Consider the following 72,089-nt stretch of genomic DNA (forward strand, 5'->3'; position numbering starts at 1 on the left):
TATCTATGATTCTGCGCTTTTAGTTTTCTCGAATCTGCAATATTGTGGATGCAACAGATTTTCGTCCTTTGTGTGGGCGGAAGGGGGTGGGGCGAAGTTTTGAGATACTCGTTTTATAGTAAGATCTAACAGGAGTGCGGATACCAAATTTGGTTACTCTAGCCTTAATAGTCTCTGAGATTTTTGAATATCCCCAGATTTTCGTCCTTTGCGGGGGCCGAAAGGGGGTGTGGCGAAATTTTGAAACAAACTCGTCTCGGTCCGATATATTAGGAGTGTGGATACCAAATTTGGTTGCTCTAGCTTTTGTAGTCTCTGAGATCTAGGCGCTAATGTTTTACTCTAAGCAAAGCCGCCTATGCTACGTGTGTGTTAGAGAGAGACAGGGCGAGAAAAAATGAAATTGTTTTCTTGATGCTGGCTATAATAATTATACGATCCAATTCAGATTCCGCAGTCTTAAAGATATGGTCATTCTCTACAATTCAAACGTTTTTGGTTTTCTCATATCTTTAAAATTGTGGATGCCACAGATTTTCGTTCTTTGTGGGGGCGGAAGTGGGCGGGGCGAAGTTTTGAAATATTTTTGTAGCAGTGACATATCACAGAAGTCTGGGTCCAAAACATCGTTGCTCTAGCTCTTATAGTCTTTGAGCACTAGGCGCTGAAGGGGACGGACAGACGGACGGACGGACAGACGGACAGACGGACGGACGGACGGACGGACAGACAGACAGGGCTCAATCGACTCGGCTATTGATGCTGATCAAGAATATATATACTTTATGGGGTCGGAAACGATTCCTTCTGGACGTTACACACATCCACTTTTACCACAAATCTAATATACCCCAATACTCATTTTGAGTATCGGGTATAACGAGGGGGAACGTTGTGAGTTGCTGCGGACACCGCAACTCTACGGTTATACCCGATACTAAGTCAGTATGGCTCTCCTCCGGCAGACGCCGCTAATATTAAACGACACGACAAAGAGTGCGTGCGAGAGAGACAGAAAATCAGTCTGAGCGTGACGTCGGGTGCTGCGTAGCCACTGCAAATTGATTTGTTCCTATTGGCTATAAAAATTATCTGATCTGATCCAGATTCAGCAATCTGATAGATATGGTCATTATCTATGATTCTGCGTTTTTAGTTTTTTCGAATTTGCAATATTGTGGATGCAACAGATTTTCGTCCTTTGTGTGGACGGAAGGGGGTGGGGCGAAATTTTGAGATACACGTTTTATAGTAAGATCTAACAGGAGTGCGGATATAAAATTTGGTTACTCTAGCCTCAGCCTCTCTCAGATTTTTGAATATCCCCAGATTTTCGTCCTTTGCGGGGGCGGAAGGGGGTGTGGCGAAATTTTGAAACAAACTCGTCTCGGTCCGAAATATTAGGAGTGTGGATACCAAAATTTGTAGTCTCTGTACTCTAAGCAAAGCCGCCTATGCTACGTGTGTGTTAGAGAGAGACAGGGCGAGAAAAAATTAAATTGTTTTCTTGATGCTGGCTATAATAATAATACGATCCAATTCAAATTCCGCAGTCTTAAAGATATGGTCATTATACCCCAATACTCATTTTGAGTATCGGGTATAACGAGGGGGAACGTTGAGTTGCTGCGGACACAGCAACTCTACAGTTATACCCGATACTTAGTCAGTATGGCTCTCCTCCGGCAGACGCCGCTAATATTAAACGACACGACAAAGAGTGCGTGCGAGAGAGACAGAAAATCAGTCTGAGCGTGACGTCGGGCGCTGCGTAGCCAGTGCAAATTGATTTGTTCCTTTTGGGTATAAAAATGATCCGATCTGATCCAGATTCAGCAGTCTGATAGATATGGTCATTATCTATGATTCTGCGTTTTCAGTTTTCTCGAATCTGCAATATTGTGGATGCAACAGATTTTCGTCCTTTGTGTGGGCGGAAGGGGGTGAGGCGAAATTTTGAGATACACGTTTCATAGTAAGATCTAACAGGAGTGCGGATACCAAATTTGGTTACTCTAGCCTTAATAGTCTCTGAGATTTTTGAATATCCCCAGATTTTCGTCCTTTGCGGGGGCGGAAGGGGGTGTGGCGAAATTTTGAAACAAACTCGTCTCGGTCCGATTTATTGGGAATGTGGATACCAAATTTGGTTGCTCTAGCTTTTGTAGTCTCTGAGATCTAGCCGCAAATGTTTTACTCTAAGCAAAGCCGCCTATGCTACGTGTGTGTTAGAGAGAGACAGGGCGAGAAAAAATGAAATTGTTTTCTTGATGCTGGCTATAATAATAATACGATCCAATTCAGATTCCGCAGTTTTAAAGATATGGTCATTCTCTACAATTCTACGTTTTTGGTTTTCTCATATCTTTAAAATTGTGGATGCCACAGATTTTCGTCCTTTGTGGGGGCGGAAGTGGGCGGGGCGAAGTCTTGAAATATTTTTGTAGCAGTGACATATCACAGAAGACTGGATCCAAAACATCGTTGCTGTAGCTCTTATAGTCTTTGAGCACTAGGCGCTGAAGGGGACGGACAGACGGACGGACGGACAGACAGACAGGGCTCAATCGACTCGGCTATTGATGCTGATCAAGAATATATATACTTTATGGGGTCGGAAACGATTCCTTCTGGACGTTACACACATCCACTTTTACCACAAATCTAAAATACCCCAATACTCATTTTGAGTATCGGGTATAAAGAGGCTATAAACCGGCAGGCGATAGTGTATCGTAATCAATTTGGCTTTGCTTGTTTTATTGGCCAACTTCTCTGAGCATACTGCTGCAGAATGAGGCACAGATTGTACGTGCTCGTCTGGAACTCGCTGATGTGTATCCAACGGACAGAACCCTGTTCAATTAGTAGCTGCTTGTAGCTGGGCACGTCCGAGCAATGGGGATCCTAAATTAGAGGGAATTGCGCATCAGTCAGTGGCAGAAATGCGGTCGCCGCAAGTGGGTTAATTGACTCACCACAATCAGCAGATAGACCTCCCCCGTCTGGGTCCGGTGCCACCCGGCTATGCCCTTGGAGGCCGTATCACTTATGCCGCCCATCGGAATGAAGCCCTGGTATTCCACAAAGTAGCTGCGGATCTGGCCGAGCACTTCCTGGGAGCACAGTTTCTTCGTGTGTAGGATCTTGCAGGGCAACTTAAAGAGCACACCGATCACGTAGAACTCCTCCAGGGTGCCAATCCAGCCGCGTGAGCCCTCGAAGCTGGCGGGCTTCTCTGCCAGACTAACCAATATATTCTGAATCTCCCGTATCGAGGGCACATGCTGATCCGCATCGCTGCGTTATTTATAATCCACGAGATGGCCGTCTGCAAGGTGCGATAGCCGCAGCCCCAGCCCGCATCCTGGTGCCCGTCGCAGCCGTAATGAAAATAGCTGAAACGACCGCGCGTAAGCAATGTTTCGCCATTCTCCGATGGTGGGGCCAGGGCCAGGTGACGGTTTTCGTGCAGCGCGTATTCGTAAGTCTTCGGAGAGATGCTCAATCCGACAGGTGCCTGGTCATTATTAATGTCCATTGCTCTGCCTTCGACTGATATTCTGGCTGTAAGTGTTTATATCGTGCGAACTTGATCGTTCTGGGGCAGACGTATTGATATATCCACGCCTGCTGGGATTGTTTTTGCCACAATTACCTGTTGTTTACCTTATTACCTTATGGAATCGCTGCAGTCTTTTTTTATTTAAATGCAAACATACACATATATATACAAACCTATACAAATGTAAAAGTGAAAAGTAAAAAGTAAAAGTATAAAAACTTGTGTTAAGCCGTGGAAAACAATACTAGAAATAATAATTCTTCCATGATCCCATTACATATTTTCTTCTACTCTGTTGCATTACTATATGTAGTATTAATACTAAAACTACCAAAAAATGTCCTAAATATTCCTTCAATTTCAACGTCAAAAGGTCCTCCTGGTTGGAGTGCAACGCGTCTTTCATTGCTAGGGATAGGTGTACCAATTATGAGCGTATGACACTACACTGTCGGAGATCCGTTGGTTCCGATATTCAGATTGGTGGCAGATTGCTATATGCTATATGCTAATATAGCAGACTGGAAGACATTTTTTTAGGATAACTCTTTGACTGCAGACTTTTTCTCTCATGTTGTGTCTGTCTTGCAGGTAAGACAGTTAATTATTCACTGTGATGCCATCTCTAATGCTCTTTCGATGCATAGATAGATTTTCCTATTTGGCGCGCTCAACAGTTGCGTCCCGTGAATTTGAATGAATGAAAGAAAATCATCAGCTTTCGCGTTTGTTTCTCCTATTACTCATGAACTTCAAATTTTATTTGAATTATTAAATGTACATTATTGTGTTTAGAATTTATAAATATGCTTTTGGGAGTGTGGTGTGGCTTCAACGCTCTTAATAAACACCATACTTGTATGGTTTTTCCCTCATAAATGGTGCTCTTTAAACTTTGCCTTAATTTCGATTATATTTTTGGTGACCAAACAATTGTTCAAAGTACATTACATTATATATAATAATTGGTAAAAATTTGAAATATATCTTCTACGACTACACTCTGTAAAATTTGCATATTTCAATTTCTATTTTGGGGTTTCAACTATTTTTTCTGAATTGCTGATTGTTACTGAGTTGCCGTTACTTTGTTTTGCTTTGTTTTGTTAATGTTTAAAAGTTGCCTTTAAAATGTTATTTGAGAACTTCGCTGAGTTGTACAGTTGAAATACTTTGAGATTTTCAATTAAAATATCGATCCTGATACCTATTCTTGGTCCCTACAAGAAGACAATTAGCTTTAAAATATCGTTGAAATATTGAAAATAATATTAAATAATATTGAATAATATTAAAATATATTGAAAATATATTTTTTTGCCTGGGATGACAAACATATTCACAATTCTACAATATGCTTTTTCCTGCGGGACATGCTGCTCGATTTCTCGGCACATGAGTCTGACCCATAAAAATTAAATTTTCCAACGGTAATGTGTCTGGAAAGAATCTCATTGTTGCAGGAAAATTGTTACGTCGAAAAATCACTCCGCGAAGTGAGGATATCCCACCATGAGAGAGAAAAATCCCAAGAAACGGATACGAGAAGTGCGTGCTTTTTTTCCTGTTGCCCTTTTTATAGCTCATTCAAAATGACGCTCTCCCGGCTCAGTTTTTCATTGCATGTATCAACAGGAAAGAGCACCACTGTGACCATCTGACCCTCAGAAATATACCGTAATATACCGATGCAAAAAATAACTTAACCAACCTCCGTTTATTTAAAAAATAACTATTTTGGTGCGATAATTAAAAATTACAATACTATTTATTTATACCATATATACTTTTTATCGAAATGACAATTCAATCCCAGCTATGGTTCAAAATAACATTTTTCCGATCTGAAAATGGACCTTTAATTAAGCTGCTTCTCAATAAAGGCATTGAAACTCAAGGGGTTTTTATCAGAACGACTTGTCTTTGACCAAAAAGTACAAACTTTCGTTGAGATAGATTAAAGCCTTAAATTGGTTTATATATTCTATTCATGATCGAGACAGTATTGTCTCGTAGTTGTCGTAATACCCATCTTTTGTCACATCCAGCTGCTGGCATGGAAAAATTATCAACAATGTACGGCTATTCTGATCATCGGTGGCCTAACTTCGCTATTTTTAAAATTTATATGTATATTTATTTGTTCAGGTTGTTGATCTTGGTGCAGTAAGTATAAATAAAATCACCGTCTGCATTATCACACAAGACCGGAGCTTAAAGAAATTAACAAAATAAGTGCAAATAAGGATATAAAAATTTTGTACAATAAAAAATACAGAGGAAAACAATACAAAATAGTAAGTCCAGGGGCTGGCTAGCACTGCCCTTAGTTGTCCACCCGCTCCACATTCAGATGAATGTCCGTTTTTGGCATTAACAGCAGCCTGGCATTGTCATACTCCAGGGGAATTGCCGTCTTGGAACAGGGCGTGTATCTGTGGTATTGCAGTAGGGTCACCAGTCCCACCAGCGGATATGCAACCGCGCAAGCCGTCGCCAAAGGGCAGAAAGGACATGGCCGGCCGGGTTCGTTTGGCTTCGGTCTCAAAGCGATCCGGATCAAATCGCAAGGGTTCCTCATAGAAGACAGGATCCCGGTGAATCGCTGCCGTGGGTATGAGAACATTGTAACCCCTTGCTATGACAAATACCGATCCGGGCAGCTCAAACTCTTTGGTGGCTCGGCGCAACAAGAAGGGATAAGGTGTGTGCAGGCGCAGCGTTTCTGGAGGAGCAAGAGTCAAGATCAGGATGTGTGTGTGGTATGGAATTTCACCCACTTACCATTCAGAACTTGCTTCGTGTACAGCAGCTCCTTCAGCCCTTCCGTTGTCAGTTGTCCGCTGTGTTGTTCCAGAGTCTTTCGAATCTCTGCTCTGACCCGATCCTGCAGCTCCGGCTGCCGCGCCAATTCGTAGAGACAAAAGCTGAGGGTGGCATTTAGGGGAACCAGTCCGGCCAGGATGAAGCCAAAGGCCTGTGCTGCAATCTGGACATCGTCCAGTGGCTGGTCTATGTTTGAATATAGTTGCAGGAAGGTCTGCAGTGGCTGGCGATCCCTCCTACGCTGTTCCTGCAGCTGCCCGAGCACCACCTTTTGAAAGTAGGCCATGGCCGATACGGCGTAGCTCTTGTGATTGAGCAGCTGCGCGAGTAGGGGGAACTCCAATGCCAGATAGGCACGCCACAGACTGAACTTGCCCCAGTAGCTTTGGGTCCACCGGCGAAACTCCGTTTGATCGGAGTTGCATTACTATATGTAGTATTAATACTAAAACTACCAAAAAATGTCCTAAATATTCCTTCAATTTCAACGTCAAAAGGTCCTCCTGGTTGGAGTGCAACGCGTCTTTCATTGCTAGGGATAGGTGTACCAATTATGAGCGTATGACACTACACTGTCGGAGATCCGTTGGTTCCGATATTCAGATTGGTGGCAGATTGCTATATGCTATATGCTAATATAACAGACTGGAAGACATTTTTTTAGGATAACTCTTTGACTGCAGACTTTTTCTCTCATGTTGTGTCTGTCTTGCAGGTAAGACAGTTAATTATTCACTGTGATGCCATCTCTAATGCTCTTTCGATGCATAGATAGATTTTCCTATTTGGCGCGCTCAACAGTTGCGTCCCGTGAATTTGAATGAATGAATGAAAATCATCAGCTTTTGCGTTTGTTTCTCCTATTTCTCATGAACTTCAAATTTTATTTGAATTATTATATGTACATTATTGTGTTTAGAATTTATAAATATGCTTTTGGGAGTGTGGTGTGGCTTCAACGCTCTTAATAAACACCATACTTGTATGGTTTTTCCCTCATAAATGGTGCTCTTTAAACTTTGCCTTAATTTCGATTATATTTTGTTGAAGAATGACCATCTCTAGCAATGCACGCATGTATTGACAGACATATGAGTATGTAGACGTATGTATGAGTGAGAGACGTAACGAAGCGACGTTCTCTTATCTCCCTTTTTGTTCTCCCTTTCGTTTCGGTCTCTATCTGCCTGCGAGCAGAGTATTTATTAGTCACAAATAAACCTTACATATGAATGGTTGCGTTTTTACTTTTCGGTACAAGAACTTCCCTTGCAACGGCAGCGAAATTCTGTCCAACAGGTTATGGGCCCAGGTTCGGATTTTGTAAATTAAAAGTAAAGTGATTGTTTTAGTTACGAACTATTAACATCGGTGTGACTCAGAGACTAAACGATAATCAGCAATGAGCGGGATGTATCAAATAGACAAATTAGAGGAGGGAAATTATGACTCCTGGTGTATTCAAATGCGGTCTGTGTTGGTGCACGCTGAATTGTGGAGTGTGGCATCTGGTGACCTGCTACCAACGAATGTTCCCGAAGGTGTGAATTGGCAGGCCAAGGATGAAAAGGCGCTGGCCATGATCACATTGAGTGTGAAAACTTCACAGTTGGGATACATTAAAAATTGCAGTAAGTCGTCCGAAGCATGGAACAAATTAAAGAGTGTTCATCAACCAAGTGGACCTGTACGAAAGGTTCAACTGTACAAGAAATTGCTAAGCAAGCGCATGGACCAAAGGCAAAGCGTTTCAAGCTACATTAATGAGTTCGTGGATATTCTTGATGGCCTTGGGTCAGTAGGAATCGAGCTAAATGATGAACTGCGCTCAATTGTTTTGTTGTCAAGACTTCCAGAACAATTCGAAAATTTCGTTGTCGCCATAGAGACGCGCGACAGTCTGCCGACTTTCGATGTTCTATGCGTAAAACTGAAGGAAGAAGGCGAACGAAAGGGAAACACAGAAGATCAAAAGGAATACGCAAAGGCATATACCGCAGTACATAAGCCGGCCGCGCACAGAGCGCTAAAGAAGAGAAACAATACAATGATATGTTTCAAGTGTGGTGAGCGCGGGCATATGAAGGCTCAGTGTAAGAAGGAGAGCGCAAATGTGGAAAGGGCAGCAAGAGTGGAGAACAAGCAGTGCAGTCTATTAAATGCGTTGGACGCAGATAATTTGAAAAAGAGTATGTGGTGTTTGGATAGTGGTGCCACAAGCCACATGTGTTGTGAGAAACAGTTATTCACAAAGTTCGAGAAACACACAGAAATGATTGGTCTGTCTGACTCCGGTTTCCTAAAAGCTGAAGGAAAAGGGGAAGTAGAGCTGAAGACAGAGATATGCACGCTGCTGTTAAAGAATGTTCTCTATGTGCCCGAAATGAATGGAAATTATTTCTCGGTGAGCAGCGCTGTACAGAATAAATGTTTCGTCACTTTTGAACAAGAATATGCACGAGTTATCCAAAATGGCGAATGCATTGTAAAGGCGAACAGAGTTGGAAACTTGTATATGTTTCGAGGAAAACAAAACAACTGTTTTGCGGCGGTTAAGGCTGATGGTGCCCTGTGGCATAAACGGTACGGCCACTTGAACATCAGTAGTATGAAAGATTTGATCAGCAAAGGAATGGTGCGCGGCATTGAAAATATGGTTTTCCCGGCGAACATGAATTGCAAAACATGTATGGTCAGCCAGATTCATGCGCAACCATTTCCTGTTGCAACCACCAGTAGAGCTCAAGATATATTGGAACTAGTTCATGCAGATGTGTGCGGGCCCTTTGGCACACAGTCGCTTGCTGGATCAAAGTATTTTCTAACCTTCATCGATGACAAATCAAGGCGTATATTTGTGTATTTCCTGCGGACAAAGGATGAAGTCTTCCAGAAGTTCGTCGAGCTCAAAACCCTGGTTGAACGGCAAACGGGAAAAAGTCTCAAATGTATCCGGAGCGACAATGGCGGTGAATTTGTCAACAAATCGTTTGATGAATTTCTGAAAACTAATGGGATGGAGAAGCAGCTGACAGTGGCGTACACTCCACAGCAAAACGGCGTTGCTGAGAGGGCAAACCGCACTCTGGTGGAAATGTCAAGATGTATGCTGGTCCAGTCAGGATTAGGCGAATCCTTGTGGGCTGAGGCAGTCAACGCAGCTGTGTATGTACGGAATCGATCACCGACCAAGGCGCTGACCAGTATGACGCCTATGGAAGCGTGGACTGGTAAGAAACCTTTTGTTGGTCATCTAAAGGTTTTTGGCTCCGTTGCAGTAGCTTTGGACAAGGGTCCAAGGAAGAGTAAACTTCAACCAAAAGGCAAAGAATATCGCATGGTTGGATATTCAGTAGCGGCTAAGTGCTATCGACTGTATGACCCTGTGTCTCATCAGGTGATTGAGAGGCGAGATGTTCTCTTTGACGAGATCCAAGACGACAAGGATACAGTCACATTCGAACTTCCGAAGGCAGAAGTTAGCATGCAGTCAGGCGGCGATACTGATGACATTGACAGCAGCGGTGGAGACAGCAGCCATGGTGCAAGCGTTGACGGGGAGAATCAAAGTAGCAGCGGTACTGATGGGTACGAGAGCGCAACAGAAAAGGTTGAGTCAGATGAGCCAGCTCCTCGCGTTGGACCTGGCAGACCAAGGCTGATTCGGACCGGCAAACCTGGCCGTCCGAGAAAGGAGTACAACATTCTTGGTGCTCTGGTTGCCAGCAACGTAAGGATTCCAGTATCCTACGAGGAGGCGTTGATCAGTATTCATGCATCACATTGGTCCGAAGCGATGCAACGCGAATATGAGGCATTAATGGCAAACGAGACATGGCAGTTGGCAGACTTACCGGCAGGACAACGAGCAGTTGGATGCAAATGGGTATATAGCCTGAAACGCGACAAAGATGGTCAAATCGAACGTTTCAAGGCGCGGCTGGTGGCAAAAGGTTGCTCCCAGCAGTACGGCATAAACTATGCGGAAACATTTTCTCCAGTCTGCAGACTGGAGAGCGTGCGATTTATTCTTGCGCTAGCAGCAGAATTGAAATTATATGTCAACCAAATGGATGTATGTACGGCATACCTCAATAGTGACCTGAGCGATACGGTGTACATGAAGCAACCACAAGGGTACATTGATCGAGCTTATCCAGCGAAGGCTATGCTGCATAAAAAGGCAATATATGGATTGAAGCAGTCAGGAAGGGAATGGAATTCGAAGCTGAATAGCGTCCTGACTAATCTGGGTTTTGTTTCCTGTGACAACGAGCCGTGCCTCTACCAGCAGAGAGGGAAAGGTGGCCCAATTTCTTGGCGATCTGAGAAACAACGCAGCGTGGCACTTAGCAGCACGGAGGCAGAATACATGGCACTGTCGGCTGCGTGTAAGGAGTCCATATTCTTACGTCGCTTAATCATTGAAATTGGCTGTGGAGATGAAGCTACCTCAACTACCTTATATGGCGATAATCTGAGCGCACAAGAGCTGGCTAGGAACCCAGTGCATCACTCAAGGACCAAGCATATTGATATTAGATATCACTTTGTACGACAGATTGTAGAAGAAGGTCAAGTTAAGTTAAAGTATGCTAGTACAACAAATATGATTGCAGATATCTTGACCAAGAATCTCCCTAAGAGAAAGCATGTCGAATTTACAAAATTGTTAAGTTTAAATTGAGTTAAATGGAAGCATGCACGCATTGAGGAAGGGTGTTGAAGAATGACCATCTCTAGCAATGCACGCATGTATTGACAGACATATGAGTATGTAGACGTATGTATGAGTGAGAGACGTAACGAAGCGACGTTCTCTTATCTCCCTTTTTGTTCTCCCTTTCGTTTCGGTCTCTATCTGCCTACGAGCAGAGTATTTATTAGTCACAAATAAACCTTACATATGAATGGTTGCGTTTTTACTTTTCGGTACAAGAACTTCCCTTGCAACAGCAGCGAAATTCTGTCCAACATATTTTTGGTGACCAAACAATTGTTCAAAGTACATTACATTATATATAATAATTGGTAAAAATTTGAAATATATCTTCTACGACTACACTCTGTAAAATTTGCATATTTCTATTTCTATTTTGGGGTTTCAACTATTTTTTCTGAATTGCTGATTGTTACTGAGTTGCCGTTACTTTGTTTTACTTTGTTTTGTTAATGTTTAAAAGTTGCCTTTAAAATGTTGTTTGAGAACTTCGCTGAGTTGTACAGTTGAAATACTTTGTGATTTTCAATTAAAATATCTAAAACTACATTGTGCTCGCAAATCGTTTGTTTGTTGTTTTTTTTGTTGTTGTGTGTGCCAGCAAAACGACGGTTTAAAATGTTCAATTAAAATTATAAGTACAATACATAAAATACTTTTATTAAATATATTTAGCGATATCACCACGATTTGTTGTTATTGTGCTCTTAAAAATCATGTAACAGAAAAGATTTATATGCTAAATTATGAATTAATTGTTATCTTTTACTGTTTCTTTCTTTTCTTTATATGTTAATGTTATATAGACGTATATTATAAATATTCAGACGATTTGTATCGTCCCCACCGGCGGCTCCACTCCTCCTCGTTGGTTGCTGTCGTAAATGCAGTCAAAATACGCTTGCGTCTAAAAAATACATTCCCCTTTCAATCTGTGCGGTGTGTGCTGTTGTGGGCCCTTCCATCCTTCCATCCTTCCATGCTCCTTACCAATCTACAATCAAGTCTAAATCTGAATCGTTGCTCTACTGCTACACACCACTGCTTCCTCCGGGCTCCCCCTTCCTTTCCATTCCTCTCTGCTACGCTCGTGGGTGTGTGTGCTTATGAAATTAGGCATACTGCGGTGCTTGGGTAAATGCAATGCCACGGCCCCTCCTTCTCCGTCTGCAGTCTCGTATTACAAGGTGCAGTATTCGGTGAGAATGGGTATGGATTTCAGCAGCTCGTTGATGTTATGCTGATCCAGATGGGCCACCAGCTTCTCGGAAGACTTGAGCAGATTGACACAGTTCTGGAGATTCTCGACAATCTCCTTGGTCATGCTGTCCGACGACTTGGTGATGAGCTCGGCCAGCTTCTTACCCACTTCGTACTTCACCAGCTCATCCTGCAGGCGTTGCGCCTGGTCCTGCCCCGCCTGATGGTCCTGCGACAGATAGACCACGGAAAGTATGCACAGCGCAATCAGCGCCTCGTTCTGCATCACCAGGTGCTGAGCGGTCAGCATGCTGACCATGGCCTCCACAGTGCCCTCGTTGGCCAGGAACTCGCACAGGCTGGTGCGATCATAGTCCTGGGTGAGCAGAATCCTGTCCGCTATCTGCTCGGCCGGGGCGTCGCCCTTGCGAGGCAGCGCATAGGCAATCTTGCTGAGATACGCATGCTTAATGAGCCAGGCCATCAGGCGCAGCGACTCCCCGGTGACGCCCGCGTAGTCCGACGATTTGCTCCAGTGCACCAGCTGCTCGATCAGCGTGTTGTTCTTCAGCAGCTCCAGGGCGAGTTTCTCTACAAAAAAGAGAAATGCGGGACTACAGGAAGGCGAACATGACAAGGGGAACGTCTAAGGGACTCACCCTGCCCGGCGACAGTCATTCGGAGAGTGCCTAGCATCTTGAACACAACAGGTGGCTGATGGATCTCCAGCATGGGCAGAATGGTCTGCACCAGACCCGCCTGGATCACCTCATTTTTGTTCGGCTTTGGTATGACCAAATTGCGCAACGCACTCAGCAGTGCGTGCTGCAGACGGACATCGTCCTTGACGCCATTGTTCTTGGCCAGCACCTCGAGCAGCTTGTTCATGGTCTGCTGCTCCACAAAGTAGATGCAGTGGCTGTCGGTGCGGGCAAAGTTGCCCAGGGCCAGCACCCCAGTGGTCAGCAGATCAATGTCCGACGAGTCCAACCAGTCGACCATGTTCTTGAGCAGCGTTGTCGTGTACAGATAGTGCATTGATTCATCTGGACAATGTAAGCAGTGAGGTTAACTGCGGCAAGATTGGGAGGGCTCTACTTACCGCCGGTGAGAATGAGAACGATCAGCTCGCAAGCGAGCTTCATCAGAGCCCGGGCCTCGCTTGTGCTGGCCAGAGTCTTGTACTTCTCAAGCAGATTGTAGATGGTCTCGCAGAGCCCGTCCTTGGCCAGCAGCAGCTTCACCTCGTCGCTCTCTGCCTGGTAGTGGAGCAGTTCCAGGCACATCTCGGCCAGGTCCGGGTTGGTCGAGGCGGCCAGAATGCGCGACAATTGAATGTTCAGCGACGCCTCGAAGTTCAGGTCCGCCACATTCTCCGTGAGAATGCTGAGCAGGGGCAGCATGTTCAGCAGCAGATCCTCGTGCACCTCCACATTCGAGGCGCCCGTGGAGATGATCGCCTGCAGCTTCTTCATCACGCCCAGTTCCATGGCCCGCTTGGCCAGCCCCTCGCCACCCAGCAGATAGTTCGAGAGCAATCCTCCGCGCACCTTGATGAACTGCGCCGCATTGGCCACATCTTCGATGCTGGCAATGTCGAGCAGCTGCAGCAGCACTGCATCCCCCTCCAGCTCCAGTATGAGGTCCCGGGCCTCGTCATTCAGGTAGCATATGTTCCCCAAGGCCCTGCAGATCTGTATGGGGAGCTCCATGCTGCCGTCCGGCGTCGGCACCTGCCGCAGGCACTCCAAAAAGGCTGCGATAATGTCGGGGTTGGTGAACTTCTTGCGCTGCACTTCCGACTTGGTGATCTCCGCTATGCACTTGGCCGCCTCCTTGCGCACGTTCGTGTCCTCGCATTGGGTCAACTCCAGGAAGCAGTCGGCCAGCTCATGCTTATCGAACAGCTTGGGGTCTTTGGTGGCCGAGATCTCGCACAGCAGGTTCGTCGTCTTGCTGTTGCCCGCACTCACGCTGGTCGTCTTCAGCTGCTCGATGAGCTCGTCGATTTCAGCTTCAGGAGAAAGCGGGGAACAAAGAGACGAGAATATATCATTAATTAATCAATGTCCGAAATACATACAGTACAGATAGAAGAAAGTTCTTTCGACCACAAAAACTATATATTTTCTGTCTTTTGAGAAATACCTATTTAAGGCAGAACAGGGGCATATGCTACAACAGGCTCTACAGTAGCAAGTCAAGTATCACTGTGCCGAATTATGCACACGACATGTATGATGCTCATTCCCTTTCACAGCATTCGCAGTCGAATGTCAATATGCGGCGTGACGAGGGACGTTCTACAGGTTAACGAGTATCCTATAATCTATATGAAGACTGGTTAAACTCTCTTATTCTGTCCCTTTTTTGCACAGCAAAATTGATTGCCAATTTCGATTATCATCTGTGCCCGAAGCCAGGACAGGCAAAGGACAGTGTTTTCAAATGGAAATGACGTGCATGAATATGTATATGTAGAATACGTGGGACATCTCCAGCCTGAACCAAAGCATATTCCTGTGTGGGTTTGGAGTATAAATAAAATGCTGGGACATTAGAATCTAGTTAGGACAGAGCTGTGCGCTCAGGAAAACTTCTCGAGCGTGGGCCGCATTAAAGGACTATTTCCCTGCCCATAGCCACCAGATGCTGTGGGGTTATGAAGCGGGGGAGACCACACGGGTTCAAGGAATGGATGTGGAATGGATCTATAAACAGAGGAAATGAACACCCTTTAAAGACTTTAAAGACTTTGGGTTTGTGGAAGAGTAAAGGGAATTTGCTGAGAATGCTTTATAGTTATGATATTTCGATTACCATTAAAGAGTTTATTATTCCCTTAGGAAGATTCCAAAGGTTTTCCACTTGTATTAAACTTGAATTGGTTTTTAAAGCTACCGTTTAACACCGTTTTACTTCAAATAATGATCTTATTCTTTTCTAGTACATTAGAGAGAGAACGATTGAGAGCACAGAGAGAGGAAGAGAGAGAGAGAGAGAGAGAGAGAGAGACAGCAGAATGCCTTGCCGGCAGATCATGCACACATACATGCACACCTCGATGTACAGTGGTTCTCGTTCTAGCATCTGGAACATAATGATCCCTGATCAGAGCTATTGCGTCCCATCAGCAAATTCCTGGGAGAAATTCCCTTCCTGGGAACCCACAAATTCGGAGAAAAATACTCTGCAAATATTGCGTAAAATGTGGCTTAAGTTTAAATTTGATTTTCCCTTTTTGAACAGGTGACTGAGCCCCAAACAGGCGCCTCTGGGGGTGGGGGTGGGGTCTTTTATGGCCAGCATTATCACAATATTATTTCAGTCATTCCCTTTTTTTGAAGCACATTCGGACCGGGGAATGAATGGTAGGAGAAACGATGCGAAGCGAAGGACAAGGGCCCCGACCGACCCCCGCCGTCAGTCGACAACTGGCGCCACCAACTGGTGGCAGCAACATTGAGTGGAGTGGGGGCAGGCAGGGTAGGGGCAATTCAACAAACTTTGTGGAGCATAAATAATGAATAGGTTAAACAAAGGGCAAAGGAGAACCCTACCGATGGGTGCCGCCGCTGCCACCCCTCCTCTTCGCAGCATCATTCGAACAAGGGAACGGCGGAGAGAACTAACTGCCAGACATGTTGCACTTAGAAAGGTAACTCTATCCACAACCTCTGAACACGAGTATACAGTATGCAGTATACATATGTACAAATACAAATACAAATGCATATGCAGATTCACATTCAATGCAATCCCCTCAATAGGCAAATTGTGGCACTTGTTTGTGCCCTCTCCTCTCCTCTTGTTCTGTCCTCTCTGCAACGCACTGAATGCAATTGGAAGGACAGGTGGCAACCCCCGATTGACGCGGCAGACAGGTGCAGGTGGCGCAGGTCGTGCAGCGCTACTTCCGACAGACAGAGACGGTGACAGAGGCAAAGAGTCTGCCTGCCACAGCCTTTTTTCGCTGTTGTTGTTTTTGTTTTGCGTGCCTCAAAATTTTTGCTTTGGTAACTGGTACTCATTGGTATTCAGAGTGTGCCACATGCCGCTCCATCCCTCCATCCCTCCGTCCCTCCATTACAGCCATCCATCCATTCTGTCTGTCCGTCCGTCCGTCTGTCCGTCTGTCCGTCCCCTTCAGCGCCTAGTGCTCAAAGACTATAAGAGCTAGAGCAACGATGTTTTGGATCCAGACTTCTGTGATATGTCACTGCTACAAAAATATTTCAAAACTTCGCCCCGCCCACTTCCGCCCCCACAAAGGACGAAAATCTGTGGCATCCACAATTTTAAAGATATGAGAAAACCAAAAACGTAGAATTGTAGAGAATGACCATATCTTTAAGACTGCGGAATCTGAATTGGATCGTATTATTATTATATCCAGCATCAAGAAAACAGCTAGAGCAACCAAATTTGGTATCCACACTCCTAATATATCGAACCGAGACGAGTTTGTTTCAAAATTTCGCCACACCCCCTTCCGCCCCCGCAAAGGACGAAAATCTGGGGATATTCAAAAATCTCAGAGACTATTAAGGCTAGAGTAACCAAATTTGGTATCCGCACTCCTGTTAGATCTTACTATAAAACGTGTATCTCAAAATTTCGCCCCACCCCCTTCCGCCCCCACAAAAGACGAAAATCTGTTGCATCCACAATATTGCACATTCGAGAAAACTAAAAACGCAGAATCATAGATAATGACCATATCTATCAGATTGCTGAATCTGGATCAGATCAGATCATTTTTATAGCCAATAGGAACAAATGAATTTGCAGTGGCTACGCAGCGCCCGACGTCACGCTCAGACTGATTTTCTGTCTCTCTCGCACTGCTGCTGTTGTTGCATGTTTGATTCGTGTGCAATTTCTGCTCCTTTTGTTTTGGGAAGGAAGTGCGCGGGGCCATGAAATTGAAACCATGGAAGTTTTTGGTGCAGAAATGTTTGCTATTGAATGGATTTCGGGTGAAGCTGGCAATCAATATTTGTCACTGGGTGTTCAGTTCTACTCAGGAACTTCAGAAGAATATCCCAGGCGTATATTTGGTAGCCTTTTGATGGAAAAGTATCCCAGAAAATTATATTTATTTATGTGAGAATTGGATATCCTCAATCTTCATTAACGAACGTTTATAAAGATTCATTACAGATCGGGAAATGTAGAAACGTCGTCTTAAGGGGAGTCCCGTTCTAAGGTCTAAAAATTGGGGCACCACACGTGCTACCTTCTACATCCTTCGCGGTGAAACATTATAATCGGTTGATTTCTCGATGTTTTAGAGCCATATTTAAATATTTTTAAATTAACTAATTTAATAAACACCTTTTTTTTTAGCTACAAGCAAACCATACCAAAAAGTGCTTCCGTAATATTGTATTTTTTGTATTTAAAACAAATTCCTGTTTGTGCCTTAGAACGGGAACCTCCCCCTAATAGAGCTATATTATATACATATACACCTAATTCTGTTTTTACACGGTCTTTTTTTACACAGTTTTGAAATAACACGGTTTGAAATTCAACGAGGTGGAACGTTGTGAGTTGCTGCGAACACCGCAACTCTACAGTTATACCCGATACTAAGTCAGAATGGCTCTCTCCGGCAGACGCCGCTAATATTGAACGACACGACAAAGAGTGCGTGCGAGAGAGACAGATAATCAGTCTGAGCGTGACGTCGGGGGCTGCGTAGCCACTGCAAATTGATTTGTTCCTTTTGACTACAAAAATGATCCGATCTGATCCAGATTCAGCAATCTGATAGATATGGTCATTATCTATGATTCTGCGTTTTTATACCCGATACTCAAAATGAGTATTGGGGTATATTAGATTTGTGGTAAAAGTGGATGTGTGTAACGTCCAGAAGGAATCGTTTCCGACCCCATAAAGTATATATATTCTTGATCAGCATCAATAGCCGAGTCGATTGGGCCCTGTCTGTCTGTCTCTCTGTCTGTCTATCCGTCTGTCCGTCTGTCCGTCTGTCCGTCCGTCCGTCTGTCCGTCCCCTTCAGCGCCTAGTGCTCAAAGACTATAAGAGCTAGAGCAACGATGTTTTGGATCCAGACTTCTGTGATATGTCACTGCTAGATATTAGAAAACCAAAAACGTAGAATTGTAGAGAATGACTATATCTTTAAGACTGCGGAATCTGAATTGGATCGTATTATTATTATAGCCAGCATCAAGAAAACAATTTCATTCTTTCTCGCTCTGTCTCTCTCTAACACACAGGTTTCATGGTCGGTTTTGCCAATTGCAAAATATGAGTTCAAGGATCTCAGAACCCATAAGAGCTAGAGCAACCAAATTTGGTATCCAAACTCCTGTGATATCGGACCTTGACCGTTTTGTGTCAAAATTTCGCCACACCCCCTTCCGCCCCGGAAAGGACGAAAATCTGGGGCATCCACAAATTTTAGACACTATTAACGCTAGAGTAACCAAATTTAGTATCCGCACTCCTGTTAGATCTCACTATAAAACGTATATCTCAAAATTTCGTCCCACCCCTTCCGCCCACACAAAGGATGAAAATCTGTTGCATCCACAATATTGCAGATTCGAGAAAACTAAAAACGCAGAATCATAGATAACGACCATATCTATCTGATTGCTGAATCTGGATCAGATCGGATCATTTTTGTAGCCATAAGCAAGAAATCAATTTGCAGTGGCTACGCAGCGCCCGACGTCACGCTCAGACTGATTTTCTGTCTCTCTCGCACGCACTCTTTGTCGTGTCGTTCAATATTAGCGGCGTCTGCCGGAGGAGAGCCATACTGACTAAGTATCGGGTATAACTGTAGAGTTGCGGTGTCCGCAGCAACTCACAACGTTCCCCCTCGTTAGTTTTCTCGAATGTGCAATATTGTGGATGCAACAGATTTTTGTCTTTTGTGGGGGCGGAAGGGGGTGGGGCGAAATTCTGAGATATACGTTTTATAGTGAGATCTAACAGAAGTGCGGATACCAAATTTGGTTACTCTAGCCTTAATAGTCTCTGAGATTTGTGGATGCCCCAGATTTTCGTCCTTTGCGGGGGCGGAAGGGGGTGTGGCGAAATTTGGACACGAAACGGTCAAGGTCCGATATCACAGGAGTGTGGATACCAAATTTGGTTGCTCTGGCTCTTATAGGTTCTGAGATCCTTGAACTCATATTTTGCAATTGGCAAAACCGACTATGAAACCTGTGTGTTAGAGAGAGACAGAGCGAGAAAGAATGAAATTGTTTTCTTGATTCTGGCTATAATAATTATACGATCTGGTTGAGATTTTACACTCTAGAACATATAGTCATCCTCTACGATTCTGCGTTTTTGGTTTTATCGTATCTTTAAAAATGTAGATGCCACAGATTTTCGTCCTTTGTGGGTGCGGAAGTGGGCGGGGCGAAGTTTTTAAATATTTTTGTAGCAGTGACATATCACAGAAGTCTGGATCCAAAACATCGTTGCTCTAGCTCTTATAGTCTTTGAGCACTAGGGGACGGACAGACGGACGGACGGACAGACGGACAGACGGACAGACAGACAGGGCTCAATCGACTCGGCTATTGATGCTGATCAAGAATATATATACTTTATGGGGTCGGAAACGATTCCTTCTGGACGTTACACACATCCACTTTTACCACAAATCTAATATACCCCAATACTCATTTTGAGTATCGGGTATAAAAATGTTTAATTTTTTACACGGGTTTATTCCATTTAATACGGTTTAAAATAACAACACGTTTTTTCTGCGTATTCGATCAATGTCTTTTTTTACACGGTTTTTTCAGGAACAAATCTATCGTGTAAAAACGGAATAATTATTTAGATACATGTGAAAAATTAGAAGAGTTTTTCTAATCAATTACCGAAAACTTTGGGTGGCTGTAATTTAAATTATTTATTTGGCGGGGCGAAAATCTTGATACGCTCGATCTAATTCATGGTTGGCGAACAACTATATTTTCTTCACAATTCAAATCTCTTACTCTAGCTAACCTACGGTGGCAAAGCGGGGCGAATTCGCCAAGAGCGAGAGAGCGAGCTTTTATTGCGCTCCCGCTTTGCCCTAGCCTAACTTACACTAGACTTCATAATTCAGATCAATAACTAATAATTGTGGCCATGGATGGAAGGTCACGCAACACCGGCCCCGTTGAACGCCTGCATCGGCTTCCACACATTGGGAGCGGCGCTAATTTGTGTATGGGCCGCCGAAAAAGCGCTCCAGTGCTAGTCCTTATTTCGACGACCCTGACCATGCCGTCCTCTCCTGCGTGCGTGGCGATGACCCTCCCCACGAGCCACTCCTGAGGCGGCAGATTGTCCTCGGCCACGATGACGAGGTCTCCTTCCTCGAGGTTCGGTTGCTGCTGGTGCCATTTGCCCCGAATTTGCAGCCCCAGGACATATTCGCGGGACCATCGGGCAGGTGCCCGGGTGTTAGGGCCTCGCCGTCGCTTGGATCTTGGCTGATGGCTCCCAGCGGCCTCGAGTTCATTATGGCCTCGATGCCGACGAGGACTGTGGCGAGCTCTTCGGCGGTTAGGAGCGCGTTGCCTACCGCCCGTAGGAGTAGGCTCTTGGCAGTTTTTACACCTGCCTCCCATAGCCCTCCCATGTGAGGAGCTCGCGGCGGTATGAACGCAAATTCGCATCCGTTCTTTGACGCGAAGTCGCGAATTGCGTCTCCTTGCTCCTTGATCCTGATCCGCAGAGCGCTGAGATGGCGGCTCGCTCCGACGAAGTTCGTCCCGTTGTCGCAATGAACGACTTGGGGATGTCCTCGGCGCCCGACGAACCTTTGAAAAGCCAACAAAAAACAATCAGTGGTCGAGTGGAGAGCACGGAGTCGATCTGCGGGTAAATTCCCCATGAGTTGCGTCAGCAATCGAGGCTTGCATTTAACACAGCGCATACACGATCGAACTGTCTGACGGCAGACCTCCTGAGCGTTCACTATCCACACGCTCTGTCGAAGGATGCTCACAATTGCTCGTGGGCCGACATGAAAATTCGAATGGTGCAGATGACGAATATAGCTTCGCACGAATTGCGAGCGCTTAGTCAAAAGCAGAGGAAACTTGGCATCGTATGATATAGGAGCTTTGGCTAGTCGCCCCCCCCACTCGCAACAACGAAAAGTTGCACCAAGTCCCTGTGTCTTCATGGATGAATGGGTTCAACCGCTGAAGACTAGGACCAATTGTAGATCCTTTCCTAACCTTTTCAATTTCTCCTTGATACTCGTGATGCTGGATGATTTCGACAATTTTATAAAAAGCTTCATTGTATTCGGTCGGTGAGATAGTTTTTTCGAAATTTAGGCTTGGGTCTTTACATTTTCTTATAAAGCGGAACACATACACGAACACTCTAAGCAGTTCGAGGTGTGACGAGAATCCCTCGATGACATCTAACAGCTCCGAACTTCGCACAGCCGCGGTCAACCCGACCGCAGTCTTCCTCTTTTCCAGCTGAAGATCATCGGAGTGTTCGAAATGAGCGTTCTTGGGCCAGTTTTCTTCTTCCTCTTTCAGAAATGATGGTCCTTCGAACCAAATTGACTGAACGATTTCGTCGACGTCACAACCTCTTGAGACAATATCTGCTGGGTTCTGTTTCGTGGGTACATGCCGCCACGTAGCATCATCTGACCACTCTTGAATCTCAGCCACTCTATTTGAAACGAAAGTCGACAACGACGATGGATGAGACCGGATCCAATGGAGAGTTACCTCTGAATCCGACCAATAAAGGACTCGTTCAATGGGCACGTTTAATAGCGGCTTGATTCTGTGACAGAGATCGGCGAGAAGGTGAGCGGCACATAACTCAAGCCTTGGGAGCGTTTTGGTCTTGAGCGGCGCTACTTTGGATTTCGAAGTCAACAATGATATTTTTAAACCTTCTGCAGTTCTGCTACGTATATAGACGCACGCTCCATACGCTCTCATGGAGGCGTCAGCAAAGGCATGTATTTGAACCGGTGACATCGGATCGGAATACACAAACCGAGATATGGATATGTCTTCCAATTGAGATAGTGTATTTTTCAACTTATTCCACGCTGTTTCCAAATGCAGCGGGATCGACTCATCCCAATCTAGTTTGTTAAGCCAAAGCTCCTGCAATAGGATCTTGCCTTTTATAACGATAGGACTTAATAAACCAAGGGGGTCAAACAACTTTGATGTCACCGATAGTATGTTCCGTTTTGTCGCTCGGAGACCCATAACTGAATTGTCAATTTTGAACTTAAAGGCATCGTCAGTAGGTAACCATGAGATTCCTAACGCCTTTGTCGACTCTGAATCCGAGATTGTTATGGGTTTGGCTGTGCTCTCAGATGCGGTGATCTCGGGTGAGTTTGAAAACCACTTAGTCAACTCAAACCCTGCGGTCTGAAGAACCTGAGACACTTCGGACGTAATTGCCCTTAGCTCCTGGTGCTCCGCATTCAGCACCAGTCAACAAGTCATCGACGTAAAAGTCGGACCCAAAAACGTTAGCAGCTCTAGGGAATGAGAGCTTCGCAGATTCACTCAACCTTTTCAAACACCGGATAGCTAAGAATGGGGCTGGTCCAGTCCCATAGGTTACAGTGTTGAGCTTGTATAATCTCAAGGATTCAGAAGGGTCTCTTCTCCACACTATGAGCTGAAACTGCCGATCAGTCAGGGCAAACCTATGCAGACGGAAACGGAGCAGTGTCGAGTATAATTCCTCTTGAATGGTAGGTCCCACCATCAGAATGTCATTTAAGGCCACCTGTGAGGACGTCTTGGACGAAGCATCGAACACGACTCGGAGCTTGGTAGACGTACTTTGGGGCCTCAGAACACACTGATGAGGGATTACGTAGTGTGGAGTAGAAGAAATCGTATTGTCAGTAGGAGACATATGACCTAAGGAAAGGTACTCTTCCATGAATTCCAAGTACATTTTCTTCAACTCAGGGTCACGATGCAATCGTCTTTCAAGCGACAAAAACCGCCGTTTCGCAACCTCAAAAGAGTTGCCTAAACAATTTGGATCTGATTTAAACGGGAGCCTTACTTCGAACCGACCTGATGATAGTACCTGAGTCGTCTTACGATAGTGTTCTTCACATAGCTTGTGCTCAGGTGTGGCAATTTTCTTGGTAGATGGCATTTCTTCCAGTGACCAAAACTTTTTCAAGGTCCTATCGATGGATGCTAGCAACTCTTCACTGCAACTCAAACTGTTTGTAATTTGAGGAGCAGAACTCCTGGAAACATATTTTCCCGACACAACCCAACCAAGAAGGGTTTTCTGAAGAGTTGGAAAGTCAGGACCTTGTTTAATTTGACCAACAGCTAATAATTCAAAGAACGATTCTGCTCCAATTAACATATCTATTCTTTGTGGCTTGTAGAAATAAGGGTCTGCCAGTGGTAGTTTCTCTGTGATTCGCCAGTCAGTCACATTCACTGACTGGTCAGGGTGATAACCTGAAATTGATTTCAGGATCCAAAAATCAAAGGAGAACTCACTACCATTTATTCGCGACTTCACCACTGTGTGTATTTTATCCTTTACTTGAGAATTAGATTCACTAATTCCAAGCAAGCTAATACAGGACTCCTCTCTACGGATCTGTAAGGGATTAGCGAGGTCCTCGGTAATAAAATTTGTTTGTGATCCAGAGTCGAGCAGAGCTCTGGTCAGAATGTGTTCACCGCTCTTAGTTCGGACGCTTACGATCGACGTAGCCAGAATTACCCTGTCCAACGCTGTCGCATGCAAAACATGTGACGTGGAAGGTTGATTCTGATTTGATGGAGGAGAAGGACTCTCTTGGGGTGGTGGCAACGCGAGACTATTAGCCGACACTGTGTATCGATGCAATAATGTATGATGTGAGCGGCTGCACACTCGACATTTATTGGCATGCATTTTACAACAGCGTGGCCTTTTCGCAGACAATTAATGCATAGGGATGCCGACTTAGCAAACTCAAACCTTTGCATCACCGAGAGACGCGAAAATGAAGGGCAATTTGACACTACATGGTCTCCTGAATTGCAGTAGCTACAAGTTTGCTGAGTTCTACTGTTGGTGGAAGTGGAAGAACAAGCAAATGAACTGCGATTATGTTGCTTGCTTGGCATGATTTTGTCTTGCCTTGGCTTGGTCGATTCTTCAGCAGACAGATGCTGGTATCGACGATTCAAGACTTTCTCAAAGTCGGACCAAAGCGGCAACTTCTCATAAGTAATCTGTTCATCCCACTTTTGTTTCGTCACTGGGTCGACTCTGTTTAAAACGAGATGAATGAGCATTGCATTCGAAATTTTTGTATCATCTCCGATCGACAGTAATGATCCGTAAATCGACGAAACAGTATCGATTAGAGTTCTTAGAGATGATGCAGATTGATGCGACATTATCGGCAGATTGAACAATGTGGAAATATTATTCGTGAAAATCAAATAATCGTTGTCATATACTCGTTTTAGGCCAGCCATGGCCTTTTCATAATTTGCCTCGGTGACTTGGAACGCCTTTATTGTTCCTAATGCTTCATCAGAGAGGCACGAAATCAAATGGTTAAATTTTTCGATCACCGGTATGCTGTTGTCGCTATGGACTAGTCTCTCAAAAAGGCTAATGAAATTTTTGAATTCCGAGTGTTTACCACTAAATTTGGGTAATGGCAATTTCGGAAGTCTAGCATGAGTTGGGGCTGAAGAAGACACTGGCTTCGTCTCGCTTGCTGCATCAAAGGCGGCGATAAGCGACATTATCTTTCCTTTGGTGACAATTATCAGCTCTTCCAACTCGGCTGCATATGCATCATCACCTGTTATGTCCTCGATTTGCTCCTGCAAATGGTTAGCCTTTTCAATTGAAGCATTCAAACAATCTAATCTACATTGTTATTCCGGTAATTGCAAAGGAATCGATCCTTGATCTAATCGATCCTCTAAGCGGCGAATGCTTTTTACTCGACTTTTGAGCTTAATCTTTAAGTCTTCAAGAGTGGATTTACTTTTTTCTGCCATAATGTTTGTGTATGAAGATTTTACACAACAAACCACTATTATTTCTATTTATTTATTTATTATTATTATTATTTTTTTTTTTTTTTTTATGTTTGAACGAGAACGATAATCGAAAACGAATTTGAATTGAATGTCGAGGCACGAGGTATCAAGGGAAAGAGTCGTTGCAAGTGACGGCCGAAATCAATATACCCGTTAGATACAGGGTAGCGCGTCACTTGGCAAGTAACAGCCGAAACCAATATACCCGTTAGATACAGGGTAGCGCGTCACTTGGCGCACCGTTAAGCTCAAGAGCGGCAACGAAAATTCTCCCAACAAATACAACGCAAGCAGCAGTGGAGAAGCGAAAGCGAAAACGAAATAATGCACCGGTGCTGCTGCTTGTATGGATGTGTGGGTATTTTCTATACGCCGTGGCTTGGGTGAACGAACGAACAAACTTTGTGAGGTTCTAACGACAAGAAAGGTAGAACAAAATAAAGGGGGGGAGGGCGACAGTGATTGCAGTAAACGAAAGATGTATGTATGTACATATAACTGTTGCGTCCAAATAGCGGTTCACATAAGTCTGTATGTGTCGATAAGTATGTATTTATGTGTTTTTAGTTATATTTATGCAATTACTAATAAAATGCATGCAATCAAGCTCTACTATATGTATGTACATATATCATACGTCTGTGCCTAGAATTGAAGGCGTTGTGCAATGTTTTCAGCACAAGACACCTCAAAGAGAGATCTGAATGTCTTTTGCTCAGCCTTCAATTTCTGCACAAATACCTCTGATTCCTCTTTTGGATCTTTGAATCCAACTGCTACTTTCCTGTCTTTATCGCAGGGCATCCCTCGGCGGTAGCAGAATTTGCACAAAAATTATTGTTGGCGCGACCGACGCGACGATATTTTACAAATTGATTGCCGATTGCACACACACACGACGCGGGCAACGAATATGTTTGCATATGTATACTGCAATTTCTTGTGTCACTGTCACTTATTGTTGTTGCCTATAATTCACTTTACAGTCCACCCGGGGTCGCCATGAAAAATTAGAAGAGTTTCTCTAATCAATTACCGAAAACTTTGGGTGGCTGTAATTTAAATTATTTATTTGGCGGGGCGAAAAACTTGATACGCTCGATCTAATTCAAGGCGAACAACTATATTTTCTTCACAATTCAAATCTCTTACTCTAGCTAACCTACGGTGGCAAAGCGGGGCGAATTCGCCAAGAGCGAGAGAGCGAGCTTTTATTGCGCTCCCGCTTTGCCCTAGCCTAACTTACACTAGACTTCATAATTCAGATCAATAACTAATAATTGTGGCCATGGATGGAAGGTCACGCAACACCGGCCCCGTTGAACGCCTGCATCGGCTTCCACACATTGGGAGCGGCGCTAATTTGTGTATGGGCCGCCGAAAAAGCGCTCCAGTGCTAGTCCTTATTTCGACGACCCTGACCATGCCGTCCTCTCCTGCGTGCGTGGCGATGACCCTCCCCACGAGCCACTCCTGAGGCGGCAGATTGTCCTCGTACTCGTATGTCTGTCAATACATGCGTGCATTGCTAGAGATGGTCATTCTTCAACACCCTTCCTCAATGCGTGCATGCTTACAAATTCTATTTAACTCAATTTAAACTTAACAATTTTGTAAATTCGACATGCTTTCTCTTAGGGAGGTTCTTGGTCAAGATATCTGCAATCATATCTGTTGTACTAGCATACTTTAACTTAACTTGACCTTCTTCTACAATCTGTCGTACAAAGTGATATCTAATATCAATATGCTTGGTCCTTGAGTGATGCACTGGGTTCCTAGCCAGCTCTTGTGCGCTCAGATTATCGCCATATAAGGTAGTTGAGGTAGCTTCATCTCCACAGCCAATTTCAATGATTAAGCGACGTAAGAATATGGACTCCTTACACGCAGCCGACAGTGCCATGTTTCTGCCTCCGTGCTGCTAAGTGCCACGCTGCTTTGTTTCTCAGATCGCCAAGAAATTGGGCCACCTGCCAAAAAATAAACATAGCCCGTATACGACTTCCGGTTAGTTCGATCGCCGCCCCAATCCGCATCCACATATCCAGTAAGTGGCTGGTGACACCCTTTGTAGTGTAGTTTGAAGTTCATCGTCGCTGCCAAGTACCTCAGAACGTGCTTCACACCAGCCAGATGCTCTGCGTGCGGATCTTTGTTCCTCTGGGCCAGCTTTGCAACTCAATGCAAAATGTCCGGTCTGGTTGTGAGTGCCAGCCACATCAGCTCACCAATCATGGATTGATACATGACAGGATCAACCTTTTGACACTGCTCATTAGTACAATCCACCTGAAACCCCGCATCCAACGGAGTAGCCACTGGTCTACATTTGTCCATGTCGTGAGCTTGCAATAGTTCCTTGATGTATTGCGAGTGGCCTATGGTGATAGGCCCAAGCTCACCTTCACGGTGCACCTCCATGTTTAAAAACAGCTCTGGAACACCTTTGTCGATACATTCGAACGCATTTGAAATAGCCGATTTGATACCGAGCATGTCCTCTTTGGACTGGCATGCTATAAGTAAATCGTCAACATATACCAAGATTAACGATAAGTTACCTTTCCCTCTCTGCTGGTAGAGGCAATCAACGCTACTGATCAACGCCTCCTCGTAGGATACTGGAATCTTTACGTCGCTGGCAACCATAGCACCAAGAATGTTGTACTCCTTTCTCGGACGGCCAGGTTTGCCGGTCCGAATCAGCCTTGGTCTGCCAGGTCCAACGCGAGGAGCTGACTCATCTGACTCAACCTTTTCTGTTGCGCTCTCGTACCCATCAGTACCGCTGCTACTGGGATTCTCCCCGTCAACGCTTGCACCATGGCTGCTGTCTCCACCGCTGCTGTCTCCACCGCTGCTGTCAATGTCATCAAAATCGCCGCCTGACTGCATGCTAACTTCTGCCTTCGGAAGTTCGAATGTGACTGTATCCTTGTCGTCTTGGATCTAGTCAAAGAGAACATCTCGTCTCTCAATCACCTGATGAGACACAGGGTCATACAGTCGATAGCCTTTAGCCGCTACTGAATATCCAACCATGCGATATTCTTTGCCTTTTGGTTGAAGTTTACTCTTCCTTGGACCCTTGTCCAAAGCTACTGCAACGGAGCCAAAAACCTGTAGATGACCAACAAAAGGTTTCTTACCAGTCCACGCTTCCATAGGCGTCATACTGGTCAGCGCCTTGGTCGGTGATCGATTCCGTACATACACAGCTGCGTTGACTGCCTCAGCCCACAAGGATTCGCCTAATCCTGACTGGACCAGCATACATCTTGACATTTCCACCAGAGTGCGGTTTGCCCTCTCAGCAACGCCGTTTTGCTGTGGAGTGTACGCCACTGTCAGCTGCCTCTCAATCCCATTAGTTTTCAGAAATTCATCAAACGATTTGTTGACAAATTCACCGCCATTGTCGCTCCGGATACATTTGAGACTTTTTCCCGTTTGCCGTTCAACCAGGGTTTTGAACTCGACGAACTTCTGGAAGACTTCATCCTTTGTCCGCAGGAAATACACAAATATACGCCTTGATTTGTCATCGATGAAGGTTAGAAAATACTTTGATCCAGCAAGCGACTGTGTGCCAAAGGGCCCGCACACATCTGCATGAACTAGTTCCAATATATCTTAAGCTCTACTGGTGGTTGCAACAGGAAATGGTTGCGCATGAATCTTGCTGACCATACATGTTTTGCAATTCATATTCGCCGGGAAAACCATATTTTCAATGCCGCGCACCATCCTTTGCTGATCAAATCTTTCATACTGCTGATGTTCAAGTGGCCGTACCGTTTATGCCACAGGGCACCATCAGCCTTAACCGCCGCAAAACAGTTGTTTTGTTTTCCTCGAAACATATACAAGTTTCCAGCTCTGTTCGCCTTTACAATGCATTCGCCATTTTGGATAACTCGTGCATATTCTTGTCCAAAAGTGACGAAACATTTATTCTGTACAGCGCTGCTCACCGAGAAATAATTTCCATTTATTTCGGGCACATAGAGAACATTCTTTAACAGCAGCGTGCATATCTCTGTCTTCAGCTCTACTTCCCCTTTTCCTTCAGCTTTTAGGAAACCGGAGGCAGCCAGACCAATCATTTCTGTGTGTTTCTCGAACTTTGTGAATAACTGTTTCTCACAACACATGTGGCTTGTGGCACCACTATCCAAACACCCATACTCTTTTTATACCCGATACTCAAAATGAGTATTGGGGTATATTAGATTTGTGGTAAAAGTGGATGTGTGTAACGTCCAGAAGGAATCGTTTCCGACCCCATAAAGTATATATATTCTTGATCAGCATCAATAGCCGAGTCGATTGAGCCCTGTCTGTCTGTCCGTCTGTCCGTCCGTCCGTCCGTCCGTCCGTCCGTCCGTATGTCTGTCAATACATGCGTGCATTGCTAGAGATGGTCATTCTTCAACATGCTGTTGTCGCTATGGACTAGTCTCTCAAAAAGGCGAATGAAATTTTTAAATTCCGAGTGTTTACCACTAAATTTGGGTAATGCCAATTTCGGAAGTCTAGCATGAGTTGGGGCTGAAGAAGACACTGGCTTCGTCTCGCTTGCTGCATCAAAGGCGGCGATAAGCGACATTATCTATCCTTTGGTGACAATTATCAGCTCTTCCAACTCGGCTGCATATGCATCATCACCTGTTATGTCCTCGATTTGCTCCTGCAAATGGTTAGCCTTTTCATTTGAAGCATTCAAACAATCTAATCTACATTGTAATTCCGGTAATTGCAAAGGAATCGACCCTTGATCTAATCGATCCTCTAAGCGGCGAATGCTTTTTACTCGACTTTTGAGCTTAATCTTTAAGTCTTCAAGTCTTTGAATTGAATGTCGTAGCACGAGGGATCAAGGGAAAGAGTCGTTGCAAGTGACGGCCGAAAACAATATACCCGTTATATACAGGGTAGCGCGTCACTTGGCAAGTAACAGCCGAAAACAATATACCCGTTAGATACAGGGTAGCGCGTCACTTGGCGCACCGTTAAGCTCAAGAGCGGCAACGAAAATTCTCCCAACAAATACAACGCAAGCAGCAGTGGAGAAGCGAAAGCGAAAACGAAATAATGCACCGGTGCTGCTGCTTGTATGGATGTGTGGGTATTTTCTATACGCCGTGGCTTGGGTGAACGAACGAACAAACTTTGTGAGGTTCTAACGACAAGAAAGGTAGAACAACATAAAAAGGGTGGAGGGGGGGGGGGGGGGGGGGGGGGCAGTGATTGCAGTAAACGAAAGATGTATGTATGTACATATAACTGTTGCGTCCAAATAGCGGTTCACATATGTATGTGTCGATAAGTATGTATTTATGTGTTTTTAGTTATATTTATGCAATTACTACTAAAATGCATGCAATCAAGCTCTACTATATGTATATCATACGTCTGTGCCTAGAATTGAAGGCGATGTGCAATGTTTTCAGCACAAGACACCTCAAAGAGAGATCTGAATGTCTTTTGCTCAGCCTTCAATTTTCTGCACAAATACCTCTGATTCCTATTTTGGATCTTTGAATCCAACTGCTACTTTCCTGTCTTTATCGCAGGGCATCCCTCGGCGGTAGCAGAATTTGCACAAAAATTATTGTTGGCGCGACCGACGCGATGATATTTTACAAATTGATTGCCGATTGCACACACACACGACGCGGGCAACGAATATGTTGGCATATGTATACTGCAATTTCTTGTGTCACTGTCACTTATTGTTGTTGCCTATAATTCACTTTACAGTCCACCCGGGGGCGCCATGAAAAATTAGAAGAGTTTTTCTAATCAATTACCGAAAACTTTGGGTGGCTGTAATTTAAATTATTTATTTGGCGGGGCGAAAAACTTGATACGCTCGATCTAATTCAAGGTTGGCGAACAACTATATTTTCTTCACAATTCAAATCTCTTACTCTAGCTAACCTACGGTGGCAAAGCGGGGCGAATTCGCCAAGAGCGAGAGAGCGAGTTTTTATTGCGCTCCCGCTTTGCCCTAGCCTAACTTACACTAGACTTCATAATTCAGATCAATAACTAATAATTGTGGTCATGGATGGAAGGTCACGCAACAACATGATATATTTTTTGTGCTAATTGAAATGTATTTACTTGAGAAATATACCTAGAAAATTAATAGGATATATACGAATTTACGATCTTTCGACCATAAACGAACGAAAATAAGAAATTTCTGAAGATTTCCATTGGAAAACTGTTTCTTCCCCACTTCTTCTTTCACGGTACTTATCTGTTTTGTTTCTTAATTCTTAGTGATGGTACTATCGGCAACTATCGCCAGCTAGGGGTGGGCTGAAAGTCCCGCACTAAAAAGGGAGTCACAGTCACAGTAGAAAAAGCAGAGTGATTTGGTTTGGTTACTTAATTTATTCACAAATTTAAGCTTTGAACAGATATCCACGATATAGTACAATTTGGACAAGGGCAGGGGCAGGGGCGACTTTGAGTGCTCTGATGGGGAGAATGTGGAGCAGGAGGAGGAGTAGTTGAGTCTTGGGGCAAGACTAGACCTCTGTGGGCTCCTGCTTCTTTGGATTACTTGACAGAAACGGCCTAGGGCTGGACTTCCCGATCTCGAAGAGCGCCTTGCAGGCTGCTAACGGAAGGTCCTCCGCATGGTGGCGCATATTTTCCAGATCGCCCTGCCTCGCCCGCAGGCGCAGAGTGTCGGCTACGAACGAATGGAAGGAACATGACAACACATGACAACACATGAACTCTCCTGGGCGGATCGAACAACTCACGCAGTCTGGTCTCCTGCTGGCAGAAAAACCTTCAGGTCTTGGATGTACACGCTCTCGATCTCCTGTTCAAGCTCCTGGCGCTGCTCCTCCGTATACTTGGCGGCGGTCTTCGGGCTCATGTAGTAGACTATATTCCTGGAATGGCTGAAGCGGACCAAGCTGTGGGTGCTGCGGAGTGGATTGGAGAGGAGAAGTGTATCCTCGCCGCAAGTCTGGACTGTTCCCTGAACGACTACTCACCTTGAAGCTGTAGTCGGGCACGGTGCTTAGTAAATGCATGGTGAGGAACATGAAGAGCAGCGCACACACCACTCCGATGGCCAGATGTTCGGTCTGGAACAGCGCCTGACTCTGGGGTACGCGCTGATTGGCCGCCATATAGGGGCGTCGCGGCATACCCCCATCGTAGTCCTCCTCTTCCTCCTCCTGCTCCACATTCTCCCCATCAGAGTACTCGGAGTCGCCCATGCCCATGTCCAAAGTGTACTTCATCCGCCTGTCGTGGTCCGTTAGGCAGTCGGCGGCCTCGCTGATGCGGCGGAAGCCAGGAGCCCGGTTCTTGACGGGATGGAGGCACAGGGCCAGCCTCTTGTAGGAGCGCTTCACCTCCGAGAAGGGGTCGTTCTGCGAGAGGCCCAGCACCTTGTAGTGGTTGCGGCATCGCAGTACCTTCTGAACAACGTCCAGCATCTCGGAGGTGAAGGCGTGCGGCAGTGCGTCCGACTGTAAGGTGGGGCCAAAAATCTGATCGCCGCCGACATTCGAGTCGCCGCACAATCGAATCACTATGGTCTTAATCTCCAAGAGGGCCTCGATCTGTCTGCGATCTGTGGTCATTAACAGGGCCTCGCGGATCCGTTCCAAGGCGTGGTCGTATTTGCCCAGGCACAGGTCGCTGACCAGCCGATCGTGGAGTTGGCATCTCGTTTGACCAGGCATCACGGTGGCTTCCTCCTCTTCCTGCTCTGTCCAGGTGGCTTCCTCCTCTACCTGCGCTGTCCTGGTGGCTTCTCCATAGTCTCTCCGTCCTGCCCAGCAGCGTGCAAAGGCAAAAAGTGTGTGTTTGTTTTGTTTTTTGTTTGACGAACTTTTGATTTTGAGAAAGCTGTGTGAGTGTCAAGACAGCAAAGGGGATCTGGAATATCTTTTCAAATTTTGACGGTTTTTTGCAATTTGAAGATGTAAAACCCATTTTCGGTTAAGCAATTTGAATTAAGCATTTAATTGAACAAAAACCTTATGTGAGCGAAAGGACGATATGTATTTGTTTGGCTTTTTGAACATCGTTGTGGAGATAATGTTTTTTATCCCCAATCGGCCGACTAATTATTTCGAATTAAATAAAACTCGGCGCAGAAATAAAATTACGATATGTTCTTTAATGCGTGACATCCAAATTGCAAGTGTGGCTTGCCTGCCCTTTACATTGCCGCTCCGATCGCTAAGCGCAGCTTCGCTCGGCCGACGTCGGTAGGCAGACGCAAAGCGGAGATAGCGAAGAGCGAGCTGGCAGAGAGCGTTTAGCAGGGCAAGCAAGCGCAAAGCTTTAACAAACAAGCGAGTGACATATGTAGACATAAGTAACAAACAAAATAAGCGGCTGAGGGCCAAGAATTAGGTGCTATTTGGCAAGCAGCTAATCGGCTGGGTTCTGCGCCCAACATTCCCCCCCCGTTGGAAGGCAAAGGCTTTCAACAGATCCATCCTGAAGGGGCAGAACCGCTATTTTTCCAACGGCCCTCTTGAAAAGGCCTTTTTGAGTGCGGATGACGGCTACTCTGATGGTTCCATCTTTTCCTGGGATGACGCTCTCAATGCGGCCAAGCGGCCACCTTAATGGTGGCAGCGTTTCCTCCTTGATCATGACGAGCGCTCCTAGCTTGATGTTTGGAGACGATGACCGCCACTTGCTCCGCTCCTGAAGAATCGAAAGATTCGCCGTGCTCCATTTTCTCCAAAACGCCTGCTTCATTTGACACAGCCGCTGCCATCGACTAAGTAGGTTGACCCGGAGATGCGCCACATCTGGCTCGTCGAATGCAGCTTTCGGGGCTCCATTGAGAAAGTGGTTTGGCGTGAGCACATCTAGATCATCGGGACTTTCTGTAATTGCATAAAGCGGACGGGAATTTAACAAAGCAGAGATTTCACAAGCCAAGGTCTGAATTTCATCAAGAGTAAAAATGTAGGTCCCGACGATGCGATGAAAATGATATTTAGCTGCTTTAACAGCCGCCTCCCACAAACCCCCAAAATGAGGTGAGCGAGGGGGATGAATTTCCAGTCGATTCCACTAGAAACGCAGAGATGTGACACAGCCGACGTATGAGGATCGCTGAGGAACATTTGCCGAAGCTCCAAAAGCTCATTTTTTGCTCCTACAAAATTTGTAGCGTTGTCTGACCAGATGATTCGAGGTTTGGGACGTAGACTTATAAAACGCCTTAATGCTGCCAGAAAGGATTCTGTAGATAGATCCCGAACGACTTCCAAATGAGTTGCTTTGGTGCTAAAGCATACGAAGACAGCGATGTAACATTTGATAGGAGGCCTGCTTCTGACTTCCGACTTGTGATAAAAGGGTCCGCAAAAATCAACGCCCGTTGTGTGGAATGCTGGATTAGTCCTTACGCGATCCGCAGGCAAGTTTCCCATGATATGTTCCCTCAGCACTGGCTTCAAACGAAAGCATCTAACACATTTGCGAATGATTCCCGCAACATATTTGCGTCCGCCAATAGGCCAGAATTTTTGCCGAAGCAGTCCGAGCAATCCTTGAGCTCCTGCGTGGAGAAACCTTTCGTGAAAGAAGATAATAATAGAGACAGTGACAGGATGTCCCTTAGGAAGCAGGATCGGGTGCTTCGCGTCGTAGTCCAATTCGGCATTTTGGAGGCGGCCTCCAACACGCAGCAATCCAAAGCTATCCAGAAATGGATTCAGTGAGGCCATCGTGCTTTTTGGGGGTAGGGCCTGTTTGCTGGCGAGGGCCCTTATCTCTTCCGAAAATTGTTGCTGCTGTATTGCCCTTATGAGCAAATGCGTACCATTTTTGATGTCGATTACGGTAAGTTGACCCTTCGACCGCGCTATGCCTTTGTCCTTGAGAATGTAGAATCGATATATGTAAGCAAAGACGCGCTGCATGGATCCGAATGAGTTTTGAAATTTGCAATCGTACGATACATCCCTTTCGTTTGAAACAACCAATGCTGCATGACGACGTTCTGGTACATCGGTCGGCAATTGCAAGCCTGCAGGCCACTCTGAGCTCTCAAGACGCAAGAATGGTGGTCCAGAGATCCAAAGGCTGCTATCCATTAGTTCAGCGGGCGTGGCTCCACGTGATATGATGTCGGCAGGATTCAACTTTGTGGGCACGTGATGCCAAGTCATTCCAGCGGTGAGCTCCTGAATCCGCTGAACTCGATTAGAAACAAATATATTAAAATTCAATGGTGATTCTCGAATCCAGGCAAGGGCTATGGACGAATCCGACCAGCAATGTATTTGGCATGGAGCTGATAATCCCTTAACTATGGTGGACACTAGTTCGGCTAATACGAGGGCAGCGGACAGCTCAAGCTTGGGGATAGTCATACTTTTCAAGGGCGCGACTCTGGATTTAGAGCATAAGAGATGACTTTGCACAATGCCAAGAGCTTCCGAACGCATGTATACACAGGCGCCATATGCTGCTTGGCTCGCATCACAAAACGCGTGCATTTCTAATCTGGCTTGCTGCCGAAGCACGTAACGTGGAAACTTAAAGTTTTTAACCATCGACAACTGCGAAGTCAGCTCAATCCAAGTCGTATGTAGATCCTGGGGCAGGCTTTCGTCCCAATTCAATTTTAGGCTTTCGTTCCATAGCGACTGCATAAATATTTTAGCTTTTGTGATGATGGGAGAGATGAGCCCTAGAGGATCGTAGAACCTAGCTAGTGTAGACAGGACCGAACGCTTCGATATTGGGCCTGCAGCGGTTCCGACGTGAGCGAAGCTAAACAGAAGATTGTCCGTGGTGGGATCCCAAACTAGACCAAGCGCCTTGGTTACTTCAGTCCCGTCATGAAAGGTAAGGAACTTTTCGCGATCCGCTTCCGATACGCCTTCCAAAGCAGCGGGTTCATTGGAACACCATTTACGTATGGGAAAACATCCTTTCGAAAGTAGCTCCTTTACCTGCTGACGAATTTTGATGACAGAATCAATGCTGTCCCCTCCAGATATGAGATCATCGACATAGAAATCTCTTCGAACAACATCAGCGCCAAGCGGAAAACGCAACTCTTCATCATTTGCCAATTGATGCATAGCACGAATTGCTAAGAAAGCGGCAGGTTTGGTTCCGTAAGTAACAGTCTCCAACTTGAACACCTGAATCTCCTCCTTCGGGTCATTGCGCCATAGGATGCACTGCACGTGCGTATCGGGATGGGAAACGCGTACACAGCGGTACATTTTGCAGATATCGCCACACAAGGCGACTTTAAAAAAGCGGAAACGAAGCAGAGTTATCAGAATTTTAGGTTGGATGGTGGGTCCAGCCATAAGCGCATCATTCAGTGATACTCCAGACGCTGTTTTTGCAGATCCATCGAACACTACGCGTAATTTGGTGGTTGTACTATCCTGCTTGTGGACGCAATGGTGAGGCAAGAAGTACTGCGGGAGGTCTGACTGCCGCGAAGCTGGCGACATGTGTCCTAAATCACGATACTCCTGAAGAAACTCCATATATTTTGCCTTAAGCTGTGCATTTTTTGCTAGCTTCCTCTCCAAATTGAGAAATCTACGTAGCGCCTGCTGATACGATTCTCCTAATTCCTCTAGACTGAATTTGGTTGGCAAACGCACGGAGTAAGCTCCGGACTCTAGGCGAATGCAGTTTGTGACGAAATGCTGTTCGCAATGAACATCTTCCTCCGAAATTGATGAGGGCGAATAATCTCCATCGACTTCCCAAAACCGCCTTGCAATATCGCACAAATTAGTCTCGCAAGCGGAGATGACAGGGGGATCTTCAACGGCTGCTAGCGCCGCACGGGCTTTCTCAGAGTTTTTAATACTTCCTGACACTATCCAGCCAAGTTTCGTCTTCTGCAATGTTGGCAATTGGTCTGACAGTCGAATCTGTCCAACGCACATTAATTCGAAAAACAAACCAGCACCTATCAACAGATCGACACGCTGGGGCTTGGCGAAATTAGGATCAGCTAGTTTTAGGTTATTTGGCATTGGCCAATCCTTTGCGTCTAGGCCGAAGTTAGGCTGCATTCCTGTGATTGAGGCAGTGATAATTGCAGAGAGGAAACCGCGATAGCTTTCGTCTTGAGATTGCAGGACGATGTCCAAAGCCTTGCTGGATGGTAGAATTGACTCTCCAATACCGGCGATTTTAACGTGAGACGGGTGAGGATCTAACTGCAGCTGATTGGCGAGTCTCGATGTTATAAAGTTAACCTGAGAAGCGGAATCTAAAATGGCACGACATGGAATAAGCGATCCAAAACGGCCCCTGACATATACGATTGCAGTAGCTAGCAGCACGTTTTGGCTAGGCAGAGATTTTTGACTCGAGGGGGGAGGGCTAATATATTTGCTTGCTACTAGGGCACTTGCAGGATCACGTCGGGGTCACCAAATTTTATGTGGAGATAATGTTTTTTATCCCCAATCGGCCGACTAATTATTTCGAATTAAATAAAACTCGGCGCAGAAATAAAATTACGATATGTTCTTTAATGCGTGACATCCAAATTGCAAGTGTGGCTTGCCTGCCCTTTACATTGCCGCTCCGATCGCTAAGCGCAGCTTCGCTCGGCCGACGTCGGTAGGCAGACGCAAAGCGGAGATAGCGAAGAGCGAGCTGGCAGAGAGCGTTTAGCAGGGCAAGCAAGCGCAAAGCTTTAACAAACAAGCGAGTGACATATGTAGACATAAGTAACAAACAAAATAAGCGGCTGAGGGCCAAGAATTAGGTGCTATTTGGCAAGCAGCTAATCGGCTGGGTTCTGCTCCGAACAATCGTTTTGGCACTAATTTATGGTTATGTCTGGCAGTCGAGATTGGACTGAAGACTGTGGGAAAACGATCACAACGAATAGCCATGAATGAGTCATAGCAGTTAGCTTGAAAAGTTTCATAGCAATCAGTATTGGCCATTCAGACTGAATAGTATTTTCATAGCATCCAGCTTTCATAGGGGCAGAGAATCCAGATTGAACAGTTTCATACCGACAAGCTTTAATAGTTTCATAGCAGACACCATGTGAAATGTCTCATAGCAATCAGCTTTTGAATCGTTTAATAGCAGACAGATATGATGACATTTTCTTGAAACAGCAGTTTAGTTTGAAGTTATTCAAGCACTCCACCTGCTTTGATCTCTTGTAATGTTTATAAGGCATACACTTCCCTTCCCCTCCCTGGCAAAGTATTTACAGTGTGTACACACTCCCTTTAATTGGAATACAGATGAATGCGTACGTACGTACGAGTATGCACACACTGGCCTCAAAGGGCAGGGCTCAAACGTTGACAAAGTTCATCTTCAGTTTATGGACCACTTGAAATAACTCTGTGTTGGCAATCGAAGGGTGGGGGACGGGAATTGACAGCACTTCAGACCCCAAGAAGTATGCTTCAAAAGCTTCGAAAGGGACAACCTACTGTGTGCCAAAAGGGAGGACAGGACACAGGACAGGACTCACTCGCAAGTTAATTGAAATTAATTTCTATGCCAATTTGAATGGGGGTTCGAACTCAATTAAAACAGAACGACAGTCCATCCCCCATTTCTGCCCCTCCCATTCATTTATTCATTCATTCTCAAGGCCATTAGACGGGGTCGAAATCTTATTAGCAGTAAAAAGAATCAAGTGAGGGCGAACAAGAAAAAGGAAATCACAAGTCAAACAGCCAGATGAGGCGCAACGCCAGAGGAATACGCAAAAACGGCAGCCGCCACATGCCGGGGGCCTGGGACGGGTTTCCCCGCAATAAATTCGTTGCCGGGCAAACTAAAATACTCGTAACAGCCAGCTAATCCGGGAAAGCTGCGTGAAACGAATGCACAACAACGAAAAAAGCAGCCCAAAATAATAATAATAACCATAAAGAAGAGGCAGCAGCACTGGGGTGCTCTGATATCGGTCTTATCAGCGCTTTGGGGTTGGTTGCTGGGGTGCTGGATTGCTGGGTTGATGCCACAAACCAAGCGACAGTCAAATTGTGTCGAAGCAAACTCCAAGCGAACGCGTCGACAAAATGCAGACACAAAGGACCAATTAAATTCTAAAGCGAGTGAGCCAAGGCGGGCCGGAGATGGACCCCCCATCCGTGGGTCTTGGAACTGGCAGTGGATCTCGCAACGTTGCGAGACAACGTAGACTGCTGCTCTGCCAAGGCACGTTTAAGTGCTGTGGGATGTTGCTGTGTTCTTTCGCCACAGAAAGGGTATATTAACAGAGCTGTCGGTGGATGCGGGGCATACTGGAACCGACAACTGTTGGCGTGTATAAAGCTATTATATTTTAGACAGACATTCCAGGGTATCGCAAGCTATTGGACGTTTCATTTCATTTATCCATTGTTATTTGTTATGCCACCCCTGGGGGTGGCTTCAATGGGGAAGGCGAGTGTTGAAACATGCCGGTAAACCTTGCACCTCACAGGAGGCATATTCATTTATTAATGCGTCGTCACTGCTGCTGCTCCCAGCGGTGGTTCAGTGGCGGGGCAATTCCCGCCAGAATTGCAGAATTGCGAGCGCTTGTGCCATTAGAGGATAAAGGAAAGAAATCTGATTGGATTGAACCCACCGGTAGCCGGTGCACTTAGCACCCGGTCAACTCGGGAGAGCAGGGGAGATCATCTAATCTGGAGCCCCCACTGTGCAAAGAAGCCGAGAAGAAAAACGCGTAAATATTGATTTTTCTCACATAACTCTGGCATCTGAGGGCAAAGACTGGGACTAGCAAAGAGCACACACACACATCTCATCCAGCTCGCCCGCCCACCAACTCCTCCCACTGGCTGCCACACCGCCGAAACGGCACGGCACCTGGTCTCGATTGGGTGTCTTCGCAGCTCATAAATGTATAAATATGTTTGGTGTGGGCACGGGCAGTGCATGTTGCACACACACACAGAGAGAGAGAGAGTTGGGTTTTACTTATACAATGACACGCATGAGTTGCATTTGTTTATATTGGGGGGCTGCGCCGCAAGCAACAAACAAAAAGTAAAGAACGGAATCTGTGTGTTGTGATCCCGCATTAAAAGAGCAGCATACAGCACACAGCATACATAAAAATGAAGAAACTCATTTCCTTCTCACTTATTCCTTATTCATTATTGTTACTCACTCGCCATGTTTGCCGCCGCTGACCGCTTTTGTTGATTATTCCGTCGCGCTTCTTCTCCCTGAACTGCCTGCCGCAGATGGTTTAGTGGATAGGCACGTTTTATCACTTTTTTGTGGCTTGTGGGCTTAACAATGCTATATAGCTAATCTTATTGTTAACACATCGAAAAAACTGAACACATTTCACTGATTTTGCTGCTGCTGGATTTATTCCGATTCCAAAACACGTACACCCGCACCCGCACTAACAACAAAAACTGCGACTAGGGATGTTAAATATATATCGAATACTTTTATATATATATTTTTATTTATATATTTTTGTATATTTGTGATTTTTCTTTTTTTTATTTATTTTTTTAAAAAACTCGACACTATTTCGTTCTTTTATGTTCGCGGCGAAAAAATTTGTGAGCACATTTATCGATCAAATATACCGATAAAATACACGCAAAAATAAACCAAAATATACCGTCTCATTTGAAAAATATACCGTAGATATACTGACGAAATCAAGCTCTATTATACATTTCCTCGTTTTTGATATTCCGCTGAATATTACTAGCTGGATTAAGCCACTAACCATACAGTATATAGATGTGCCAGTTCATACAACGAAAGCGTCACACACTGGCTAGCGCGTTCAGTACCCCAGAGTGACGTCATCATGAGAGAGAGAGAGCGCAGAGAGAACATCTTTGCATGTGTTAGTACACACGCAATATGTTTCGACAAAAATATGTGATTGTATGCTTTTTCAGATTTTTTGAACTCTCTCAGGTCTGGTTCTGTTTTGCCACCAGCATGTTTTAGTGTATGGGTGCACATGCATTCGCACGTACTTTGCGTGTGTGTGTTTAGTATTGCTGGCCGCTAGAACTGAAATTTGAGTTTGGTTCTTGTTTTGGGTCTTTTGATGGACTGACCTACCGCCACAAAATAAATGAAGAATGGGCAGGGGGTGGGGGTATGGTACACTAGCGCGCGGGAAATGAAATAAAAGCTGTTATTTGTTTGATTTATACCACAAAATATAAAATATTACAATAATATAATTACACATTTATTTCCTTATTTTAAACAGGTTTATTTTAAATTATAAAAATTATGCAAACACCGTCAGTTCTCGACTTTTTTGTTTATTATAACTAAAATAAAGATGTATCTAAATATACAATATAAGAAAAAATATATATATACTTAAATAAATTTGCATAAATATATATATTTCTTTCTATAAATAGAGGATATGCCTTAAGAATGTTCATATATGTAACTACATATATATACGTAAATACATATGTATGTACATACATATGTACTTAAAGTCGCCGCTCAAATTGGCTCCCGATTGAAGATCGGTACCCAGGAAACACCACGAGGAGGCCATTATATATTAAATGGGGTCAAAAATTAATCTGACCTTTGAGTCGACTTGATATTACTTAATTTCCAGACTTTTAAGTAATTAAATCACATCCATGTTCCCCGCCTAAAATTAAATCTGTTAGATATATGTACATACATATAAATGAAAATAAAAAATAAGCAAAATATAATAAACTTATACAAGTTAAATTTTTATATTAATAAATTCAACGTATTGAGTTTTCTTGCGGACGAAGTCCGTGTTCTTTATTTGACGAATAATTTAAGACTACTTTTCAATATATTTTGAGGCCCTATTCTTACTGTGGGCTCGCGACCGCGGAATGTTGCAGCGATGCAACGACAGCAGTTCAGCCGTGGCGAGGTATTTCTCGGAATCCCTCGCCGTTGGCGGATATCGTCCAGACGCTGATCCAGCAGTTTTGGCGATCTGGAGCGGCTCGTGTCGGTTGCTGGTGTTTTGGCAACTTTGTCGTTAACTTACTACATACATTTTATAAAATGAAATAAAAAATCCTACTGCCGCAAAATTTTTTAGCTTCTTCTCGTATGATTTTGCATTTTGATTCCCTATCATCCTATCTGTTAACCATTTACAATTTTTTCTAATCAAAATCAATACAAACTGATTAAGCAGATGATTTTGGTGTACAAAGCACGGACCGGAAAATTTAAACCAGTCTGCATATTTATCTATTTTTGACGTTAAAATTATACATTTTTGGACTATGCTTCTTTTTAAATTGAATTTGTGAGACTTTGTCTCGAAATGCCGATTAAATATATCAAAATAAAATATACGAATGTAATAAACTTTAATATTTATGTACATATGTATGCAGATTCCCGTCGGAAAGCGCGCGATTGACAATTGATTTAAATTACATATTTCAAATACTCTCATGGACAATACCCATAAATTTTCTAATTCAATTATAAAATATCTTATGTACATACATATGTACATAAATATTAAAGTTTATTACATTCGTATATTTTATTTTGATATATTTAATCGGCATTTCGAGACAAAGTCTCACAAATTCAATTTAAAAAGAAGCATAGTCCAAAAATGTATAATTTTAACGTCAAAAATAGATAAATATGCAGACTGGTTTAAATTTTCCGGTCCGTGCTTTGTACACCAAAATCATCTGCTTAATCAGTTTGTATTGATTTTGATTAGAAAAAATTGTAAATGGTTAACAGATAGGATGATAGGGAATCAAAATGCAAAATCATACGAGAAGAAGCTCAAAAATTTTGCGGCAGTAGGATTTTTTATTTCATTTTATAAAATGTATGTAGTAAGTTAACGACAAAGTTGCCAAAACACCAGCAACCGACACGAGCCGCTCCAGATCGCCAAAACTGCTGGATCAGCGTCTGGACGATATCCGCCAACGGCGAGGGATTCCGAGAAATACCTCGCCACGGCTGAACTGCTGTCGTTGCATCGCTGCAACATTCCGCGGTCGCGAGCCCACAGTAAGAATAGGGCCTCAAAATATATTGAAAAATAGTCTTTAATTATTCGTCAAATAAAGAACACGGACTTCGTCCGCAAGAAAACTCAATACGTTGAATTTATTAATATAAAAATTTAACTTGTATAAGTTTATTATATTTTGCTTATTTTTTATTTTCATTTATATGTATGTACATATATCTAACAGATTTAATTTTCGGCGGGGAACATGGATGTGACTTAATTACTTAAAAGTCTTGAAATTAAGTAATATCAAGTCGACTCAAAGGTCAGATTAATTTTTGACCCCATTTAATATATAATGGCCTCCTCGTGGTGTTCCCTGGGTACCGATCTTCAATCGGGAGCCAATTTGAGCGGCGACTTTAAGTACATATGTACACTTGCTGGCATATCTCTGCGTACACTTAGAAAACCAACTATATTTTCATGTTTAGTTGCGGATAACTTCTTATATAAGGCACTTTGGGCAAAGATTTTTTTTTTATAATATTCTTTGATTATTTCTAAACCTATCTACATTTGTTTTTTATTCAATAAAACAAACTTAATAGGAAAAAAAAATCATTAAAAAAACATAAGACAAATTTGACAACTCAAAAGTCTGCGTACACTCTAACAATTCTGCGTACACGACTAAAATTATAAGTTGTTAATATTTTGTGGGATCTTAATATCGTTTTAAAACATCTGCCAGACGTCTAGGCATTGAGTCAACCAGATTCCTGGTGTCCTCGGCAGTTATTTTGCCCCATTCCTCCAGGATAACTTCCTTCAACATGTTTTTAGAGGTCCATTGTGGATTCTATAAAAACGAGATTTCCAACACCATTGGCCGTCATACAACCCCACACCATTACACCACCACTTCCATGTTTTACAGTCGGAAGTAAATGTTCTTTGTCCATGGCTGTTCCGCTTTTCCTCCAAAAAATTGTCTTGTCTTTTATGCCCTTGCTCTCATCTGACAAATGACCCTTTTCCAGAAGCTGGGAACCTTGGAAATGTGCTCATTGGCGAAATCCATACGCTTTTTCCTATTGACCCCAGATACATATGGCTTCCTGCGAGCATCTCGGCCATGATACCCCGCCTTTTTCCAAGTGTGTCGGACAGTTTCTTCAGATATAACTTTGGAGAAGCCTATATTCAAATTCTGAAATAAATCCTTCAGCAGAGTGCCCAAAAATTACAGCTTGAAGACGACTTTTGCTGCCAACAGGACAATGATCCGACGCATACTGCCCACAATGTTAAGCTCTGTCGTGTACGCAGAATTGTTAGAGTGTACGCAGACTTTTGAGGTGTCAAATTTGTCTTATGTTTTTTTTTAATGATTTTTTTTTCCTATTTAGTTTGTTTTATTGAATAAAAAACAAATGTAGATAGGTTTAGAAATAAGCAAAGAATATTATAAAAAAAAATCGTTGCCCAAAGTGCCTTATATTAGAAGTTATCCGCAACTAAACATGAAAATGTAGTTCGTTTTAAGTGTACGCAGAGATATGCGAGCAAGTGTATGTACATATGTATTTACGTATATATATGTATTTACATATATGAACATTCTTAAGGCATATCCTCTATTTATAGAAAGAAATATATATATTTATGCAAATTTATTTAAGTATATATATATTTTTTCTTATATTGTATATTTAGATACATCATTGTTTTAGTTATAATAAACAAAAAAGTCGAGAACCGACGGCGTTTGCATAATTTTTATAATTTAAAATAAACCTGTTTAAAATAAGGAAATAAATGTGTAATTATATTATTGTAATATTTTATATTTTGTGGTATAAATCAAACAAATAACAGCTTTTATTTCATTTCCCGCGCCCTAGTGTACCATACCCCCACCCCCTGCCCATTCTTCATTTATTTTGTGGCGGTAGGTCAGTCCATCAAAAGACCCAAAACAAGAACCAAACTCAAATTTCAGTTCTAGCGGCCAGCAATACTAAACACACACACGCAAAGTACGTGAGAATGCATGTGCACCCATACACTAAAACATGCTGGTGGCAAAACAGAACCAGACCTGAGAGAGTTCAAAAAATCTGAAAAAGCATACAATCACATATTTTTGTCGAAACATATTGCGTATGTACTAACACATGCAAAGATGTTCTCTCTGCGCTCTCTCTCTCTCATGATGACGTCACTCTGGGGTACTGAACGCGCTAGACAGTGTGTGACGCTTTCGTTGTATGAACTGGCACATCTATATACTGTATGGTTAGTGATTAAGCCCTCAGCCATGCCCACATAATTTTATCCGATTAATGAATAAATTTTCTACTGGACTGGCTTATTTTAAATACTTGATTTTATTGGATCTTGCCCAAACAAATATTTTAGTGAAAAAGGTCAAAAAATAAAACGTAAAGAAAACTCGTTTCGTTCAATAATGATGACTAACTAAAACTTTTAGCTCTGCATCTACAAGATTAGCTACTTTTAAGTACTCATTTTTATTTTATTGTGTCTGAAACAAGGTTTAAACAAAAAAGGTCAACAAAAAAACAGTGACAACGTAAGTGAGAATGGAATCTTGTCAACCGGAGTATGGGCATTTGCATACCCTATTTCGCTCATTCCATTCAGTGTTGCGGGCAACATAACTTGAAAAAGTCAAAATACATTACATAAAAATAATTAAAAGGACAATGCTGTTCGATTTCTCGTCCCATAAGACGTAAGAAAACGTAATGTACCGATGAAGGAATGAACTCAGCCCATTTAACCCCCCTTTATTTAAGCAGGTTGAAAGTTTAAAAGGTTCAAAAAAGAACAACAGAAATGATCAACAGAGCCGTACACCGGGTGTACCATTTTGTTGCCATTTTAGCCTATTTAAGTCTGGATCTAGCTTATTTAAAAACGGAAATGCTTGAAAAATTTTGAAAGGCTTATAGCCTTAAATCTAGCCTTTTTTAATATCGCTATAAGGCTTTGGTCAAATGTACCGACTTATAAAAATGCTGGCAAAAACCAAAATTTTGAATAAATCGCTTTATCTGGCATTGGAATTTTAAGTCCACCGTGGTCAAATGCTGGGATTGAACTGAATACCCGCCAAATGAATATCATTAAGACCAAACTTAGGAACAAAATGAATCCTTAAACTTAATATTAAATATAAGGTTTTAGAAATATTTAATTGTTTGATGTATACGACTAAAATTCTTTAGAAATTTAACGGATATGGATTGCGCCGTCATGGCAACTAATTGAACCGATTGGAGTAATAGCGAACTGGATGAAATAATAAAACAATAAGAAATGTATATATCTACATATGTGCTCTTTTATATGTAACCTATTTTGTAGTCTTTTTACTTGTGTTTAGCCTTTAGCTTGTTCTAGCTTGTATTTTTGTGAAATCTAGCTTATTCTGACGCTCAACATCTGGCAATACTGGTACACCCAGTATAAGCTTTTGGTTTCACAGTGTTGAAAATGAGTTAAAAATGTGCATTTTCTTACTTACACTCTTACTCATCAGCGAAGGGGGCTAAGTGATTTTCAGCATTTTGTAAATATTTTCTACTGACAGAAGCCATTGTCTATAATGCCCTTCATCTTTTTGGCATCTTATGCCAAAGGCAATCGGATTGATTATAGCAATATTATTATAGCCGAATCTTGTCTTTCCTAAATATCAGAAAAATTCATCTAAGAGATTTAAAACGAGGGGGAACGTTGTGAGTTGCTGCGGACACCGCAACTCTACAGTTATACCCGATACTAAGTCAGTATGGCTCTCCTCTGGCAGACGCCGCTAATATTAAACGACACGACAAAGAGTGCGTGCGAGAGAGACAGAAAATCAGTCTGAGCGTGACGTCGGGGGCTGCGTAGACAGTGCAAATTGATTTGTTCCTTTTGGGTACAAAAATGATCTGATCTGATCCAGATTCAGCAATCTGATAGATATGGTCATTATCTATGATTCTGCGTTTTTAGTTTTCTCGAATGTGCAATATTGTGGATGCAACAGATTTTCGTCCATTGTGTGGGCGGAAGGGGGTGGGGCGAAATTTTGAGATACACGTTTTATAGTAAGATCTAACAGGAGTGCGGATACCAAATTTGGTTACTCTAGCCTTAATAGTCTCTGAGATTTTTGAATATCCCCAGATTTTCGTCCTTTGCGGGGGCGGAAGGAGGTGTGGCGAAATTTTGAAACAAACTCGTCTCGGTCCGATATATTAGGAGTGTGGATACCAAATTTGGTTGCTCTAGCTTTTGTAGTCTCTGAGATCTAGGCGCTAATGTTTTACTCTAAGCAAAGCCGCCTATGCTACGTGTGTGTTAGAGAGAGACAGGGCGAGAAAAAAATTAAATTGTTTTCTTGATGCTGGCTATAATAATAATACGATCCAATTCAGATTCCGCAGTCTTAAAGATATGCTCATTCTCTACAACTCTACGTTTTTGGTTTTCTCATATCTTTAAAATTGTGGATGCCACAGATTTTCGTCCTTTGTGGGGGCGGAAGTGGGCGGGGCGAAGTTTTGAAATATTTTTGTAGCAGTGACATATCACAGAAGTCTGGATCCAAAACATCGTTGCTCTAGCTCTTATAGTCTTTGAGCACTATGCGCTGAAGGGGACGGACAGACGGACAGACGGACGGACGGACAGACAGACAGGAATCAATCGACTCGGCTATTGATGCTGATCAAGAATATATATACTTTATGGGGTCGGAAACGATTCCTTCTGGACGTTACACACATCCACTTTTACCACAAATCTAATATACCCCAATACTCATTTTGAGTATCGGGTATAAAAAGTTTATTATCGAATCGCAACATTAGCAAATTCAACGCCTTGTCGTAATTCTCCTCAGAAAGTTCCAAGGAACGAATCGTATCCAGCGCAGCACCATCTAGACATCCACGAAGATATTGGAATTTTTCGATGATTGGTATACGATGGTCTTTGTGCACCATTGTCGAGAACATCGAGTGGAATTCTGGCCAATCCATGTAGTTCCCCCCGAATCGCGGAAGCTGCAACTCGGGCATTCGAGAACGGCCTATACTATTATAGGCGAACAACGACGAATTCCCCTCGAGAGTATGCCGAGCCGTTGAATTGGCAACATTTACCGTGCGAGCAGCCATCAACTCCCGCGACAGCCTGGACCTAACCTTCACATAAACATTCGAAAAGTCCAGTCGGGCATCATGGGCTAACTGCAGGAAATCCAGCCTTTCAAGGCTCGTTTGAGCGGCATCGAAATCCGCATTCATTCGCTCGATTTGCTCTAAGCGAGCTTGAAGTTCTGCCTCATCTAACTCGGCAAGCTCTTCCTTGGTGAGAAAGCGATCCATGGCCTTTAGTTGGCGCGCGAAGGACTCGGCCTTGTGCTTGTAGAAATCTACATCACTCGGCATTGCTGCGTTCGCGACATTGGTAGGCTCAGGTGCTGCCATGTTGAGGTTTCAAAAGAGTCACTCAGCACGACCGAAAAAGACACCCTGTATACGTATAAACGTGGGAACCGAAAGCAAAGGGATTACAGCTAATGCCCTTAGCTGTGCGGCTGTGCGAGCCGTCCGATTCCGCTTTGTACTCCGCTTGTGTGTATTAGTGAGTTCGCTGCACTGCCTACCGCACTGCACTGACCGAATTGTCGCGACAGAGAAATTAATAGCCAGCAATGCGTGTATGTAGGTGTATGTAAGTGTGTTTTAGCACCAAATTGTGCTTAACCGCCGAAAATTTGCTAGGGCTAACGAATGTCGATCGCGAATGATTATTAATTGACACTGCAACTCAGAGATCACGTCGGGGTCACCAAATTTTATGTGGAGATAATGTTTTTTATCCCCAATCGGCCGACTAATTATTTCGAATTAAATAAAACTCGGCGCAGAAATAAAATTACGATTTGGTCTTTAATGCGTGACATCCAAATTGCAAGTGTGGCTTGCCTGCCCTTTACATTGCCGCTCCGATCGCTAAGCGCAGCTTCGCTCGGCCGACGTCGGTAGGCAGACGCAAAGCGGAGATAGCGAAGAGCGAGCTGGCAGAGAGCGTTTAGCAGGGCAAGCAAGCGCAAAGCTTTAACAAACAAATGAGTGACATAGACATAAGTAACAAACAAAATAAGCGGCTGAGGGCCAAGAATTAGGTGCTATTTGGGAAGCAGCTAATCGGCTGGGTTCTGCTCCGAACAAGTATATCTAAAGATTCGTCCGTGAACAACCTTCCGCATCAACACAAGCATGCACTGACGATAAGGGACAACACGAACGAACTTCGGCTTCCGACGAGACCACCTTGTATAATTGCATAATGTATTAAACCATACCTATTTCCGTGCTAATAAATCTTTTTATACCCGATACTCAAAATGAGTATTGGGGTATATTAGATTTGTGGTAAAAGTGGATGTGTGTAACGTCCAGAAGGAATCGTTTCCGACCCCATATATATTCTTGATCAGCATCAATAACCGAGTCGATTGAGCCCTGTCTGTCTGTCCGTCTGTCCGTCCGTCCGTCTGTCCGTCCCCTTCAGCGCGTAGTGCTGAAAGACTATAAGAGCTAAAGCAACGATGTTTTGGACCCAGACTTCTGTGATATGTCACTGCTACAAAAATATTTCAAAACTTCGCCCCGCCCACTTCCGCCCCCACAAAGGACGAAAATCTGTGGCATCCACAATTTTAAAGATATGAGAAAACCAAAAACGTAGAATTGTAGAGAATGACCATATCTTTAAGACTGCGGAATCTGAATTGGATCGTATTATTATTATAGCCAGCATCAAGAAAACAATTTCATTTTTTCTCGCCCTGTTCTTTCTAACACACACGTAGCATAGGCGGCTTTGCTTAGAGTAAAACATTAGCGCCTAGATCTCAGAGACAACAAAAGCTAGAGCAACCAAATTTGGTATCCACACTCCTAATATATCGGACCGAGACGAATTTGTTTCAAAATTTCGCCACACCCCTTCCGCCCCCGCAAAGGACGAAAATCTGGGGCATCCACAAATCTCAGAGACTATTAAGGCTAGAGTAACCAAACTTGGTATCCGCACTTCTGTTAGATCTCACTATAAAACGTATATCTCAGAATTTCGTATATCTAAAAAAAAAAACAAAAAAACGAGGTGGAACGTTGTGAGTTGCTGCGGACACCGCAACTCTACAGTTATACCCGATACTAAGTCAGTATGGCTCTACTCCGGCAGACGCCGCTAATATTAAACGACACGACAAAGAGTGCGTGCGAGAGAGACAGAAAATCAGTCTGAGCGTGACGTCGGGGGCTGCGTAGCCAGTGCAAATTGATTTGTTCCTTTTGGCTATAAAAATTATCTGATCTGATCCAGATTCAGCAATCTGATAGATATGGTCATTATCTATGATTCTGCGTTTTTAGTTTTCTCGAATGTGCAATATTGTGGATGCAACAGATTTTCGTCCATTGTGTGGGCGGAAGGGGGTGGGGCAAAATTTTGAGATACACGTTTTATAGTACGATCTAACAGGAGTGCGGATACCAAATTTGGTTACTCTAGCCTTAATAGTCTCTGAGATTTTTGATTCGTTATCTATGATTCTGCGTTTTTAGTTTTCTCGAATGTGCAATATTGTGGATGCAACAGATTTTCGTCTTTTGTGGGGGCGGAAGGGGGTGGGGCGAAATTCTGAGATATACGTTTTATAGTGAGATCTAACAGAAGTGCGGATACCAAGTTTGGTTACTCTAGCCTTAATAGTCTCTGAGATTTGTGGCTGCCCCAGATTTTCGTCCTTTGCGGGGGCGGAAGGGGGTGTGGCGAAATTTTGAAACAAACTCGTCTCGGTCCGATATATTAGGAGTGTGGATACCAAATTTGGTTGCTCTAGCTTTTGTAGTCTCTGAGATCTAGGCGCTAATGTTTTACTCTAAGCAAAGCCGCCTATGCTACGTGTGTGTTAGAGAGAGACAGGGCGAGAAAAAATGAAATTGTTTTCTTGATGCTGGTTATAATAATAATACGATCCAATTCAGATTCCGCAATCTTAAAGATATGGTCATTCTCTACATTCTCTACGTTTTTGGTTTTCTCATATCTTTAAAATTGTGGATGCCACAGATTTTCGTCCTTTGTGGGGGCGGAAGTGGGCGGGGCGAAGTTTTGAAATATTTTTGTAGCAGTGACATATCACAGAAGTCTGAATCCAAAACATCGTTGCTCTAGCTCTTATAGTCTTTGAGCACTAGGCGCTGAAGGGGACGGACAGACGGACAGACGGACGGACGGACAGACAGACAGGAATCAATCGACTCGGCTATTGATGCTGATCAAGAATATATATACTTTATGGGGTCGGAAACGATTCCTTCTGGACGTTACACACATCCACTTTTACCACAAATCTAATATACCCCAATACTCATTTTGAGTATCGGGTATAAAAAGTTTATTATCGAATCGCAACATTAGCAAATTCAACGCCTTGTCGTAATTCTCCTCAGAAAGTTCCATGGAACGAATCGTATCCAGCGCAGCACCATCTAGACATCCACGAAGATATTGGAATTTTTCGATGATTGGTATACGATGGTCTTTGTGCACCATTGTCGAGAACATCGAGTGGAATTCTGGCCAATCCATGTAGTTCCCCCCGAATCGCGGAAGCTGCAACTCGGGCATTCGAGAACGGCCTATACTATTATAGGCGAACAACGACGAATTCCCCTCGAGATTATGCCGAGCCGTTGAATTGGCAACATTTACCGTGCGAGCAGCCATCAACTCCCGCGACAGCCTGGACCTAACCTTCACATAAACATTCGAAAAGTCCAGTCGGGCATCATGGGCTAACTGCAGGAAATCCAGCCTTTCAAGGCTCGTTTGAGCGGCATCGAAATCCGCATTCATTCGCTCGATTTGCTCTAAGCGAGCTTGAAGTTCTGCCTCATCTAACTCGGCAAGCTCTTCCTTAGTGAGAAAGCGATCCATGGCCTTTAGTTGGCGCGCGAAGGACTCGGCCTTGTGCTTGTAGAAATCTACATCACTCGGCATTGCTGCGTTCGCGACATTGGTAGGCTCAGGTGCTGCCATGTTGAGGTTTTAAAAGAGTCACTCAGCACGACCGAAAAAGACACCCTGTATACGTATAAACGTGGGAACCGAAAGCAAAGGGATTACAGCTAATGCCCTTAGCTGTGCGGCTGTGCGAGCCGTCCGATTCCGCTTTGTACTCCGCTTGTGTGTATTAGTGAGTTCGCTGCACTGCCTACCGCACTGCACTGACCGAATTGTCGCGACAGAGAAATTAATAGCCAGCAATGCGTGTATGTAGGTGTATGTAAGTGTGTTTTAGCACCGAATTGTGCTTAACCGCCGAAAATTTGCTAGGGCTAACGGGCTATTAATTGACACTGCAACTCAGAGATCACGTCGGGGTCACCAAATTTTATGTGGAGATAATGTTTTTTATCCCCAATCGGCCGACTAATTATTTCGAATTAAATAAAACTCGGCGCAGAAATAAAATTACGATATGTTCTTTAATGCGTGACATCCAAATTGCAAGTGTGGCTGGCCTGCCCTTTACATTGCCGCTCCGATCGCTAAGCGCAGCTTCGCTCGGCCGACGTCGGTAGGCAGACGCAAAGCGGAGATAGCGAATAGCGAGCTGGCAGAGAGCGTTTAGCAGGGCAAGCAAGCGCAAAGCTTTAACAAACAAATGAGTGACATAGACATAAGTAACAAACAAAATAAGCGGCTGAGGGCCAAGAATTAGGTGCTATTTGGCAAGCAGCTAATCGGCTGGGTTCTGCTCCGAACAAGTATATCTAAAGATTCGTCCGTGAACAACCTTCCGCATCAACACAAGCATGCACTGACGATAAGGGACAACACGAACGAACTTCGGCTTCCGACGAGACCACCTTGTATAATTGCATAATGTATTAAACCATACCTATTTCCGTGCTAATAAATCTTTTTATACCCGATACTCAAAATGAGTATTGGGGTATATTAGATTTGTGGTAAAAGTGGATGTGTGTAACGTCCAGAAGGAATCGTTTCCGACCCCATATATAGTCTTGATCAGCATCAATAGCCGAGTCGATTGAGCCCTGTCTGTCTGTCCGTCTGTCCGTCCGTCCGTCTGTCCGTCCCCTTCAGCGCCTAGTGCTGAAAGACTATAAGAGCTAAAGCAACGATGTTTTGGACCCAGACTTCTGTGATATGTCACTGCTACAAAAATATTTCAAAACTTCGCCCCGCCCACTTCCGCCCCCACAAAGGACGAAAATCTGTGGCATCCACAATTTTAAAGATATGAGAAAACCAAAAACGTAGAATTGTAGAGAATGACCATATCTTTAAGACTGCGGAATCTGAATTGGATCGTATTATTATTATAGCCAGCATCAAGAAAACAATTTCATTTTTTCTCGCCCTGTTCTTTCTAACACACACGTAGCATAGGCGGCTTTGCTTAGAGTAAAACATTAGCGCCTAGATCTCAGAGACAACAAAAGCTAGAGCAACCAAATTTGGTATCCACACTCCTAATATATCGGACCGAGACGAATTTGTTTCAAAATTTCGCCACACCCCCTTCCGCCCCCGCAAAGGACGAAAATCTGGGGCATCCACAAATCTCAGAGACTATTAAGGCTAGAGTAACCAAACTTGGTATCCGCACTTCTGTTAGATCTCACTATAAAACGTATATCTCAGAATTTCGCCCCCCCCCCTTCCGCCCCCACAAAAGACGAAAATCTGTTGCATCCACAATATTGCACATTCGAGAAAACTAAAAACGCAGAATCATAGATAACGAATCAAAAATCTCAGAGACTATTAAGGCTAGAGTAACCAAACTTGGTATCCGCACTTCTGTTAGATCTCACTATAAAACGTATATCTCAGAATTTCGTATATCTAAAAAAAAAACAAAAAAACGAAGTGGAACGTTGTGAGTTGCTGCGGACACCGCAACTCTACAGTTATACCCGATACTAAGTCAGTATGGCTCTACTCCGGCAGACGCCGCTAATATTAAACGACACGACAAAGAGTGCGTGCGAGAGAGACAGAAAATCAGTCTGAGCGTGACGTCGGGGGCTGCGTAGCCAGTGCAAATTGATTTGTTCCTTTTGGCTATAAAAATGATCTGATCTGATCCAGATTCAGCAATCTGATAGATATGGTCATTATCTATGATTCTGCGTTTTTAGTTTTCTCGAATGTGCAATATTGTGGATGCAACAGATTTTCGTCCATTGTGTGGGCGGAATGGGGTGGGGCAAAATTTTGAGATACACGTTTTATAGTAAGATCTAACAGGAGTGCGGATACCAAATTTGGTTACTCTAGCCTTAATAGTCTCTGAGATTTTTGATTCGTTATCTATGATTCTGCGTTTTTAGTTTTCTCGAATGTGCAATATTGTGGATGCAACAGATTTTCGTCTTTTGTGGGGGCGGAAGGGGGTGGGGCGAAATTCTGAGATATACGTTTTATAGTGAGATCTAACAGAAGTGCGGATACCAAGTTTGGTTACTCTAGCCTTAATAGTCTCTGAGATTTGTGGATGCCCCAGATTTTCGTCCTTTGCGGGGGCGGAAGGGGATGTGGCGAAATTTTGAAACAAACTCGTCTCGGTCCGATATATTAGGAGTGTGGATACCAAATTTGGTTGCTCTAGCTTTTGTAGTCTCTGAGATCTAGGCGCTAATGTTTTACTCTAAGCAAAGCCGCCTATGCTACGTGTGTGTTAGAGAGAGACAGGGCGAGAAAAAATGAAATTGTTTTCTTGATGCTGGTTATAATAATAATACGATCCAATTCAGATTCCGCAGTCTTAAAGATATGGTCATTCTCTACAACTCTACGTTTTTGGTTTTCTCATATCTTTAAAATTGTGGATGCCACAGATTTTCGTCCTTTGTGGGGGCGGAAGTGGGCGGGGCGAAGTTTTGAAATATTTTTGTAGCAGTGACATATCACAGAAGTCTGGATCCAAAACATCGTTGCTCTAGCTCTTATAGTCTTTGAGCACTAGGCGCTGAAGGGGACGGACAGACGGACAGACGGACGGACGGACAGACAGACAGGAATCAATCGACTCGGCTATTGATGCTGATCAAGAATATATATACTTTATGGGGTCGGAAACGATTCCTTCTGGACGTTACACACATCCACTTTTACCACAAATCTAATATACCCCAATACTCATTTTGAGTATCGGGTATAACAAAACAAAAGGAACAAATATATTTGCAGTGGCTACGCAGCGCCCGACGACATGTTCTGACTGATTTTCTGTCCCTCTCGCACATACTCTTTATCTTCAGCTGGTTACCTAACTGTAAATGCACCGTAATATATATTTATATAAAATATGTATATATATGTATAAAATATTGTCTTAATTGAGCAAATATAGCTACTGCATAATTTATGAACAGCGTTTTTATTAGGAAGTTAATTTCATTAAACAAAAATTGTTAAAGAATGCCGTGTTGTATTTAATGTAATATAAACGTATTATTTAATATGTAATATGTAGATAATTTATTGTTTTTAAACATGTGCATAGACTAGAATGTTATAGAATATTTTTTTCTGTGCAATAGGCAAAGCGTGCGAGGCGCGCGCCAAAAATATGCCGCATTATTTGCTGCATTCATTCCGATTCGGTTGCTCAGACAGTAAGAACATGGACTACGAAAATATTAAATTTGAATTCAGAGAAGGAAGCCGAGCGGGCTGCTCGTTACTGTTGTTTTCATTATGCGAGCAACAAATTTATGTAAAACGAGGGGGAAAGTTGTGAGTTGCTGCGTACACCGCAACTCTACAGTTATACCCGATACTAAGTCAGTATGGCTCTCCTGCGGCAGACGCCGCTAATATTGAACCACACGACAAAGAGTGCGTGCGAGAGAGACAGAAAATCAGTCTGAGCGTGACGTCGGGCGCTGCGTGGCCACTGCAAATTGATTTCTTGCTTTTGGCTACAAAAATAATCCGATATGATCCAGATTCAGCAATCTGATAGATATAGTCATTATCTATGATTCTGCATTTTTAGTTTTCTCGAATGTGCAATATTGTGGATGCAACAGATTTTCGTTCTTTGTGGGGGCGGAAGGGGGTGGGGCGAAATTCTGAGATATACGTTTTATAGTGAGATCTAACAGAAGTGCGGATACCAAATTTGGTTACTCTAGCCTTAATAGTCTCTGAGATTTGTGGATGCCCCAGATTTTCGTCCTTTGCGGGGGCGGAAGGGGGTGTGGCGAAATTTGGACACGAAACGGTCAAGGTCCGATATCACAGGAGTGTGGATACCAAATTTGGTTGCTCTGGCTCTTATAGGTTCTGAGATCCTTGAACTCATATTTTGCAATTGGCAAAACCGACTATGAAACCTGTGTGTTAGAGAGAGACAGAGCGAGAAAGAATGAAATTGTTTTCTTGATTCTGGCTATAATAATTATACGATCTGGTTGAGATTTTACACTCTAGAACATATAGTCATCCTCTACGATTCTGCATTTTTGGTTTTATCGTATTTTTAAAAATGTGGATGCCACAGATTTTCGTCCTTTGTGGGGGCGGAAGTGGGCGGGGCGAAGTTTTGAAATATTTTTGTAGCAGTGACATATCACAGATGTCTGGATCCAAAACATCGTTGCTCTAGCTCTTATAGTCTTTGACCACTAGGCGCTGAAGGGGACGGACGGACGGACGGACAGACGGACAGACAGACAGGGCTCAATCGACTCGGCTATTGATGCTGATCAAGAATATATATACTTTATGGGGTCGGAAACGATTCCTTCTGGACGTTACACACATCCACTTTTACCACAAATCTAATATACCCCAATACTCATTTTGAGTATCGGGTATAAAAAAACAAACAATTAAAACTAGGCGAAACCACATACAATGTGTGCCGGGTTAAATTCTGTAAAGCCAGAGTTTATTTAAGTGCAGACAAATCTAGAGTTTACTCAAATCCTGAATATGTTGTGCATAGCCATGGCCCTCAGAGTGATGAAATGGAAAAAAATCAGTGCTCTTAGTGAAATAAAACTGAAATGCGAAAATAATAGCAATTTCGACACCAAAAAAGTATTCAATGATGTTCTTGCTGAGTAAGTTAATACATAATAATATATTAATTGAAATTTTAATAATACCAAAGACTATACAATACCAAGATGTCGCATGAGCGACCAAAAAGCTGTTCTATGGCGGGTCCTAACATTAGGACCCAAAATGCTTGAGGGAGCGCGCGGTGTTTCAATTCCCTTTTCGCCTGTACTTCGTCTCTACCGCGACCCCGCTGCCCATCGGTTTCGTCTGTTCGGCAATGCCTTCACCGTCGAAGCGGTGGTCGCGGATCGCCGATGTCATTGGAGCAGCACAGTGGGACCTTTGGCCGTCTCAGCTTGCTAAATTAGTTAGTCAATAAATATTTGCACACTGAAAAAATGTTAAACTTTGTGTGCTTATATCTCCTAAACTAAAACTATCTTGAAAATTCGATTGGAAAATTCTCTATTAGATGCGTACATTAAATTTATCTAAAGCACTCATACAATTTTTTGACTATTTCGGCTGAGTCCCCACTGTGCCGCGACAAAGACATCAGCGACCACGCTGCCCTACGGCTTCGGCACGCAGCACTGACATGCTTTCAGTGCGCTTGTGTGTGAAGCTAAAAGCCGTATATGCTGCGGGCGAAACCGGTTTATGGCCGTGCCGACCTAGCGCATACACACATATACACAACTACAAGCATATTTCTGGGTTGGCTCGTGCTGACCGAGGCATTGACGAAAAGAGAATTGAAGTACTAGCCCCGTGCGCCCGTACCATGAAGCGTCAAACGAAAATTGAAAAAGCATTTGTTCCTCATGCGACATCTTGGTATTGTATAGTCTTTGATAATACATACTGCCTTGCTACATATGTTTGTACAGTGGCTCACAGCTTTAATGAACAAAAGCACGTTAAAAATTTAAAATTTTCATAACTTCTAAACCATCAAACTTACCAATGAAAATCAAATGACAAACAAAACGAACTTCTTATATTTTTTAACATTTTTCTAAGACGTTTAAAATAATAAATAACAAAAATACTGCCTTTTTCCACCCCACAGCTTATTTTGTTCAAAGAGAATTTGAACCAAATAGGCTGTGGGGGTGTTTTCTAGTGCGCATTTTGTTTTTTTCCTTTTTGCGGGGTAACGGAGAAGAATATCGAACTTTTTTTTTTTTGGTTGGTAAGATACACTTGCTCGCATATCTCTGCGTACACTTAGAAAACGAACTACATTTTCATGTTTAGTTGCGGATAACTTCTTATATAAGGCACTTTGGGCAAAGATTTTTTTTTTATAATATTCTTTACTTATTTCTAAAATCTACATTTGTTTTTTATTCAATAAAACAAACTTAATAGGAAAAAAAAAATCATTAAAAACGAGGGGGAACGTTGTGAGTTGCTGCGGACACCGCAACTCTACGGTTATACCCGATACTAAGTCAGTATAACTCTCCTCCGGCACACGCCACTAATATTAAACGACACGACAAAGAGTGCGTGCGAGAGACAGAGACAGAAAATCAGTCTGAGCGTGACGTCGGGCGCTGCGTAGCCACTGAAAATTGATTTCTTGCTTTTGGCTACAAAAATGATCCGATCTGATCCAGATTCAGCAATCTGATAGATATGGTCATTATCTATGATTCTGCGTTTTTAGTTTTCCCGAATGTGCAATATTGTGGATGCAACAGATTTTCGTTTTTTGTGGGGTCGGAAGGCGGTGGGGCGAAATTCTGAGATATACGTTTTATAGTGAGATCTAACAGAAGTGCGGATACCAAATTTGGTTACTCTAGCCTTAATAGTCTCTGAGATTTGTGGATGCCCCAGATTTTCGTCCTTTGCGGGGGCGGAAGGGGGTGTGGCGAAATTTGGACACGAAACGGTCAAGGTCCGATATCACAGGAGTGTGGATACCAAATTTGGTTGCTCTGGCTCTTATAGGTTCTGAGATCCTTGAACTCATATTTTGCAATTGGCAAAACCGACTATGAAACCTGTGTGTTAGAGAGAGACAGAGCGAGAAAGAATGAAATTGTTTTCTTGATTCTGGCTATAATAATTATACGATCTGGTTGAGATTTTACACTCTAGAACATATAGTCATCCTCTACGATTCTGCATTTTTGGTTTTATCGTATTTTTAAAAATGTGGATGCCACAGATTTTCGTCCTTTGTGGGGGCGGAAGTGGGCGGGGCGAAGTTTTGAAATATTTTTGTAGCAGTGACATATCACAGAAGTCTGGATCCAAAACATCGTTGCTCTAGCTCTTATAGTCTTTGAGCACTAGGCGCTGAAGGGGACGGACGGACGGACGGACGGACGGACGGACGGACAGACGGACAGACAGACAGGGCTCAATCGACTCGGCTATTGATGCTGATCAAGAATATATATACTTTATGGGGTCGGAAACGATTCCTTCTGGACGTTACACACATCCACTTTTACCACAAATCTAATATACCCCAATACTCATTTTGAGTATCGGGTATAAAAACATAAGACAAATTTGACACCTCAAAAGTCTGCGTACACTCTAACAATTCTGCGTACACGACTAAAATTATAAGTTGTTAATATTTTGTGGGATCTTAATATCGTTTTAAAACATCTGCCAGACGTCTAGGCATTGAGTCAACCAGATTCCTGGTGTCCTCGGCAGTTATTTTGCCCCATTCCTCCAGGATAACTTCCTTCAACATGTTTTTAGAGGTCCATTGTGGATTCTATAAAAACGAGATTTCCAACACCATTGGCCGCCATACAACCCCACACCATTACACCACCACTTCCATGTTTTACAGTCGGAAGTAAATGTTCTTTGTCCATGGCTGTTCCGCTTTTCCTCCAAAAAATTGTCTTGTCTTTTATGCCCCTGCTCTCATCTGACAAATGACCCTTTTCCAGAAGCTGGGAACCTTGGAAATGTGCTCATTGGCGAAATCCATACGCTTTTTCCTATTGACCCCAGATACATATGGCTTCCTGCGAGCATCTCGGCCATGATACCCCGCCTTTTTCCAAGTGTGTCGGACAGTTTCTTCAGATATAACTTTGGAGAAGCCTATATTTAAATTCTGAAATAAATCCTTCAGCAGAGTGCCCAAAAATTACAGCTTGAAGACGACTTTTGCTGCCAACAGGACAATGATCCGACGCATACTGCCCACAATGTTAAGCTCTGTTTGCTTTACAATGTACAAAATGAGCTTCGATCGCCTCCTTAGTCCCCAGACCTGAATCCCATAGAACATCTATGGGATTTACTCGATCGCAGGATTCGTAAGCACACCATAAGCTCTAAAAACATGTTGAAGGAAGTTATCCTGGAGGAATGGGGCAAAATAACTGCCGAGGACACCAGGAATCTGGTTGACTCAATGCCTAGACGTCTCGCAGATGTTTTAAAACGATATTAAGATCCCACAAAATATTAACAACTTAGAATTTTAGTCGTGTACGCAGAATTGTTAGAGTGTACGCAGACTTTTGAGGTGTCAAATTTGTCTTATGTTTTTTTTAATGATTTTTTTTTCCTATTAAGTTTGTTTTATTGAATAAAAAACAAATGTAGATAGGTTTAGAAATAAGCAAAGAATATTATAAAAAAAAATCTTTGCCCAAAGTGCCTTATATAAGAAGTTATCTGCAACTAAACATGAAAATGTAGTTCGTTTTCTAAGTGTACGCAGAGATATGCGAGCAAGTGTAAGTAAAATCTTAACAGAATTGTATTAAAATTTTTTTTATGGGACTGCTCAATTGATTTTTACAGGGGTTTGAAGTTTGAAAAGTGCTCTGGTTCATTTAAGCTGTGAGGCACTATATGTAAATTAAATAACTGCGGTAGCGGATTGTGTTTTTAAAAAGTTTTTATTTTACTTCTAACTTCACTGATATAGATTTAAGTAGAGGGTCACAAAGGATTCCGGGCAAAGGGTTTGCGCGATCTTAATTTTTAGCTCGACTTTGCGGTGTCGCTTCTGGATCAAGACTGACTTGAACTTTCTGATCTTTGCATCGTTGATCCCTTTCGGGAATAGTTTTTCTATAAACATTTCAATTGATTTCGCCATCCCGAGTATTGGATTTCGTCATCCAAAGAGAGAACTGTAAAATGCCTAAAGTGCAGGATCTGCAGAAAGCCGGGAGTGAGATTGTTTATGAGAAGCCGGGTGTGGGCAGACATTGGTTTTCCATTTAGGCGAGTGTCAAAGATTGGGATTGCGGCTGGAGCCCTTGAGATTGTACATCTTAGAAATCAATTAGGCGGAGGCCCAAGATTGAAATTGTTTTCGTTTTGGAAAGCCAAAGATTGTTTACAACTCGTATAAGAGCTCAATAGAATTGGGTACGTTAACTCCCTCCATTCTCTAATTTCTTCTGACAGTATTTGAATGTTGCTTTCCACTATTTCTTCTGACGGTATTCTTATTGATTTAATAAGTACAAATTTGGTTAATTTATAGCCGAAGTAAAATAACATTATCAATATCAAAATGATTAAGAATAATGTTGTTAATGGTAAGGCCGTATTACCTAATGTTATAAAGGGATTTAAAATATTAACATTATCAAAAGAAAATTGCTTATCATTCGATTGTATATAATCAACTAATTCAAAATCGCTATATGTATGATGCGATATATATCTTAGAATTTTACCCTTATCATTTATGTGGGTTATATTATTTATTAAAATTGTGTTGTTGAATATAAGGAGATACGAACCTAACAAAGTAGTATTGTCTACGATATTTTTGCCTGAAACTAATATGGCACCATCCTGAATGATGTCTATTTCTTTGTTTTTTTCCCCTTTTTTAGTGCAGTTGGCTTTAAAGCCGTTAAGTAAATTGGTGAAACAGGTCTTCTTTAAATTTATTTGTGCGTAATTGTTAAAAGTTTCACTTTTAAAATTATTCATTAAATAGTATTTCTCCTTACATTCACAAGCTTTTTCACTTCTAACTAACATTCCATCATTTTGTGAGATGGCTCTTGCATGGTAAAACTTGCAAATATCTTTAATTTGAGGATATTTTATGCAAATGATTATTAAATCAGCATTTCGAATTATTTTAACCGTTGCAATGTCCAGCAGATCAGACAGTTCAACAGGATGTTTTTCATGCTTATAAATGTCCTCTATTTCGTTTTTATTTAAAATTTTTGTATTGAAAATGTTTACTTTTAAGAGGGTATCAACTAAATTTAGTAGGTCAAAAGTTATTAATTTTAAACGATGCTTTCTCAGTATCGTTTCTTCATTGAAGATGACATTTTTTAATGAATTTGATAGCAATTCAATTTCTTTGAAAAATTTGGAATTTATTACAAATTGTTTATTATTATTTTCAGTTAATTCATTTACTTTATTTTGTATTTTCAAAAAGTCGTCATGATCAGGGCTGCCTGCTATCCATTTCCAAATGGTACCTAATTCATTTATTCCCCTTTCATTCCGTTTTGGAACTAATTCTGAAATCATTAATTTTAATAGACTTAAGTCCATTGATATTTCCCACTCATCGTCTGAATTAATTGATTTGTTGACATATTTGGATTCTTTATCAATTATCTCTCTACAAAAACTCAAATTAGTAATATGGAAAAGTTCAGCGTATGTTTCATAAGTGTAAACGTCTCTGTCGTCTTTGAGCAATAGATAGTCACTATGCGTATAGTCAATTACTTCCGAAGTCGTCAATATAACAAAAGTCAGTATTAGTATATTCGCATACATTTTCTGGAAAAAAAATATTTAATATTTGATGTTATCTTTATGTATAATTCTGTTTCTATTGTTGATTATAATTTTATTCGGTCGATTTTCCTTAACTACCTGCTTTTTGTATCGGGATTGAAGTTTATTTCTTTCCCCGAATTTCTTTTCATAAACTACTTCTCCTATTTTATAATCTTTTTCTCTTCTATCTTTGTTATGTAGCTTAAGCATTTTGGTCTGAGCTTCCTTAAGTAATATTGGATTATGCTTGTGTTCTATTTTGTTATACAATATGTCATATGGCATTTGATTGGTCGTTGAATGTATCGTCAGGTTATATTTCAGTGCCGCCCTTATTATTATTTCTGAATAATCTGTTAGATTTAGTTCATCCTTGATGCACCGCGCTATTTCTGTTAGTGTGGAATGTACCCTTTCTACCTGACCATTTGAGGTGCTGTGTCTGGGATCAGCATAATAAATAGTTAAGTTTCTTCTTTGTATGAATGATCTAAATTGTGCTGAAGTAAAGCTTGGTTCGTTGTCAGTCATTAAAGATGTTGCTAACGGAAAGTGTTGCAAAATTTCCATTACCTTATTTTCAATGTTTAATTTACTTTGAATTTCCTTGACCACCAAGTATTTGGAATAAGAATCTATACAAGTTATGAATGTTAGGTTTTGGGCATAGTATATGTCTAAGTGTAATTGATCTCCTTCTTTTGCTGGAATGGGAGCTTCCCCAATTGGAATTTTTACAGGGTGTCTGTGATATTTGTTTTTGTTACAGATCTCACAATTTTTTATATATTCTTTTAATTTTTTGTGCAGGTTTGGCCAATAATACAGCTTAGTTATTTGTTTGTAATTTTCGTCTAGTCCTCTATGGGCTCTGCAATGTGTTTCTTCTATAATTATAGCTTTATCTTCTGAATTTACTACATCTTGGAGGAACTTTCTCGTGAAGAGAAATTTATTTATGAAGTTTTCCTTTAGCTTATTTTGGATAAGGTATAAATCTTCTAAAGTGCAGTGTATTCCTGTGGTTAAGTGAGGCTGAATAAATTCTTTTAAAATGATTAGCAGATTGTCTACCGTATCAAATTCAATAATATGTCGGGTATTTTCATAAACTCTTACTAACTCATGAACTGTGAATCTCCCTTGCGCTAATAGTAGCTGCTGTTTAAATTGGTTTAGAGGCTTGCTAGTCTCTTGAATGACGTTTTCAAAACTACTCTCTGCTGAATGCTGAGTATTTATGTCTGATTCTGATTCTGTCTGGTCGACATCACTATCTGTCATATGATTTATTTTAATCCGAGATAAAGCGTCCGCTACTACGTTAGTTGAGCCTGGCTTATAAATGATTTTTGGTGTGAAACTTTCTATGAAGTAATACCAACGTTTCATTTCAACATTTGGATTTTTTTGCGACATTGCAAAGGACAAAGGTTGGTGATCTGTATGTATTTCAATTCCACTCACTCCGTATAAATAATTTCGCAAATTTTTTAATGCCCATACAATAGCTAATAATTCCTTTTTATTAGTAGCATATAATTGCTCGGTTTTACTTAAAGTTTTAGAAATAAATGTTATGGGATTCCCATCTTGCGACAAAACTGCACCTATTGCTATGTCCGATGCATCTGTGGTTAATGTGAATTTTTTATTGTAATCTGGTTGTACTAATTCAATATGTGCTATTAAACTGTCCTTTAAATTATTAAATGCTCCCATTGCTGGTTCATCCAGCTGTATTAATGTTTTCTTGGATGCCCTTCGTGAAACTTTCCCATTTACTCCACTCAGATATTTTGTTAATGGTTTGGCAATTGTAGCATAATTTCGGACAAATTTTCTGTAATACCCTGTTAGTCCTAAGAAGCTACGTAGCTCTCTGATATTTTTAGGAATTGGATAGTTTTGTATTGTGGAGATTTTGTCTGGATCTGTTTTAATGATATTTTGGGAAACAATATATCCCAGAAATTTGGTTTCCAATTGAAAGAATTTAGACTTTTCTAGGGAAATTTTCATGTTAGCGTTTTGCAATATCTGTATTATATGAATTAGATCTTTATAATGTTGTTCTATAGTTTTTGAAAATATTATTATATCGTCCATATAGACGTGACAAGTTTTCCCAACTTGTTCTCTAAGTATATCGTCCATTGCCCTTTGGAAAATTCTGGGAGCGTTCGTCAATCCCATAGGCATTCTTAGAAATTCATATTTGCCGTTATTTATGGAAAAAGATGTTTTTTCAATATCTGATTCGCTCATTAAAATCTGATAGAAACCTGACTCTAAATCAATGGCAGAGAAATACTTTGCCTTACCTAAATTGGCAAGGATTACTGAAGAATCTTGCATAGGGTATCTATCCGGTATGGTGTTTTCATTAAGTTTCTTAAAGTCTATTACTAATCTATGTTTAGGAGTTCCGTCCTCATTTACTCCCTTCTTTGGTACTACTATTACCGGTGAATTATATGGGCTTTTACTAGGTCTGATTATACCTTCATCTAACATTTTACTTATTTCGTTATTAACGAAATCGTTAACCGAATAAGCGTATGGATACTGCTTGCCATATACCGGGCTATCATGTTTAGTGTTAATCTCTCCTTTTATACCCGTTCTGAACGGTAACTGTAAATTTATATTGGCATGGTCTTCTTCGATGATAGATACCATTTTCTCTCTGAGATTTTCTAAATTGTCCTCTTTGTAGGTTATTGTGTTAAACAATTTCATTTTTTTCAATTCAGAATTTTCATAATTTTGAATGTCGGATATTTCTACGACGGCGCGTTCAGGATTTTTGCATCCCAAACTTTTAAATTGTTCATTGTCGGATAATTCAACGACGGCGTGTTCAGGATTCTTTAATCCCAAACTATTCGAACTTTTAGTGTCGGATGATTCAACGACGGCGTGCTCAGGATATTTTAATCCCAAACTATTAAAACTTTGGATGTCGGATAATTCAACGACGGCGGGTTCAGGATATTTGAATCCCAAACTATTGACGGATAATTCTTCGTCGGCGTGCTCAGGATTTTTTGATCCCAAGCTATATAAACTTCCTTCTAACTTTACTGAATCACTTTTCATTTCTTTTTCTTCTTCAAAATATTTTTTTATTATATATTCCTTCAACGGAAGGATGGTTTTTCCTTCTATAAAGGTTAATTTGTTTAAAGAAAGGACCTCGTCATATATTAGTTTCTCCTCATTGTCTTTATAACTTAAAGTCCCCTTTCCTGTATCAATAACAGCTGCGATTTTCTTTAATAGGTTAAATCCTATTAGTAAATCTGCCTCCATTCCATCTATTTCATAAAACACTTGTTTTGTGTTGAAAATAGTTATATTATGGAAATATTTAATTCTTGAAAACCCATTCACTGTAGCAACTTTCTTATAAATTGATAATTCTTTTTTATTTTCGTAAATTCCCTTTTTTATATATCAGGAAGTTGCTCCCGTATCTATCAAAACTTTTAATTCTCTGTTTATTTTTTTATCCACTCTTTTTAAGTAGGGCAGACCTACTTCGGGGGCTGATCTAAAAAATGGTCCTCCTCAATGTTATTTATCCGCATTGCTTTATTAGCCGGTTGTTCCGACATTTCGTTTGGCTTTCGTTTCTGCGCCTGATTTTCGTTAGACTGATTATTCGGTACTACGTTTGCCCTAAAATGCTGTGCTTGGTTATAATTGTTATTATTTCTCCTATAATAACCGTTAGTATTCTCCCGATAATTTATATTATTATTATTTCCCCTGAATTGATTGCTGTTCTGTCGGTTCTTGATTTGTATCGATTCGTCTACATCCATTGGTTCTGGGGCCTGATTTTGTTGTCTATTACCCAAGAAATAGGGTTGTCCCCATGACATGTTATTCTTCTGAAGATCCCTTTTTTGGTCGAATGGTGAACTATTAGTCCTTGGTTGTCGTTCGTTGAATCTTAATGTATTGTAGTTATTATTCCCTGAATTTCTGGGGCCACTGAATTGGTAGGCAAATTGGGCCCGAATGTTATTTGATTGCAATTCCTGTACCTTTGCCAAGGCATTCGGTAAATCTGGGGGATTCAATGAAAATAGGATTTCTGCAATGCCGCCGTTTAGGCCAGTGACAAAAATGCGTAAGGCATTGTCTCTAATTTTCTTATTTGATTCTTTCGTGATTTCACTGTCCTTTCCGTGAGTCATTATTGTCTTATTTATTAACAAGGTCATTTTCTTGTTAACCTCGTTATAGAAATCTATTATTGAAAGGTTCCCTTGTCGGAGAACGCTTAATTCCTGTTCTATTATGTAAATTGGTCTCTTGTCACTGTAAACAAAGTCAAGTCGTGAAAGTATGGCATCAAAATTTAAAACTGTCCCGTGGTTGGTCAGTGCGTCATGTGCTGGTCCTGTTATTTTGTTTCTCAAAATTGTTAAGGCAATATAATATTGCTTACTTCCTTTCTTATATAACTTCACTGCACTTTCTGCAGCTTCCCTCCATCCTACGTATTGGTTTAATCCACCATTGAAAATTGGTAGGGATTCTATTACCTTTAATGTGGTGTCATCTTTTATTGTCTCGTCTTTTGTTTCTGCCTGATAATCTGATACCTGATCGGATTTAGTTTCTATTTGTTGTTTTAAATTTACAATTTGCTCCTGTACTTGTGAAATTTGAAATGCTATCAATTGTTTGACCAGATCTGCAGTCAGATCGGTCCTTGTTTGTGAGTTAATCATTTTTAGTTTTTCAAAATCTAAAGTTAGTTGATCCACCTTAAATTTTTCTTATATGTTTGTTTTTATAATCTAATATAACCTAATTGAACTTATATATTTATTAATAAAACTTTTGCTCACGAACTATCCGGTAGGGGTCGTCCTTCTTAGTTTGGCTGACAGATCTTCGAACGGGTCTTCCTTCTTGATTTGGCTGACAGGTCTTCGAACGGGTCTTCCTTCTTAAATTTCTTTGTTTAACTGGGTCTTCTGGGGGTCTTCCTTCTTTGGTTTAGCTGATAGTTTCACTTTCTTTGTGTTTTGGTTTGGTTGGTTTTGTTTAAAAACTTTGGTTTTTTTGGTTTTTTTGTATTTTTGAATTGTCTTGCAAAAGCTAAGTATTTATTTGTATTTTGTATTGTATTTGTATTTGTATTTGTATTGTATATTGTATTTATTTTTGCACACCCTAAGCTCCGGTTTGTTTCCTTTTTATCTCACTTTTTCTTATCTTATATCTCACAGTCACTCCGCGGTTTTATATCTGAACGATTTATTCCATTAATTAATTGTCCTTCGGGTTTCGGCACGAGGCAACACTTTTATTATTCGGTGCTTTTTATACAACGTCGCCCCACGTTGGGCGCCAATTAAATAACTGCGGTAGCGGATTGTGTTTTTAAAAAGTTTTTTTTTACTTCTAACTTCACTGATATAGATTTAAGTAGAGGGTCACAAAGGATTCCGGGCAAAGGGTTTGCGCGATCTTAATTTTTAGCTCGACTTTGCGGTGTCGCTTCTGGATCAAGACTGACTTGAACTTTCTGATCTTTGCATCGTTGATCCCTTTCGGGAATAGTTTTTCTATAAACATTTCAATTGATTTCGCCATCCCGAGTATTGGATTTCGTCATCCAAAGAGAGAACTGTAAAATGCCTAAAGTGCAGGATCTGCAGAAAGCCGGGAGTGAGATTGTTTATGAGAAGCCGGGTGTGGGCAAACATTGGTTTTCCATTTAGGCGAGTGTCAAAGATTGGGATTGCGGCGGGAGCCCTTGAGATTGTACATCTTAGAAATCAATTAGGCGGAGGCCCAAGATTGAAATTTTTTTCGTTTTGGAAAGCCAAAGATTGTTTACAACTCGTATAAGAGCTCAATAGAATTGGGTACGTTAACTTGTATGTATGTACATATATACTTCAGCAGTCGGCACGCACACATTACATTGCGTTTGTGTGCGTTGACAGAAGTCAAACTAAAACAAAAAGTATTATTGTGTTGCTGCCGACCACTGTTACAAACGCGTTGTGCCGGGTCGCAGTTTGACATGATCGTTCATGTTCTATTACGTGATCCGGTGTTTCTTGCGAATCATGCCCGCTTTAAGTCCGTTTGCGAGACTTTGGTCGTCGCTCGGTTTTTGACCGGTAAATGCTTGTTTCGAAGTCCGTCTGCGAGCATTGGCCGTGCCGTCCCCTGATGTAAATACATACATATGTACATATGTAGGTGTACATGTATGTATGCGCATGCGAGCAGACAAGAAATGCACACAGACTGATGTATTATTTTTCTATTCAATTAATTAGGAAAACAAAAGGTGAAGCGGAGATTGAAATAAATTATGACTCTGTCAAACGCACTTTGTAAAGAAAAAGACAGCCTTTCTTGCCAAAGCCTCCATCTTCTGCAGAGAATGTTCTGGAAGCTTTTCAAGACGAAAATATTATGAACCGTCTTGGAATAGCCAAGGGAAATACTGCAAATCAGTTCTATAAAAAAGTGTACGCATCGAGCTCGTTTGCTTATTGCATATTTTCATCAGACAAGGTAATCACCTTGATGCAAGCCAACATTCCGGAGCATAATAGGCATTATTTAATTGATGCTACATTTAAAGTGTGCCCTTTTGGAGATTTTAAGCAACATTTAATAATTTATATTAAATATTTGCAGAAGGTAAATTTCTTCTTATGCTACACTTTATTTACTAACTCTAATCAAACATTTTTTTTAATTAGATAACCCCTTTTGTTTTGTTTTGATGATTCGCAAAACGGAGCTGTGTTATCAGCACTTATTCACATATATAGACTCGAACATTTGCTGCCTTAAAGGAGCATCCTTTATATCAGATTACGAAAAGGCAATGCGTAACGCGTTAAAAGGTCTGCATCCCAACATGAATTTTTACGCCTGTTGGTTTCATTTTACTCAAGCATGCAAGAAAAATCGAATGGTTTTGAAAATACGCTGAAATGCAATAAGAAAGCTTACATGCTATTTATGAAATTTTTGCACTTGCCGCTTTTACCAGAAAGCAAAATTGTCGAAGCATTTAACCTTCTAAAAGGCGAAGCAATAAACTTAAATATGAAGCTGTTTTCTCGATTTTTTAAATATTTTAATAGACAGTGGCTTAAAAAGGTATATTTTATTTATTGTTTAATAATTGAGTATTTTACTTATTAATTTTTAACCCTAATTTTATAGGAGGGACCAAAAAGCATATCCGTGTTTAAGAGGTCAACTAGAACCACGAGCCCAGTAGAAGCTTATAATTTGAATTTGGGAAATAAAATTCGAGCAAATGGGCACTTTTTTAAATTTGTTCAATGTCTTATTGATGCAGAAAATGAAAAAAGTCGCGAGTTTGCTTTACTCTTTCAAAATGGTGGTAATGGAAATCAGACACAGAAGAAGAAATTACGTGTAAATAATGGACGCAATGGATCTTTTTGAAAGAGGTGAAATAGATATACAGGGATTTCTGACATGCACTGTTTCCTTAGCTGACCGCTTTTCAAAGCAGGATTTCTTTGAAGGGGTGGACAGTGAAAGCAATTTAACTGGAATGTCTTCTGATATGAAATCTTCCACATCGTCACTTTCATCGAATGCTTCTCATTCAAGTCAGTCATCTGATAAATCATTGGTTCAAATGAATCCATGCAATGTGTGCCTATGTAACCCAAAGTCTGTGTTGTTGCGCCCGTGCAATCACGTAAACATTTGTGGTACATGTTGGGATCAAATTGTGGCACACAACCAAGCAAAAAACGACTTGGAAGAAAATGCAAATATAAAGCCAAAATGTCCAAGTTGCAACCGAGAAGTCGAAGAGGCCATACGCAATGTTTTTATTTACAATTAACTTGTGTAAGTTAAGAACGACAAAATTTAAGAAAACTTCTATTATGATTTCTCTGTATTTGGACTATTGCACATTTTTTAATTTCAATCAAATCATGTTATAAAATGAAATGCTGTCAAAAAAATATAAGTGTATTTTACATGCGAAATTAGTTAATTATTTTCTGGCGGACTTAAGTCGTTTCGAAACGACATATCTCCGCCGTGTCACAAACGACATATCTCCGCGCGGAGTTATGACGTTTTGAGACGACATATCTCCGCGCGGAGGTATGTCGCTTTAAAACGACATAATTTCGCGAGGAGATATGTCGTTTGTTGATCGGCGGAGATATGGACAAAGAACATTTACTTCCGACTGTAAAACATGGAAGTGGTGGTGTAATGGTGTGGGGTTGTATGGCGGCCAATGGTGTTGGAAATCTCGTTGTTATAGAATCCACAATGGACCTCTAAAAACATGTTGAAGGAAGTTATCCTGGAGGAATGGGGCAAAATAACTGCCGAGGACACCAGGAATCTGGTTGACTCAATGCCTAGACGTCTGCCAGATGTTTTAAAACGATATTAAGATCCCACAAAATATTAACAACTTATAATTTTAGTCGTGTACGCAGAATTGTTAGAGTGTACGCAGACTTTTGAGGTGTCAAATTTGTCTTATGTTTTTATACCCGATACTCAAAATGAGTATTGGGGTATATTAGATTTGTGGTAAAAGTGGATGTGTGTAACGTCCAGAAGGAATCGTTTCCGACCCCATAAAGTATATATATTCTTGATCAGCATCAATAGCCGAGTCGATTGAGCCCTGTCTGTCTGTCCGTCCGTCCGTCCGTCCGTCCGTCCGTCCGTCCGTCCGTCCCCTTCAGCGCCTAGTGCTCAAAGACTATAAGAGCTAGAGCAAC

At 42.2% G+C, this 72,089-nt stretch overlaps 3 protein-coding genes and 2 pseudogenes across 3 annotated transcripts; all 5 read right to left on the minus strand.

Moving 5' to 3' along the window:
• Positions 1 to 2,731: 2,731 nt before the first annotated feature.
• Positions 2,732 to 3,622, minus strand: LOC117190626 (annotated as a pseudogene).
• Positions 3,623 to 5,693: 2,071 nt separating this feature from the next.
• LOC117191892 lies at positions 5,694 to 6,815 on the minus strand (annotated as a pseudogene).
• Positions 6,816 to 11,737: 4,922 nt separating this feature from the next.
• On the minus strand, positions 11,738 to 40,848 carry LOC117190221 (rap1 GTPase-GDP dissociation stimulator 1-like). Its single transcript, XM_033395269.1, has 4 exons — positions 40,555 to 40,848; positions 13,414 to 14,325; positions 12,971 to 13,357; positions 11,738 to 12,902 (listed from the first exon to the last, which is right to left on the minus strand). Exons 1-4 carry the CDS (start codon positions 40,559 to 40,561, stop codon positions 12,292 to 12,294), a joined length of 1,917 nt encoding a protein of 638 aa, XP_033251160.1. The 5' UTR covers positions 40,562 to 40,848; the 3' UTR covers positions 11,738 to 12,291.
• On the minus strand, positions 20,429 to 26,479 carry LOC117190223. The gene is made up of 2 exons (XM_033395272.1): positions 26,139 to 26,479; positions 20,429 to 21,128 (listed from the first exon to the last, which is right to left on the minus strand). Exons 1-2 carry the CDS (start codon positions 26,199 to 26,201, stop codon positions 20,430 to 20,432), a joined length of 762 nt encoding a protein of 253 aa, XP_033251163.1. The 5' UTR covers positions 26,202 to 26,479; the 3' UTR covers position 20,429.
• Positions 31,774 to 33,365, minus strand: LOC117190222 (chaperone protein dnaJ 49-like). Its single transcript, XM_033395270.1, has 3 exons — positions 32,423 to 33,365; positions 32,183 to 32,350; positions 31,774 to 32,109 (listed from the first exon to the last, which is right to left on the minus strand). Exons 1-2 carry the CDS (start codon positions 33,119 to 33,121, stop codon positions 32,249 to 32,251), a joined length of 801 nt encoding a protein of 266 aa, XP_033251161.1. The 5' UTR covers positions 33,122 to 33,365; the 3' UTR covers positions 31,774 to 32,109; positions 32,183 to 32,248.
• Positions 40,849 to 72,089: the final 31,241 nt, after the last annotated feature.

The sequence above is a fragment of the Drosophila miranda genome, assembly GCF_003369915.1.
Source record: "Drosophila miranda strain MSH22 chromosome Y unlocalized genomic scaffold, D.miranda_PacBio2.1 Contig_Y1_pilon, whole genome shotgun sequence".
Lineage (NCBI taxonomy): Eukaryota > Metazoa > Arthropoda > Insecta > Diptera > Drosophilidae > Drosophila > Drosophila miranda.

Bases quoted from the DNA above. Each gene is read 5' to 3' on its own strand.
- LOC117190223 (XM_033395272.1), bottom strand. From the start codon at position 26,201: ATGCCCTGCGATAAAGACAGGAAAGTAGCAGTTGGATTCAAAGATCCA. The intron at 21,129-26,138 runs GTATTTGTGCAG...GGCTTTTCAAAG, and splicing joins ATCCAAAAGAGGAATCAGAG to GTTCGTCGGGCGCCGAGGAC.
- LOC117190222 (XM_033395270.1), bottom strand. From the start codon at position 33,121: ATGCCTGGTCAAACGAGATGCCAACTCCACGATCGGCTGGTCAGCGAC. The intron at 32,351-32,422 runs GTGAGTAGTCGT...TCCACTCCGCAG, and splicing joins TGCCCGACTACAGCTTCAAG to CACCCACAGCTTGGTCCGCT.
- LOC117190221 (XM_033395269.1), bottom strand. The intron at 13,358-13,413 runs GTAAGTAGAGCC...TACATTGTCCAG, and splicing joins CGTTCTCATTCTCACCGGCG to ATGAATCAATGCACTATCTG. The intron at 12,903-12,970 runs GTGAGTCCCTTA...TCTTTTTTGTAG, and splicing joins AATGACTGTCGCCGGGCAGG to AGAAACTCGCCCTGGAGCTG.